Here is a 69,821-nt window from a genome sequence, read left to right as displayed (position 1 = left end):
ACTAGATCCTAGCAAAGGACCTGCTGCCTTCTGAATGCTCTTTGTGGTACCCAAATTGCCCCAGTTTTCTGAAGTGGTGTCCTTGCCCACTGAGCAATCCAGGGGGCTGTCTCTCAAGGTAATTTCTCATTGAAATGAGGTTGCCACCTCCTTTCCTCAAACAGAGTGGGGAGTGGATCACGTGCCAAAAGTAATAGGTCTGTGTACAGTGTGCTGAACAAAGACCTCACTCTGCAGTCACACCAAAGTGCCTTCAGATCCATTCTCTGCCTTTGTGGCTTGTTGATCTTAAGCAAGTCCTTTATCTTCCCTAAATGTCAGTCTTCTCACCTGTAAAGGAGGGCTACTGGCATCTAGATGGTCCAAGCCCCAATCTGGTGGTCTCTCCCCTGCCCTACTCTCTCATACCTGACACAACGGGACCTACACCACTTGGCTCTGGGTTTTAAGGATGCAGAGATAGGAAATGTCAGGGTGAACTTCTGGGAGGAAGGAGGGTGTAGCCTGAGTCTGTTTGTTACCTCACAGGAGTCCAAGCTACAAGGACCCCTGAACTGAACCAGATAGCTTCAGTTCATGAAACTGTTGTCAAGTAGTATGCTAGCTTAAAGTACTTCATATTTAATCCTCAGTGAGGTATTCTTACTTCCATTCTAAAGATGAGGATACAGAGGCTCAGAATGATTACATGTCTTCACGCAAGACAACATGGGCGAAGCGGGGGTATTCCTTAAGGCTAAGCTGCAAATAAATAAACTGCTATTGGGACTTTCCTGGCGGTGCAGTGGTTAAGAATCTGCCTGCCAATGCAGGGGACACAGGTTTGATCCCTGGTCCGGGAAGATACCACATGCCGTGGAGCAACTAAGCCCATGCGCCTCAACTACTGAGCCTGCCCTCTAGAGCCCACAAGCCACAACTACTGAGCCTGCATGCCACAACTACTGAAGTCTGTGCACCTAGAGCCTGTGCTCTGCAACAAGAGAAGCCACTGCAATGAGAAGTCCGTGCACCGCAACAAAGAGCAGCCCCCGCTCACCACAACTAGAGAAAGCCCGCGCACAGCAACGAAGAAGCAAAGCAGCCAAAAATAAATAAATTTATTTTTTTAAAAAAGCATATGATAGTTTCAATAAATAAATAAATAAATAAACTGCTATTGCCAATTGGAAAGGGGTGTCATACAGTGCATTAAATCTTCCAAAATAACAAGGGACTGGGAGCTGGTTCTAGACTAGGCCTCCAGGAGTAATTCCAGAACAACTCTACAGAACTGACCAGGCTGGGGAGCTGCTCCCTTTGCTTCACTCAGAAAGGTGGAGAATCTGTAAGGGCTGGCTCCAGACCTATGCCAGATCCACAAGGAAAAAGAAAACAAAAGATGCTCCGAACTTTGACTCTGGTCCTGCTGCTGATACTCTTGTAAAAAAGGCTGACTTAGAGCCTTTGACCTCTTCACTTTCACCTTCCAAATCTCATCCAAATGTATCTGGATTAGCACAACCATATTCATAATCAGTGTCCTAGCTGCAAGGGAGTTTGGGAAATGTAGTTTTTTCACGTTCCTCCTGTGCAGTACAGGAAGGCATGCTAGGAGGGAGCAAGGGATGTTGAGCGCCAAGCCACCATTTCCATCACCATTTCTCCAAAGCAGAGCTTGTGCGTGGAAATACTCTGCTCTGGGCCTGCTCCTGCTCACATACCATTAAGTTGAAGGTGTGGGGAGCCTGACATACAGGTTTTGTTGGGGTTTTTTTTTGAATTTTTATTGAAGTATGGTTGCTTTACAACGTTGTGTTAGCCTCCACTGCACAACAAAATGAATCAGCCATACACATACAGATATCCCTTCCCTTTTGGACTTTCCTCCCATTTAGGTTACCGTAGTGCATTCGGTAGAGTTTCTTGTGCTATACAGTACGTTCCATCAGTTGTCTATTTTATATATAGTATCAAAAATATCAATCCCAATCTCCCAATTCCTCCCACCCCACCCCTTTCCCCCTTGGTGTCCATATATTTGTCCTCTACGCCTGTGTCTCTATTTCTGCTTTGCATATAATATCAGCTATACTATTTTTCTAGATTCCTCATATATGTTATTTTTAAAATATATTTATTTATTTATTTTTATTTATTTTTGGCTGTGTTGGGTCTTCGTTGCTGTGCATGGGCTTTCTCTAGTTGCGGCGAGCGGGGGCTACTCTTCATTGCGATGAGCGGGCTTCTCACTTGAGGTGGCTTCTCTTGTGGAGTACGGGCTCTAGGTGTGCGGGCTTCAGTAGTTGTGGCTCGCGGGCTCTAGAGCACAAGCTCACTAGTTGTGGCACACGGGCTTATTTCCTCTGTGGCATGTGGGATATTCCCGGACCAGGGATCGAACCCATGTCCCCTGCATTGGCAGGCGGATTCTTAGCCACTGCACCACCAGGCAAGTCCCTAGACTCCATATATATACGTTATTATACGATATTTGCTTCTCTTTTTCTGACTTACTTCACTCTGTATGACACTCTCTAGGTCCATCCAGGTCTCTACAAATGACCCAATTTCATTCCTTTTTATGGCTGAGTAATATTCCATTGTATATATGTACCACATCTTCTTTATCCATTCATCTGTTGACGGACATTGCTTCCATGGTTGCTTCCATGTCCTGGCTATTGTAACTAGTGCTGCTATGACATTGGGGTGCATGTGTATTTTTGAATTATGGTTTTCTCTGGGTATATGCCCAGTAGTGTGATTGTTGGGTCATATGGTGGTTCTATTTTTAGTTTTTTAAGGAACCTCCATACTATTCTCCATAGTGGCTGTATCAATTTACATTCTCACCAACAGTGTAGGAGGATTCCCTTTTCTCCACACCCTCTCCAGCATTTACTGTTTGTAGATTTTTTGATGATGACCATTCTGACCAGTGTGAGGTGATGCCTCATTGTAGTTTTGATTTGCATTTCTCTAATAATTAATGATGTTGAGCATCTTTTCATGTGTTTGTTGGCCATCTGTATGTCTTCTTTGGAGAAATGACATGTAGGTTTTGATGGATACTTCACTAGAGCCCTCATTTCATGGAGCTCCCATTCTAGCAGGAGGCATTTATGGAAACTCCAGGAAGGCATTCTAGTGTTAAGAAGGCAAGAATAGGGGCTTTCCTGGTGGCATGGTGGTTGAGAGTCCGCCTGCCGATGCAAGGGACACGGGTTCGTGCCCCGGTCCGGGAAGATCCCACATGCCGCGGAGCGGCTAGGCCCGTGAGCCATGGCTGCTGAGCCTGCGCGTCCAGAGCCTGTGCTCCGCAACAGGACAGGCCATAACACTGAGAGGCCTGCGTACTGCAAAAAAAAAAAAGAAGGCAAGAATATACTTATCTCTCTCTTTTTAAGAGCTTTAATATATAATACAGTGTATACTGTACTATTCATCCATTTAAAGTGGGCAATTCAGTGGTTTTTAGTATATCCAGAGTTGTGCAACCACCACGATCATATATTTTTTTAACCATGACCTATTTTATTTTTTAATTTTTCTGAATTTATTTATTTAATTTATTTATTTTTGGCTGTGTTGGATCTTCATTGCTGCGCGCGGGCCTTCTCCAGTTGCGGCAAGCGGGGATACTCTTCGTTGTGGTGCACAGGCCCCTCATTGTGGTGGCTCCTCTTATTGCAGAGCACCGGCTCTAGGCAGGTGGGCTTCAGTAGTTGCAGCATGCAGGCTCAGTAGTTGTGGCTCACGGGCTCTAGAGCGCAGGCTCAATAGTCGTGGTGCATGGGCTTAGTTGCTCCACGGCATGTGGGATCTTCCAGGACCAGGGATCGAACCCATGTCCCCTGCATTGGCAGGTGGATTCTTAACCACTGTGCCACCAGGGAAGCCCAGCCATGGCCTATTTTAGAACATCTTCATCACACTAAAAGCAGACACTCCCAATTTCCCCCTCCCAACCCCCAGCTCTAGGCAACCACTAATCAAATTTCTTTCTCCATATATTTGCCTATTCTGGACATTTCATATAAATGGAATCATACAATATGTCATCTTTGTGACTGGCTTCTTTCATTTAACATAATGTTTTTAATGTTTACTTTGTAGCGTGTATTAGTACTTTATTTTTATAGATGAAGAATATCCCATTGTATGAATATACCACAGTTTGTTTATCCATTCATCAACTGATGGACATTTGGGTTGTTTCTTTTTTTTTTTAATTGAAATATATTAGATTTATGTGTTGTTTCCACTTTTTAGCTATCACAACTAAAGCTGTTATGAACATTCATATAAAAGTTTTTATATGAACATATGTTTTCAATTCTCTGGAGTATATATTATCTAAGAATAGAATTGCTGAGTCATATGGTAACTGTTTAAATTTTTGAAGAACCACCAAATTATTTTCCACAGTGGCTGCAGCATTTTGCTTTCCTGCCCGCAATGTATAAGGGTTCCAATTTCTCCATATTGTTACCAACACTTGTCTTTTATCATATTTTTTAAAAAATTATAACCATCCTAGTGGGTGTGAAATAGTAATTCATTGTGGTTTTGATTTGCATGTCTCTAATGACTTTTAATGTTGAGCTTTTTTTGCTGTTGTTGAGTTTTTTTTTTTTTGTGGTATGTGGGCCTCTCACTGTTGTGGACTCTCCCGTTACGGAGCACAGGCTCCGGATGAGCAGGCTCAATGGCCATGGCTCACGGGCCCAGCTGCTCCACAGCATGTGGGATCTTCCCGGACCAGGGCACAAACCCATGTCCCCTGCATCGGCAGGTGGACTCTCAACCACTGCGCCACAAGGGAAGCCCTGTTGAGAATTTTTATATGTTTATTGTCCATTTATATGTCTTCTTTGGAGAAATGTCTGTTCATATCCTTTGCCAATTTTTTGATTTGGTTATTTGTTCTTTATTATTGAGTTGTAAGAGTTGTTTATGTATTCTGGATACAAGTTCCTTATCACATAAATGCTTTGAAAATATTTTCTCCCATTCTGTGAGTTGCTTTTTCACTTTCTTCTTTAAAAAATAATTTATTAAGGTAAATTCACATAACATAAAATTAACCATTTTAAAGTGAACAATTCACTGTCATCAGACCGCTGTACAACCACCACCTGTATCTAGTTCCCAAAGACTTCCATAACTCCCAAGTAAAATCCCTTACCCTTTAAGCAATTTCTCTTCATTCCCTCTTCCCCTCAGCCCCTGGCAATGACCAATCTGCTATCTCTATGAATTTATCTATTCTAGACATTCATATAAATGGAATCATATAATATGTGACCTTTTGTGTCTGATTTCTTTCACTTAGCATAGTGGTTTGGAGGTTCATCCACATTGTATAATATTCCATTGCATATATATACTATAATTTATTTATTCATCTGTTGATGGACATTTGGACTATTTCTACCTTTTGGCTATCGTGAACAGTGCTACTATGAACTTGCGTGTACATGTACTTGCTTGAATACCTGTTTTCAGTTCTTTTGGTATATGTCTAGGAGTGGGATTCCCGGGTCATATGGTAATTCTTTAACTTTTTGAGGAATCACCAAACTGTTTTCCACAGCAGCTGAACCATTTTGTATCCCTATCAGCAATGGATGAGTGTTCCAATTTCTCTACATCTTTGCCAACACTTTCTTTTCTTTTCTTTTCTTTTTTTTTTGTGGTATGTGGGCCTCTCACTGTTGCGGCCCCTCCCGTTGCAGAGCACAGGTTCCGGACGTGCAGGCTCAGCGGCCATGGCTCACGGGCCTAGCTGCTCCGCGGCATGTGGGATCTTCCCGGAGTGGGGCACGAACCCGTGTCCCCTGCATCGGCCGGCGGACTCCCAACCACTGCGCCACCAGGGAAGCCCCAACACTTTTTTTTTTTTTAATTACAGCCATCCTAGCCTTTTCATTTCTTGATGGAATCATTTGAAGCACACAAGTTTTAAAGTCTAATTTACCTTTCTTTCCCCTTTTGTTCCCTGCGTTTTTGATGTTGCATCTAAGAAGGCTTTGACTAACCAAGGTCACGAAGATTTGTTCCTATATTTTCTTCTAAGAATTTTATGGTTTAGCTCTTATCTCTAGGTCTATGACTCATTCTGAGTCAGTTTTGTACATGGTGTGAGAATTTTGTGTGTACACAGATACCCAATTTTCTCAGCACCATTGGTTGATCTTGTATCCTGCAACCTTGATGAACTCGTTTACTAATTCCAATATGTTTTTGTGGATTCCTTAGGATTTTCTATATATAAGATCATGTCATGTGTGTACAGAAATAGTTTTACTTTTTCTTTCTAATCTGGATAACTTTTACTTCTTTTTCTTGCCTAAAATTGCCCTGGCTATGGCCTCCAAGACAATGTTGGATAGAAGTTGTGAGAGTAGTCATCCTTGTCTTGTTCCTGATCTGAGAGGGAAAGCAACAAGGCTTTCACCATTAAGTGTAATGTCGGCCACTTGCTTTTTGTAGACGTTCTTTGTTGGGATGGGGAAGTTCCCTATTCCTAGTTGAGTGAGTGTTTTTATCATGAAAGCGTGTTGGATTTTGTCAAGTGCTTTCTTTGCGTCTACTGAGATGATTGTGTGGTTTTTTTCCTTTATTCTGTCGATATAGTGTGTTACATTAGTCAATTTTTGGATGTCAAACCACTTCTGGTATAAATCTTACTTGATCATGGTGTATAATCATTCTCTTGTGGTGCTGGATTCTGTTTGCTCATATTTTGTTGTGGATTTTTGCATATACATACATAAGAGATATTTCTCTGTAGTTGTGATGTCTTTGGTTTTGGTATCAGGGTAATATTAACCTCATACAATGAGTTGGGAAGTGTTCCCTCCTTTTCTATTTTTTAGGAGATTTTGTCAAGAATTGATATTCTTTGAATGTTTGATGAATGTGGGTCATATCCTTTGGAGACAGGAAAGAGCTAGGGCTCTGGGACCTTGGACAGAGGCAGCTGAATCTGACACACAGATCTGTTCTGATTGGTGGGCACATTATTTTAAAACACTTGAACCAACTTAAAAAAAAAATCTAGAGATTTCACATAAGAATCCTGATTTTCAGATTCTCTAGAAAAGTCAGAGCCTTTGGCAGCACTGGCCTCTAATATGCTGAGTCATTATGAATGGCCTAAGCTCTCTGGTTTACCTCAGTTCCCACCTTTCCTTGTTAATCCTGACACCAAGGCTGAGTGTCAGGTACCATTTGGATCATACTTATTCCTGGACCACTCTTTGTTAACTGCATGGCCACTGTAGGTATTTGAGTGGATGCTACCTGGTTTACCCTTGTTGAATCTTTGTTTGCTTATCTATAAAATGGAGACATTAATAGTTCTTACCTTGAGCGATTTCAAGGAAGATTAAATGAGACGACTATAAAGAGGTTTAGGGCTTCCCTGGTGGTGCAGTGGTTGAGAGTCTGCCTGCCAATGCAGGGGACACAGGTTCGTGCCCCAGTCTGGGAAGATCCCACATGCCGCAGAGTGGCTGGGCCCGTGAGCCATGGCCGCTGAGCCTGCGCGTCTGGAGCCTGTGCTCCGCAACGGGAGAGACCACAACGGTGAGAGGCCCGCGTACCGCAAAATAAATAAATAAATAAATAAATAAAGAGGTTTAGCACACAGGAGGCACTCAGTAGATTTACCCTTTGCTTTTTGCTGGCTGTATAGTATTCCATTGCATGTATGTACATAATAGGTACAATTCTTCTAATGGTGGGCATATAGGTAGACTTCAATTTTTCTCTGTTTCACACAAGGCTGGATAGGACATCCGTGTATATGGTAGGCAGTGCTATATGGTGGTTAAGAGTACATTAGCGCTACTGGATTTGAATCCCAGCTGTGTGACCTCTTTTTGTCTCCTATCTTCTTGAAATGGTTGAGATAAGGGGATGGGTGGGATGATCTCAGATGTCATTTGAAGATATATCTACAGTTTTGTCCACAGAAGGACTGGAAGTTTACGGGTGGGTGCAGGGGAAGATGCAAGAATCTCAAGGCCCTTTCTGCAAATGTGAGAGCTGGCGAGCCCTATCTCAGGATCTCCCTGCCCTGGGGTGTGAAGCCAAAGGCCAGCTCCTTGCATCTGACTGACAGCTGGGCTGTCCGGGGAGATGAGATAAGTGGGTGTCAGGCAGAGGGAGGGAGGTGTCAACAACAGAGCGGGGGCAGGTGAGCACACTGTGGACTGGGCTGAGCTCTCCACCCTCAACCCTGTCAGAGTCACAGAGCTGCTTAACCCTCTGAAGCAATGATGGTCCCAGACCCCGCTCCTGACCTGGCTGATCTGGTGCCCCCTCAAAATTATGCATGCAACAGAGTTCCAGGACCCCAGCACTGAGCCAGCCAGGAGCTCAGCTGACTGTCCTCAAGGTTGGAGGTGGCAGTGGTTATGGATTGGAGAAGTTTTTGAGGTTTTTGAAGAGGAAGTGGGGCTTTTGCTTGTGGTTCCACTTTGTTTCTCTTTGTACTGCACAAGCTAGCCCAACACTCCTGGCTCTACTTTGCTTCCCAAACTGTTTGATGATAATAAGCTTTGATAGTTGCACACAACTTTTTATTTCAGCAACATCCTGCAAGCCTTCTGATAAGTGGGCTGTAAATTGCCAGGTTTGTGTCATGTTCCTATGGGCTTTATTCCCAGCAACTAGTCCAATGCCTGATACATGCCTGATACATAGTTGGCAATCAATAAATATGTGAATGAATATGTGAGTGAATGAATGAATGACAGGTTCTTGGGGAGCTTGCACGGTGCCAGATGCTAATTCTGCAGCACGTTTCCCCAGTCCTTTACTTGGGTCTCTATCCATCTTTACTTTTCCGAGGGTCCTTTGGCCTCTGAAGGGAATCCAGACTCTACTGTACCACATTTGTGGCCCTTTTTGTCTGTTCATAGGTGCCCCTGAATTGCCCCAGGAATTCTTCCTTGAGGTCTCCTTCTCTTCTGGGACATCGCCGACCCAACTTGGGTCATGTGATCTTGGGCCACTCACTTTCCTTCTCTGAGTTTCAGTTTTCTTGTCTGTAAAACAGAAATAATAATAAAAAATTTAAAAAATTAAAAAAACCCAGAAAGAATAGCATCCATCTTGCCATTGTGTTGATGGAGTTAGACAAAGCTGGTCAAAGTGCTTTGCAGGGTTCCTGGCACATGCGGAGGGCTCGAATGCCAGGAGCTACTATTGCTGTGGTATGTGGACTGGTGTGAGGGCAAGACTGCATTGGAGGAGAGCAATGGTGTCCAACCAGGGCTTAATGAATAAAGCAATAAAACTGAATGTAGTTCATGTCTCCAAGTGTGCTGCCCAAACTCTGGTCTTCCAAAGTGAGCCAGGAACATTCATCATCAGCTTTTAGGAAGCTGACTTGCAGATACTTGCCTAACTAGGCAAAGATTGATATACAATATTAACAGTAACCCACATTTGTCAAGTGCTTGCATTGGGCCTGGCACAGTCCTCAGGGCTTTATATAAATTATCTTGAGGAATCATTGAAAGAACGCTGTGAGGCAAGTGCTATTATTATCCCCATTTGACAGATGAGGAAAGAGGGACAGAGGTTAAGTGACTTGCCCTAATGTCACAGAACTGGGATTAAATCCAGCAGAGTTAACATTCTTTAAAAAATATATATATATGTATATGTATATATATATTTATTTATTTATTCCAATTCTTTTCCATTATAGGTTATTACAAGATATTGAATACAGTTCCCTGTGCTATATGGTAAATCCTTGTTTATCTATTTGATATATAGTGGTGTGTATCTTTTAATCCTATACTTCTGATTTATCCCTCCCCCTCCTCTTTCACGTTTCCTAACCATAAGTTTGTTTTCTATGTCTGTGAGTCTGTTTCTGTTTTGTAAATAAGTTCATTTGTATTATTTTTAGATTCCACATGTAAGTGGTATCATATAATATTTGTCTTTCTGTGTCTGAGACCTAATATTCTTAAACACTCTGCATATTACCTCTACATGGAGATCCTTTCCAGCCTTGTGTGGAACAGGGAAAAATTGGAGTCCACCAACAGAGAAATGCTACATATTATGTCCATCAGAGGACATATAGGTGGTCCTCTGCAATGGAACACTATACAGTCAGGAAAAAAGCATGAGGCAGAGGATGTGTACATTCTGGCATGAAATGATGGCCACAGTAGGTTGTTGATAGAAAGAGCTGCACAACAGTGCTATCATATAATTCATTTGTGTATAAAAACAAAAATTTTAAGTCCATTTACTTGTTTGTAGGTTCATGAATAAATGTCTGGAAGGATAAACACCAAACAATTCACACTCACCACTGGGAAACTGTGAAGGAGGGGAGCTTCCATTTTTTGTCTTTATATTCTATGTTGCTTGAATCGTTGACCACTCATCTGTATTATTTTTTAATTAACAGAAAGATGAAGAAAGCAAGCGCACAGTGAGCCAGGAGCCTGAAGACCCCTGTCCACCCCTCCAGCTCTTCTGCTCTGGACACTGATTCTTTTCTGAGGCCTCCCTGGTGTTTTCTGCTCAGCACTGAAGGCTCCTCAACCCTGCTTCCCCTCCAGGATCATTTCTCAAGCCCCCTCTGGTCTCCAAGGACTTGCCTTGGCCTGGGTCTCTCATCTGGGTCCAGGCATTGGTCCAGGTTTCCCAGGAGGCCATGGTCTTACCCCTTGTGCTACCCCTCAGGGGGATGTGGGACATGGTGACATGGTGACATCTGAGTGGACCTGGAGGCTGACAAGACAGAGGACCTGGCAAGGCCCAAGAGATGGGAGCAAGGAAGGGATTGGCAGGTAGAGGCTGTTTCCAGTGGGAACTTGAGGGAATGTGTCCCCAGCCCTCCTCCTGGGACACTCCTAACCAGGCCTTTCAGGGATTGGAGATCTGGAAATCTCCAAGGCCATTTTCTTTTTTGTTCCTAACCAAGAGGTTGTACAATTTTCTGTGAGCTGGGAGCAGAGTGTGATGCCAGGAGGGGGCAGAGTTGGCAGATGGAAGCCAGAGGTGTGTGTGAACCCTCCTTCAAGATGTGGGTGGGGCCTTCTGCGGGTACCCAGTGAGACTCTTGCACCCCTAGATTCCAGGCAAGGCTGGAGGGGAGGCAGGTTGTGTCCTGGGAGGCTGGGAGGGCTCCAGCTTTGGGAAGTGGAGTTCTGGTTGACCAAGATGGCAAGGAGTGCCATGGGAAGGGGTCCTCACTAACCTGAAGGATGCTGAGAGGGCAACTGGTATGTGCAGGGTTGGTGGGGGGAGAGGATGGGGAGGGTGGTCTGGGCCTTGGGAATGGCACTTCGGAAGAGAGCATGGGGGGCAGAAGTGAAGCAGTGGGGGTGGCATTGGGGGTGGGCTGACATTGCCAAGAGACAGTGGAACCTGAGGGTTGGCACTAGAGAGCCCTTGGCTATTTGCTGTGTGACTCTGAGTGAGTTGCTGGGGGGTGATGCACCTTCTCCTGCTCACAGGAACGATGAAATTGCTTAGCCTAAAGCTGTTTCTGGCCTAAAGTGTCTCCCTTTTGATATCTAGTCATGCCTTACTAGCATTTTGCTGTGTCTTTGAATTATCTCTTGCCCAGAGTGGGGCGCCTCAGCATTCTATCTAAGTTAGAGAAAGGATTCCCCAGAACTGAGAAATCAGAGATGGGATGAAGAGGAGGAAGATATATTCGCTTCCTCCTGGGCCCCTGCTGTGTGAGATCGGATTCCTGCTTTCTCCCCTGCCTCACCCTATGTTGCCTGCTCTTGTCTCTGCCTGTTTCTGTCCCTGTCACCACTGTCACTGACTTCCCTGTCAACATCATTGCCCGTCTCTGTCCCCGTTGGGCCCGCACCCCTGGAAGGACCCCAGCTCCAGCCTCTGAGCCCTACTCTGTCCCCCTCCTGCTCAGCCATCTGAGTTCTCTGAGAACCAGAGTTAACCACACCCCACTCCATCCCAGCCTGCACACTGAAATCCCAGTAGCTCCAGTTTACTGTGGCCCCAAGCTCTGGCAGTGTTGTCTCAGGTAGGTAAAGGCAGGTGGGCGGCTCGCCCTTGTCAGGTCCCAGAGGGCCCCCGCCTGCCTCCCTGCCCCCCCTTCCTATTTGTGGCAACTTCAAATGTAGCGCCTTCCTGTCACCTCTCACACCCACGGGGGCCTCAAACACAGACAGAGGCTGGCTGCCCACCTGCCCACCTGCTTCCTTCCCCAGCCAGAGGGGACTTCTGCCGAGCCAGGTGAAGAGCCTCACCCAGGCCGCCTCTCCTTCTGGGGTGTTCTGAGACCTGGGGCAGGTCAGGAGGAGTCAGGGAAGAGGAAGAGGAGACCGGGTTTTGGAGGAATGAGACACCCGCATGAGGGTGCCAGGCTCCGAGGGGCACCGGGGGTTAAGGAGGGTTACGGGGGGGAAGGGGAAGGGCCTCGGGACACTTGCCAAGCTGCGTGGTCCCTGGGCTGTGCGGCCCTCAGTGAAAGCAGCAGAGAAGTGAGGTGCTAGCCGAGCAGACAGCTGGCACAGGGCAGCCTCCTGTCAGGCCAGTCAGGACCGGGGGACTCTGGGTGCGCTCGCTCAGACCGCCCCTGCTGAGGAAGCTGAGCCGGGGAAGTCTGGGTGGCAGGACACTGGGGCTTCCTCAGTGGCCCAGAAAAGCTGTGTGGATGAGCTGGGGGGCAGGGGCGCCCCTCAGTGAGGAGCCTGTGGTTGGTAGAGTCTTGGAATAGCTTCTCAATTCCCTGTGGCCCTGAGGAGGTCTGGAATGTTTCCTCAGATCTCTGAGCTCACCTGGAAGTACCTCCATGAGGACCTTCCTCTCTCCTCCCTTCCCCAGGGATGGGGATCAGGCCAGCTCTGCTCTTTGCCTCTGATTGGCCAGTCTCCATTCAATCCTCTTCTTGCCCCTACCAGGAAAGCATCATTGGCTTTGATGTCATCGCTGAGAGAGTCCTTTCACATCAGCCAGTCCAACCCTCCCAGTTTGCAGATAGGGAAACTGAGGCCAGGAGGGGCAGTGACTGACTCAAGGTCGCACAGTGGTGTCCTGGGAGAGCCAGCCCTCGAAGACAGGCTCTTATTTGGAGGACCTTCACTGCTCACCAGTGACTGACCTGTCTTCCCAGCAGGTAGTGGGGGCATGAAGGAGGAACCCACTCCAGAGTTGGGTTGTTGCCACAAGACTAAGCCCCTGGGGAGCACAGGAGGCTCCCTGTCCCCCTACTCGGACTTCCAGCTCTGCCAAGGCGATCAGGTAAGATGCGGTCCCATCCCCAATTTTGAGGCCAGGTTGCTTCTGGAAGGAGGGGATGTTAGGAAGAAGTAGGGGGAAAATCTGAAGGGACCTAGATTCCCCTGGTCCTGAGCACCCCTACCCCGGCACATCATGGGAATGGGCCCTTGGAAGTGCCAGAGACCCTCTCCCATGCCCCAGGGGCCCGACTCTCCTGTGAGGCATGAGAAGGGACAGGGCCATGCAGGAAGCTTGGCTGTGTGACCGTGACCTGGGCCTTAGAGGGAGGAGGCTCAGGGCCCTCCTGTGGGGTACACAGTCTTTGATGAGGATTTTCTCTAAGTTCACCTTGGCTCCATTCAAGTAGATAGTCTGAGGGTGGTCAGGAAGGAAGGGTAGGAGGAAGAACAGGGCTGAGTGAGGGGTTCTGGGGCAGGGGGAGGGTAATCCTGGGGATGGATGTGTAAGTCCCTTGGGAACGCGGATGAGGGCAGGAGAAGCCATTTGAGTGACAGACATGGTGGAGGCGGGTGTATGTTGGGGGGTGGTCTTAGCTTCTCCTCCCCCTTTGGAAATTAAACTAGGGGTGGAACCATCTCAAGGGACTATCCCAGGGGACTCCCAGTCCCTAGCCCCCAAGTCCCTTCCCCCTGCCCTCCAGGTCTTCCCAGCCTTCAGGCCACTTCCAGACACAGTGGATGCCCGTGGCCCGTCCTGTGCCAGCTGGCTGTGCCCCTTGCCACTGGCACTGGCCAGGTCTTCCCTGTCAGCCTGCCCTCAGGGCCTGGACGTATACCTGTGCACCCTGCTGTCGGCACCCCCGGGCACAACCCCGCAGCGTCTCAGAGAGGATGCCTTGAGCACAAGTAAGCCCAGGGCACGGGGCTGCACCTTGGTGGAGGCTGGAGGTGGGAAGCACTGTTAGGTCTGGGGATGAGAGACATTGCGGACCCAGTGTCACTCGTGAGGACAGAGCCTCAAGCACGCGTTACTGCCACATTTTGAGCTGGAGCTCTGCCTGGGGGTGCGAGGGGCTCTCAGGTGGTGACACGTGAGCAGAGGTGAGCAGAGGAGGTGGGCAGTGGTTTTCTCAGGCATGGGTATGGGGTCTGGTGTAGGCGTAGCTATTCCCGGCGGGTTGAGGGTGGCGCTTTGTCTGCCTAGAACGTTTGAGCTAGAGGGGCCTATTTTATAAGACAGGAGCCCTGACTGGGAGTCAGGGAGTCGGGGGTGGAGTCCTGGTTCTGCCCTTTCTGGCTCTATGACATCATGGAGGCCAGTTTCTTCTTCCACAAAAGTACAATCTCACTAACCTATGTTCTACGTTTATTGCTTACGATACCCCCATTTCCTTATGCAACTCGATCTGGGGGGCAGGGACCATGCTGCTGTGTCCTTTATTTCCCCAGCACAGAGTAAAGCAGCTCAGTAAAGCTGGTTGAGTGAATAAATGAGGATCCAAGCAGACAATCTACTTTTTAATCTTTATACTTATTTAGTATTTTACTTTATATCACTCCCAGTTTAACTCCTGCCTCACCGGCTGTTGCACCTCCGTCTCCCTTGCTTGCTCTCCATTACTTAACTCCTAAGTCTTCCCCTGCTCAGGAACTCAGTCCAGAGCTGCCGCCTCATCCCTGCCCTCCCCTCTCCTCCCCTGTTCCCATCTCCTCTCTTCTCCTCTCCTCTCTCTTCTTTCCCCCCTCCTCTCCTGTTCTCTTTACCTAGAGTAGCAGTTTGATAGAACTTCCTGCAATAATGGAAATGCTCTGTACTTGTGCTGTCTGATACCATACCTACTGAGCCTTTTAAGTGTGGCTAGTGCAAGTGAGGAACTGAAGTTTTTACTGTACTTATTTTAATCAATTTAAATGTGTCTGGTGGCTACCGTTTTGGACACAGCAGATCTAGGACCACCTTTTATGGGATCTCATTTGGGCCCATGGCACCCAGATTTATGTCTCCAGCTCAGGCTGCTCTGTTAATCTCCAAACCAATTCACCCAACTGCCCACTTGACTTCTCCACCTGTACATCTAATAGGTTTCTTGAATCGATCGCTTTCACTCTCTGAAATTATTATGCGCTGCACAAATTCTAGCCTCTTTTATTGGCAAGGGCAATTGCAGACCAGGAAAGCCCAGAGAGGGGAGATGCCGTGCAGGCTAGAGCCCTCTTTCAGCTCTGAGCCAGGCAGGTTGATGCAGAGCAGAACTTTACCTGAGTCTGTGTGGCCCTGACCGTCTTCCCTTTCCTGCTCAGGGCACCAGCCACCAAGGCGGCCTGCCGGCTCCTCCAATGGCGAGAAACTCACAGCCAAGTACCCTCTGAGCAGGGACAAGATGGGAAGCCAGCTGGAAATAGCTGGCGAGGGGTCCCCCGGCCCACCCTTCTCTCCTCACAACAGCTCTTTCCCAAACCCTTGGCAAGAAAAAAAGAGCCCCAGCCCCTTGACTTTCTGGTCCTGGCCCCCACCCACCCCCATTTCCAAAGAGCTCCCATCCCACCTCCACCCGTTCTATCCTGCATACCCACTTCTCCTGCCCTCACCTTACCTGGTCACTTGTGGGGGCCTACCTTCTGTGCAGTGTCCCCCCCTCTTCATGCTGCCCCAGAACACCTCCTACACCACCATGGCTGTGCCCAGCTTGCTGATGAATGTCTATGAGGCTGGGCACTCCAGCACCCAGTGGGAGACCCTGTACCCCTACCCAGGGGCCTCTCAAGCCTCTGGCCAAATCCAACCCTCCCAGGCCTGGAATCCAGGCTCTGCAGCTGCCAGGACCGACTCCACAGGGCTGGAGCATGCTGGCTGGGTGGTTGCAGCAAAGTCGGCCCTGCCGGGTTCCCAGGTGGGCTCTTCGGCGTTGCCTTATCCGCTGAAGAAAGAGAATGGCAAGATCCTGTACGAGTGCAACGTGTGCAGCAAGAGCTTTGGGCAGCTCTCCAACCTCAAGGTATCTGCCTCTGGGCTCCATGGCTCCCCTCGGCATCCTTCGATGACCCCCCTGCTCCCATCCTGCTTCTGGAATCAAGGACCTTACAGCCAGAAGGAACGCCTGGGCAACCTCTAGGGCCTATGACCTTGGCTGGTTCATTTGGCCCCTCAGTTTCACATCCGTAGAGACGAGTCCTCTCCACACTAAAAGACTGTCTATGAGATCCTCTCATTTAAGTTAAAAATAGGGAAACTGAGAAAAGATTTGCCCAAAGTTACCTTGATTTAATGGTGCAGTCAGGTCTTGATCTCAGTCTCTCAACATCTAGGGCAAAGTCCTTTCTTGAACAACCATCCTCTCTGATTCCCAGTTAAGCCTCCTCTTGTCTACTTATTTGAAGTTCAGGTGGGGGAACAGGTAGATTTTAGTGAGTCTAGACCACAGACCTGACAACCAGCCTTTTTCATGTGGGATCCTGCACATCAGCACTGTGCTGTTAAGCATCATTATAGGCATCGTCCAGCAGGGGGCAACCATGGGCACATCTCTGTGTATCAGCAAAGGCTGGAAGCTGGGGGGAGCTGGTACCTGCTGAAGTTGAGGAAAAGTTACGGTTATTGGAGAACAGCCCTTCTGCATCCTCTAGGGCATGAATTCTTAAACTTTAACGAGCCTCAAACCACCTGGAGAGCTAGTAAACATGCATATTCCTAGGCTCAGCCCCAGAAATTTTAATTCAGCTGGTCTGGGGTGGGGCCTGAGAATCTGCATTTCTAACACCCTCCCAGGTGATGCTGATGCTGTGGGTCTGTGGACCATACTTCGAGAAGCACTGCACAAGATACACACACACACACACACACACACACACACACACGGGGTACCCCTCACCTGGCCTGCTGACCACAGCCATCTCCCCTCTTGCAGGGCAGCAGAGAGAGAGAGGGGATCCTGGGGAATGGTAGATTGGCCTTCAGGGAGGTGATACAGATGCAGGGGGATTGAGAGGCCTTGATGCCAAAAGGGGGCCCTATGGGGATGTGGGTAGAGATTTGAAGAGGATCCCCGGCCCTGCTGGAGGGCTCTGGGCAGTTGGCAGCATTTCTCCCACACCTGGCTCAGGTCCATCTGCGTGTGCACAGCGGGGAGCGCCCGTTCCAGTGTGCCCTGTGCCAGAAGAGCTTCACCCAGCTGGCCCACCTGCAGAAGCACCACCTGGTGCATACTGGGGAGCGGCCCCACAAGTGCCCGGTGAGACCATCCTCCCCCTCCCCTGTACTCCTGCAGGCTGTGGAAGAATTCTAGGCCCCTGGGGGGTGGCACCCATGGCCTCCATTCCCCAACCATCCTGAGCAAGTGGAGACAGGACAGGAGGCAATGGTTGGGGGGAAGAGGGAGGTGGAAGGGAAGGGCCAGGACGTGATATTGGAGGTCACCCCCTGGGCCTGGAGAGGAGAAAAGAGATGTATGTCTGTGGGGGGAGAAGAATGAAGTTAGGGGTCCTGGGGATACCCATTGCCTACTTCCCAGCATAGTTGGAGGAGTTAATGCTATAGTGTGTGCAAAGTATATAAACACTACTTATAACATCAGCTCAATGTTAGTTCCCTCCCTCTTTGAGCCTCACCATGTCCCTTGGGAGGTCAGAAGGGCCCGGACTCTTTCCCTGTTTTAAAGAGGCAGAAATGAAAGCAGCATAGTGGTTATAGTCCGGGCTACCTGGGTTCAAATCCTAGCTCTGCCTCCAACTTGCTGTGTGAGCTTTGGCTAGTGGCTTCACTTCTGTGAGCCTCTGCGTTTTCATTGTAATATAGGAGTAGTGCTTAGTCCTGCTTCTCCAGAGTCCTGGAGAAGACTAGTACACGAGACCAGTTCCTGGCATGTAGCAGCTCCCAGAAAATGTTAATTACGTCCACTGAAGCTGCAGCCCCACGCATAAGGGTTCTATGTGATTATCTCATTCAGTCCACCATACCTATGAGGTTAGGTATTAATACTCTCATGTTACCAATAAGGAGAGCAAAGATCAGAGAGGGGAAGTCACCTATACAGGGTCATGCAGGGAGTAAAAGAACCCAGATACTAACCCAGTCTGACTGGCTACAATCTGCCAGACACTGTGGGTCCCAGGGAGGAATCATGGGGGGAAAGCTTCCAGGCCTGCATTACAGGGAGGTGGTAGGGGGGTATTTTCAAGATGGGGAGGGGGAGCAGAGATCCTGGGTCAACCAGGTGGGTAGAGCTGACGCCAGTGCCCATTCCCATCAGATGTGCCACAAACGCTTCAGCAGCTCCAGCAACCTCAAGACTCACCTGCGCCTGCACTCAGAGGCCCGGCCCTTCCAGTGCAGTGTCTGCCCAAGTCGCTTCACCCAGCACGTTCACCTGAAGCTGCACCATCGGTTGCATGCACCACGGCCCTGCAGCCTTGCTCACACCCACCTGCCCCTGGCGTCTCTTGCCTGCCTTGCCCGATGGCACCAGGGGGCACTAGATCTTGTGGTGGCCCCATCAGAGAGGCAGATAGACTGGGACGTGGACAAGGTCAAGGTGTCCTCAGCATCCTGGGGAAAGCAAGGGCAGCCAGCCTGAGCAGTGGTGCCAGGACTGCCCTGGGGAGGGGGCCGGGGCAGAGGCAGACAAATTAAAGGATTTTCTCTATGATGAGTTGAGGCCTCCTGAGCTTCAGTAGCGGAGGGGGAGGTCACCATGTATTTGCCAGACTTCACACCCTACTCCACCTGGCAGTTCAGGGAACACAGCCAGGAAGAGACTATGCTACCCACCGCGTGGGGTGGGTGCCTGCAGCCATCTACTCTGGCTGGGTTTGAGTTCCACTCTGTTTGGGACCTTTCTGGGACCAGCCCCACCATCTCAGCTCACCGATGGACAGTCCAGCCTTCCAGGTCGCTGCAAGGTGCAGACCGTGCTGCCAAGCACAGAACACACTGCCTTCTTTTCTGAACAGATGTTCCAGCACCTGCCCAGATGCCTGTCTGCTGCTTCCCGCAACGTTCTTGTCTCACAGTTCCTACGTGCCCCCTCAGCTGGTACTCCCTGCCGTGGTCAGGTGCGGCATACTCCTCCCTCTGTACATGCCAGGATCTGAGCTCCCTGTGGGAGAGGCAGGAACACAAGGATATCAGTGTCCACTCATGACCCACAAGCAAGATGTCCCCCCGTGTGTCAGGACCAGTCATCACAGAGGCCAAACGGCTAAGGAGGCACCAAGCTCGGGGAAAGGGGTAGAGGTCCTGCAAGGACTGCCGGCAGGGAAGAACTGGCAGAGAGCCTGGGGAACTGGGACCCTCCTGATGGTCTTTCTTCCTGCAGTCCCAGAGGATCCCCCAATGTGCAAGGTACCCCCCCCCCGAGAGTTAAGAGAGGTAGCATCAGGTGGGAAAGGGTACTGCCCTTTGGGGGTACAGGAGGCCCAGGTTATAATCACAACAGTCTAATCACAACAGTCATAATAGCTGGCCAACTTCCAGCAGGGGTCGCCGTTCCCATCCCTGTGGGTTTCGGATAGGCTTCCCCACCAGGGGAAGATTCCCCCACAGGCGAGCTTCCCGCTGTGTCATAGGGTCTCCAGGATCGAGAGAGAGAACTCTCATAAGGGCCCACCATGGCAGGGTAAGGGCAGGGTCGGCGTCGGTCCCCACCAGTATCGAGGTCTAAGTTCCAAGCCCACCCTGTCACCCTTTTGGCTCCGCCCAACATGCCAACCAATCAGGTTAGCCCCCCCAATCACGCCCATTCCCGCCCTTGGCTCCGCCCCTGCGTCCCAGCCCCTCCTTCTCCGGGAGGGCGGGAAAGAGCCTTGGCTCAGTCCAGCCTCCTGGCCCCTTCTAGGCCCAGGACCCTCCTTTCCGTCCTACTTTGTGCAGGCCCAGCTTGAAGGCTTCCAGCACTGGGACCCGGTGGGCCCCTGGCGCTTCCGGGGGCCTAAAGAAGTAGCGCAGACAGGGCCGAGAGCTGGAGCGGGGCGGGGGTGGGGTGGGGGAAGCAGGGGGGGTGGCCCGGGTGGGGACGACCCCTGCAGAGCGCACCCCCTGCCCTGGGGCTTGGGCAGCATCTGGATCGGTCCTCACCCCGCGCCCGCACTGCGGGCCGGGCGCTGTTTGCTCAGGGAGGCGGGCCGGAGGAGGCGTTTCTCTGCAAATGAGCGGGATCCGGGAGGCCCCCGCGGCCCGGCACCGGTCAGGTGTCCTGACGCCCCGAGCCTGGGACCTTGCCCTTGCCATGGCCGAGCGGCGCGGGGGCCTGGGGGCCTGCCTGGCTCGCCGCCTGGCCGGACTAGGGGTCCGGAGGGAGTGCAAGGGGAAGCCGATCCCGGAGGAGGCCAGATCCCGGGATAGGTGAGGGGTTTGGAGGAGGGCCGCTTGGGGCGCCCCTGGGCCCAAGGGTGTGGGTGTGCATCTTGGAGTGTACCTGATGTTCAAATAAGCCTGTATGAGTGTCTGGGAGCATAAAAATATACCTGTCGGTGTACCACGATTTTGGTTATGTGGACTTTATATTATAAAGTTCCTGTGCTTTTATGAAACTTTACAACAAATTTGCAATTTCCTAAATCTGGCAGGTGGCATGCCAGGGAACTCCTGATTTTCTCTCCAGAGATAGTTGAAAGGCAAATATGGTGGCTCCTCCTGCCCCTGTGGACTTTGATTCTCTCATCACAGGCCAGTTTAGCTCTGGTCTTCACGTCCCTTTGTCATGAGTATGACAGGTTCCTGAGTTGGCTTAGACTGCACCGCATTCACCCTTAAATGCCATGGAGAGGTCATCTCAGATTGTAATAACATTAAACTTCTATTTGTCACTTGCTTGGTGCTGTACCTGGATTATCTCATTTAATCCTCACAGCAGCCAGACAAGGCGGGTATTTTGTGTGAGTCAGATAGGGAAATGGAGGTCCAGAGAGGTGAAGTCAACGCCCCAGTCACACAGCTGGGAAGTGGTGGGGCTGGGACACAGGCTTAAGCAGTCTGACTCCAGGGCCCACATCCTGAAGCACTGGGCTGCTCTGTTGCTTGGAGAGATTTCGGAACTGCAAGCCAGGGGGCCGGAGCTCCGTCCTAACCCTAGATGCCACTGGCCACGTGACCCTGAACAAATTACGACATCTCTCCTAGCTGGTTCACTGTTACCTGATGTCTGAGAGAAAGGGAAAAGGCTCTGTGGGTGGCCAGGCTGGGAGGGGCATAGCAAAGAGGACCCCAGTAGCTCACAGGCCCTGTATCTGCAAAGAACATGGCGTGTGCTCTCAGGCACGGGGTGTTTGTGTCTCTGTGCAGTGACTGGGCAATTTGTTCTGATCTTATCATGACAGGGCTGTCTCCAGCCTACCCTGGGAGGAGTGGAGGCGGGTCGTGGTGGGGCCAGAGTGAGGGGAGGAGTTTGTGCTGCTCTCTCACACCAAAGAGAGAAGGGAGGGGAGGGCCTAGCCACCCTATACCTGGAAGCCTGGGTGGCCGCAGGGGGTGCCCACACCCTGCCAGTGCCCTCCCTGGAAGTCACACCCCCTCCCTTTACCCTGTCTGGCAGGAAACTGCCCTATAGGCCCAGATGGCACTGCTCCTCCCTTTCTTTCCCCACTTGAGTGGAGGCAGGGCTGCGGGTGAGTCAGGGACAGGGAGGGCAGGGTAGGGACTTCACATGCTCCTGGCCCAGGGTGATGATACTTCCTATGTATGCACTTGGACTTGGTTCTCACTGGCTGTGGGAATGGGACTCTGGCCCTGAGGCACAGGCCTCGGCTCCCTGCTGATTGTCTGGAGTGGGGGGCAGAGTGTACGGAGGGGCATCCAAGGCACTTCCTCATCTTGCCCCCATTAGCGTGGTGATGCCTAACCAACCTTTGGAGTGATACCACTCTAGTGTCTTAACTCCAGGGCTCACTAGCTGTGTGACTCCCGGCAAGTCACTTTACCACTCTGGACCTCAGTTCCTTACCTGAAAAATGAGGACAATAATATCTACCTTTTAGGATTATTTGTGAGGCTTAAAGGAGATTATGTAGGCCTGACACCTAGTGCTAAACCTGGCATAGGGTGGGCCTCAGCAAATGGCAAACTTTTGAATTATTAGGGTACTGTCCTTTTTCTGTATTCTGGCCCTGATACAGGCCTAGTCCCCATTTTGGTCCCAGGCCCATCCCATCCCTGTCTCTCTGTCTCTGGAGGTGGAGTGGACAGCTGGGGGAGGGAGCAGAGAGGAGGCTGCTGCATAGACCTCCCCTGCCCCGCACCCCCACCCCCCAAGATTTCAGGTGCTCATCCTGCCTGTGTGGGCCCTGAGAGAAGAGCGGGGAGAGCCACCAGGTCCAGTCTGGGGGTGGGAGAGGACGAGGCTCCTTCATTCCTTTCCCTGTGCTTCCTTCCCAGGCCCTGGGGTGGCCAGAGCTGCCCTGACCTGGCCCAGGGCCAGGGCAGCACCAGCAGAGTCAGCCTCAAGGTAGGAGAGAATACAAGGGTGGGGGAGTATGGGGGAGCAGAGGCGCTGGGAGGGGCTGGGCCGGCCCTGAGAACCCTGACTTACAAGTTAGGCAGCTGGAGTTCTCTCATCCCTCCTCTGCCACGGATTCACTGTGTGACCCTGAGCAGATCATTTCCCACTTCTGAACCTCAGCTTCCCCATCTGCAAAATGGGAACAGTAATGCCTCTTAGGGCTGTTGTGAGAAATAACGTAGAACCTCCAGTGTGGGGCCTAGATGCTCAGAAAACAGCTTCCTAATGTCGGGGCCCCTGGGGGAGGCATGTAGGGGCAGTACCTGTTCTCAGGACCCCCTTTCCACACTCCCTCCTTTAGCTTGACCTTCCCCATCTTTGACCTCTTTTCCCCACTTCCTGGCATAGCCCCCAGGGGTGACGCTGGGCCAGTGGCTTAACCTTCTGCCCGCAGTTTCCCCATCATCACTGGGGACCTGAGCCATGGATTGGACAGAGACAAGATCCCCCACTCTCCACCCCCTGGAGGAGCAGACGGCCTCCTCTGGAGGTGGCTCAAGCAGCCATGTATCTCTCTGTGATCCTGAATGCTATCAATGATTACTAGCATTTAATTGAGCACTGCTGGCACTCTGCATGGATTATCTCATACAATCTTCACAGCACTCCCAGGAAGCAATATTTTTATTATCACGCCCATTTTACACATGGGGAAACTAAGATGCAAGAGGTATTGCAGCTAGAAAGTAACAGAGCTGAGAATCAAGCCTAGCTTGCCTTGCTCCGGGCCCCCAGATGAATCATCCAACCCTCCTGTTTCTTGAGATGTTCAGCCTCTGGGGAGCGAGAGGCTGCGTCTATTTCATAGATGAGTAAATTAAGGCATTTGGGATCAAGGGTCCCCCCAGGAGGAATTTCACCCCAGACTTGGCTCCTCTGTTGCCAGGGACACAAACCCATCCCTGAAAACTGGTGTTTTGGGTGGCAGTGTCCATTTGGGTCTGTGGTCCTGAACCCTCTCCCCTCACACCCACAACTAGGCTGGGCCCCAGGGGAAGACAGTGGACAGAAGTCAGTGTTGTCCCACTTAGGCGAAACCTCTTTCCAGGCTCCATCTTGTCCCAAGAACATCTCTGTGCCCAAGTACCTCCTCCCAGGTGTGTTTGGGAATCTCGGGCTGGGAGGGTACTGGGGAGTTGGCTGCAGGCTCTCTGGAAGCCAGGAGCGGGCAGAGGCCACAGGCATTTGTGGCAGACATGCCCACAAAGCCCCTAATGCCCAGGGCAGCTGGTGCCAAAGGGCTGGAGGCCAGAGGATTCCTGGGAAATCAGCAGTTGGCCTGAGAATCAGGAGCCCTCACTGTGTGACTTAAGTCATGTCAGTGTCCACTCTGGGCCTCACTTTTCCTCATGTGTAGAATGGGAAGGGGTGAGTTAAATGCTGAAGGGCCTTTCCAGAGCTCTGCCTCTTTGTCCAGATCTTGTGGCCTAAGAGGCAGTCTCTCCTTAAGGCAGCTCTGCTTGGTGTCAGAGCTCTGCTCAGCTTCTTCTGTGACAAGGAGGGCAGCCGGGGTGTCAGGGGTACCCAGAAGGCAGGGGAGCGATGCTATCACCCGGTCTCTGCCTCTGCTTTCCCTCAGGCCCAAGCCCAGAGCCTCTCAGAGTTGGACCTTTGGGCAGGGAGCCGTGGCTCCTGGTTTTGGAAGCGACGACACAGCTCAGGGAGGTCTGCTGAGCCACTGGGGTGCCTACAGAGACCAGCAGTGGGCAGCGCCTCTGACCTGGCCAACTCTGCCTCTGTGGGACCAGAGAGCCTGGCACTGGCGGTGACCTCAGCAGAGCCTGCTGGGACCAGGTGTCCCTCATGCCCACCACCAGCTCCTGGATATTTGGACCAAGGATCTCCAGGCTGCACCTGCCTGCAACCCCCGTACACAGCCCCGGAGATTCCTCTGAGGCCTGAGCCACCCAGCAACCCGGAAGACGGGCGGCCCCGCCCAGCATCCTCCCCCAGGGCAGAGGGGGCAAAGGGTGAGCCTACCAGCGCAGGGCCAGCCCTACCCGAGCCAGCCCAGACTCTACGTGAGTGTCCCTCTGCCAGGAGAACCCGCTACCACATCACCGGCACCCTGCAGGGGCGTGGGCAAGCACCTGGGGAGGAGACTCAGGAGCCTAAACTGGCCCAACTAGCTCCCCACGACTGCGGCCCTGAGGAATCCAGGGGCTGGCAGGAGCCTCCCCAGGGCCCCCGCCCCATCACAGGGTGCCTGGTGGACCTGCCTCAGGAGCCCCGGCTGAGAGCCCCACCACCTCAGGGGAGCACGGCCCAGCAGCAGGAGCTCCAGGCTGGCCAGATGCCTGGGTCCCCGCATAGATGGTGAGTCGACTTCGCCCCATGTGGGACAACGTGGGGGAGGGGAAACCGGCCTGGGTGCCCCCTCTTGGGTCTCTATCTTGTCTCTGGGCTTCTCCAACTCAAGGCCCATTCATTCAGTTCCCCGGCGGTGAGCTGACTCTGCCATCCCCTCCCCTTCCCAACTCTGCCCTCCTTTCCCTCCCCTCATCCAAAGGCTACCTCCTGGGGCCCAGTGCTTCCCTATTCCTCTGTCCACCTGAGGAGGGGGATATCCTGTCAGGGAGAGGATGGGGGAGGGATCACCTTATCCTCAGCAACATCCCCTCATTCCCTCGTTCTGTTCCGGAGACCACATTCCCAGCCTGAGAAGAGGCTCTCAGCCAAAATGCTGTATGTCCTGGGGCAAGTTGCTTAACTTCTCTGGGCCTTGAGTTGTCAGGTAGATTTGGTAGCTGGAGATGAGGAAGGAGGAGGTGGTTACAGGAAAATACTTTGAACTCTAGAGAGTTGGGCTGCTGAAATAGCACAGATGATTTTTTTAATAAATTTATTTATTTTTGGTTGCTTTGGGTCCTTGTTGCTGCACGCGGACTTTCTCTAGTTGCGGCAAGTGGGGGCTACTCTTCGTTGCGGTGCGCGGGCTTCTCATTGTCGTGGCTTCTCTTGTTGTGGAGCATGGGCTCTAGGAGCGCAGGCTTCAGTAATTGTGGCATGTGGGCTCAGTAGTTGTGGCTTGCAGGCTCTAGAGCTCAGGCTCAGTAGTTGTGGCACACGGGCTTAGTTGCTCCGCGACATGTGGGATCTTCCCGGGCCAGGGCTCGAACCCGTGTCCCTTGCATTGTCAGGCAGATTCTTAACCACTGCGCCACCAGGTAAGCCCAGGGATGCTTATTAATAAAGCTTCAATCGCAGCAATAATTACCCCACAGGGTTCTGTGTTGGCGGCCACGGAAACAGGCACTGAGGTTCCCGAGCCTCCGTTTTTCATTTGTGTGGAAATTACTCTCCTGAATCTGCCTGGTGGGCTCAGAAGTGGAAGGATGTGTCCCCTAAAACTCACTGAAGAGGGGATGAACATGGGATCTCTCTAGAACCACCGGGAAGGGCACTGGGCCTCAAACAGGGCTCTGAACATTTCCTAATGATGATGGTGGTGGCTGTCACTTATGGTTTGTTTTCTAAGCGTAATTCTATTTAATCCTCACAACAGCCCCATGAAGTTGACTAATCCTGCTCTCCACCTTTCCACCCCAATTACAATAGGGAAACTAAGGCTCAGAGAGGTTTCATCACCTGCTCAAAGTCAAGCAGAAAGTAAAGGGGCCAGAATTTGAACCCGGGTACCTGTGTTCTAACTACTTCTCTCTCCTGCCTCTAACGGAGGCCTCGTTGGCCCTGTGCAAGCAGTGGAGTGTTGAGTGTGGTTGCTGTGTGGACTGCAGAGCTTTCTGTAACCTCGTGGAGGCAGATTTGGCAGTACTGTGTCAGCAGAGGCAGCATCAGGGATGACCAGGCCTCTGGGCAGGAGTCAGGGTAATGATTCTGTGACAAGGAAGAGGGACGTGTGCGACCCAGGCTGGCTCAGAGACCTGCTGCGGGGAGAGGTTGTGCCCCAGCTGGGGGAGAAGGGCTGCAGAGAGAGGGAGGGTGAGTGGGAGGGGCAGTCCTTGGAGAGGGGAAAGGAAGGAGCAGGCGGTTCACCTGGGGGACTTGGGCTCCATCTTCCACTCCCTGACTATTTTGGGCACAGGTGGATAATGACAGACTCGCAGGAGGCAAGCGCTCACTTAGAAAGGAAGGAAGCGGACCTCCAGGGGTGTCATCCTTCTCCGTTCCCTTTCTGGGGGAGGGTTCTCTGGGCCAAGATTGGCAAATATGGGGGGTGGGGAGGCGCAACGCAATTGGGTCTGGAAATGTAAGATGTGTATGCATCCAAGTGTGTGCATCTGTTCAAATAAGGGTGAATTTCAAGGGGAGGAGGGCTGGGGGCTGTGAATTGACTCTGTGTGTGTGTGTGTACTGTGAATGTGTGTGCATGTGTCACTGTGTTTGTGTGCTTCTGTGTGTGTGTGTGACTTGTGTGTCTGCTGTGTCCCTGTGTGTATATCCCCGAGTGTCTGTGACTGCCTCTGTGTTTGTGTGTCTGACTGCGTACATTGGGGTAAGCATCTATGTGTGTTTTAGTGCCCGTGTGACTCTGTGCGTCTGTGCCGTGTGTGTCTGTGTGTGACGCAGCATGAGCTGTACGCCTGTGGGCTGGTTTGACCTAGTTTGTGGGTGACTCACAGGTAAGTGGGGAGAATCCAGGACGTGTCGGTTTAGAAGAGGCTCTTTCCCACACTCCCCCCGCCCCCTCCTCAGCCTCTCCCTTTCCCAACCCCACACACCTGATTTGGAAGCCACAGGTTAACCTGTGACAAATCCACCTATGGTCCGGGGCCCTGAAGAAGAGAGGGCTCTGGAAATGGGCATTTCTGCTGGCCTGGGAGAGGCATCCTGGGTCATTGGGGTGTGTCTTCAGAGGAAGGACAATATGGGGGAGGGCTATAGGCAGGCAGATTCCTGCATAGTTTGAAGAACATTCTAGCTATCACAACTATTCAGGGATGGGACAGGTCAGCTGCCAAATTGCGACCTCCCTGTCGCTAGAGGTATGCAAGCAGAAACAAATGATCACATGCTTGTGGAATGAATGACTATCAGGGGTGTTGTCCAGGGGTTAGGTTGAGAGAAGCATAGAATCACAGGTCACTGATACATCTGATCTGATTACCAATGGCTTCCTCTGAAGCTGCTCTCCTGTTGCTTTGCCAAAGCCTATGGAGGCTTTCCAAATGTGGTTCCTGTTTTTATGTCTAATTCTTTGACTTCTGGACTCCTAGGATACCACCTCCAAGAGAAAATTGGCTTTGGATGAGCCTAACCAGGGCCTAGCGCGTCACATGACACGATTAGCGCTGAATGAATGAATGAATGAATGAATAAATGCCTTAGAACCCAGGCTTTGACCCTTACTATCTGCCATCACGGACAGGGAATCTCAGTGAATGGTAGTTGTTATTGTTATTCAGAAATGGAGATGAGACTTGGGACAGGGGCTCATCAAGGGGTGAAGCTCCATGTGCAGGGGAGTCTCAGCAAGGAGGACAGGGGAGAGGGTCAGGCCTCAGGGAAGGGCTGCAATCCAGGGCCTCAGGTGTCTGAGTGTGTCGCTCTCAGGAATTCTGGCCTGGGGAAAGGACTGGGCATCCATCTCAGCCCCTCACCTCCCCCATACACAAGGCTTTTCTGGGGCCACTCAGACCCCGTCCTGGGCCAGGCCACATGCTGTCACAGCCACCAGTGGTCCCCGAGTCAGGTCAGGCTTCCCTGGGTCTCACCCCCATTCATCTCTGCCCCTCATAAAACCTGAGTCACTGCTGGGGCCACAGGACAGGGCCAAAGTTCTGGGTTCTACCAGCCTCTCAGGAGGGAGGAAAATAGAGAGGGAGGAGGGAAGTTGGGGGCATGGGTCCATTTCCAGCCTTAACTGCCTTTATAATGGTCTGGGGGCTGCCTCACAGAGAGGAGGAGCTGAAGACAGGCTGCTACTGAGGCTGATGCAGAACAAGCTGACCTTTTGGGTCCTTGAGGCCTGAGAATAGGATTGCCCTGCTCAGTGCAGCCTGGAAGTCGGAGTAGCTGACTGGCCCCTCCAGGACTGTGTGGCCTCCTTTAAAAGTAAACCCCCAAACCACAGAGTCTTAGTTTACCAGATACATCAGGGAATTTGATTTAGTGGTTAAGCACTTAGGGTTGGGTTCAACTCTTGCCTCTGCTACTGTGTGACTCTGGGCAAGTTTCCTAACCTCTCTGAGCCTTTCCCCCCCTCATGTGCAAAGTGGGAATGTTTGTTTATAATTTTAAAAATTATTTATTTATTTGACTGTGCTGGGTCTTAGTTGTGGCACGTGGGGTCTTTTGGTTGCAGCATGCGGACTCTTAGTTGCGGCATGCACGTGGGATCTTATTCCCTGACCAGGGATCGAGTCCAGGCCCCTGGAATTGGGAGCACAGAGTCTTAACCACCAGACCACCAGGGAAGTCCCTTGTTTATAATTTATAAATAATTTATTCTGGGGCTTCCCTGGTGGCGCAGTGGTTGAGAGTCCACCTGCCGATGCAGGGGACACAGGTTCGTGCCCCGGTCTGGGAGGATCCCACATGCCGCGGAGCGGCTGGGCCCGTGAGCCATGGCTGCTGAGCCTGTGCGTCCAGAGCCTGTGCTCCGCAACGGGAGAGGCCACAACAGTGAGAGGCCCGCGTACCACACAGACAAAAAAATAAATAAATAAATAATTTATTCTGTTTTTTAAAATTGAAGTGTAGTTAATAACAATTTATAATTGTTAGTTTCAGGTGTACAGCAAAGTGATTCAGTTATATGTATCTTCAGATTATTTTCCACTATAGGTTATTACAAGATATTGAATATAGTTCCCTTTGCTATACAGTAAATCTTTGTTGCTTATCTATTTTTTTTTGCTTATCTATTTTATATATAGTAGTTTGTATCTGTTAATCCCATACTCCTAATTTATCCCCTCCCGTTCCCCTTTGTTTTCGATGTATGTGAGTCTGTTTCTGTTTTGCATATAGATTCATTTGTATTATTATTGTTTATTTATTTGTTTGTTTATTTATTTATTTATGGCTGCATTGGGCCTTCGTTGCTGTGTGCGGGCTTTCTCTAGTTGTGACGAGTGGGGGCTACTCTCCATTGCGGTGCGCGGGCTTCTCATTGCGGTGGCTTTTCTTGTCGCGGAGCACAGGCTCTAGGCGGGTGGGCTTCAGTAGTTGTGGCACGTGGGCTCAGTAGTTGTGGCACACGGGCTTAGTTGCTCAGCGGCATGTGGGATCTTCCCGGGCCAGGGCTTGAACCCGTGTCCCCTGCATTGGCAGGCGGATTCTTAACCCCTGTGCCACCAGGGAAGCCCCTGTATTATTTTTTAGATTCCATATTCAAGTGATATCATATAAAGTTTGTCTTTCTCTGTCTGATTTAATTCACTAAGTATAATACTCCATGTTGCTGCAAATGGCAATATTTCATTCTTTTTAACGGTTGAGTAATATTCCATTGTATTTACATACCACATCTTCTTAAGCCAGTCGTCTGTTGATGGGCAATTGGGTTGCTTCCATGTCTTGGCTATTGTTAAGAGCGCTGCTATGAACATTGGGGTGCATGTATCTTTTTGAATTAGAGTTTTCGTCTTTTCTGAAAATATACCCGGGAGTGGGATTGCTGGATCATATGGTAGCTCTATTTTTAGTTTTTTAAGAAACCTCCATACTGTTTTCCATAGTGAATAATTTGTTCTTTATGAGGAAGCTTATGAGCCAGTGTTTTAGTTTATAAAGTGAGTTTTTTTCTTTTAACATCTATTTCTTTTTTTTAAATTTTAATTGGGGTATAGTTGCTTTACAATGTTGTGATAGTTTCTGCTGTACAACAAAGTGAATCAGCTATATGTATACATATATCCCCTCCTTCTTAGACCTCCCTCCCCACCATCCCACCCATCTAGGTCACCACAGAGCACTGAGCTGAGCTCCCTGTGCTATACAGCAGGTTCCCACTAGCTATCTATTTTACACTCAGCAGTGTATATATGTCAATCCCAATCTCCCAATCCATCCCACTTCCCCTTCCCCTCCACCGTGTCCACACGTCCGTTCTCTACGTCTGTGTCTCTATTCTTGCCCTGCAAATATGTTCATCTGTACCATTTTTCTAGATTCCACATATATGCGTTAATATACGATATTTGTTTTTCTCATAAAGTGAGTTTTTATTCTTTCTCTCTTACTGGATGCTGACAATAACCCTGTGAAGCACATACTCTTGTTATTCCAGTTTTGTGGCTGGGGGCCCTGAAGCTTGCCGGGGAGAAGTGGCTGCCCAAGGTCATCCTGCTAGTGAGTGGCAAGGCCAGGGGGAACCCAGCTTTGCTGGAGGCCAAAGCTGTCTTTCCTTACCTCCCTTTATAGTGATCAGAAACACGGTCAGAACATCACTTGCCTAATTCTCAGGTTTTCGGTTTTCTAGTTTTCAGCTCCTGGAGGACTAGCCCCAGGGCTCCTTGGGCAGAGTCCCAGCCCCATCCACAGACCAGTGGGTCAGACCCATATGCCTTTCTGCTCTCTCTCTTCTCTCTCCTTCTAGGCTTAGGCCTTAGCTTCACCCCTTGAAGGACCCTGGCATAGGAGAACACCTGAAAGTAGGGAGAGGGGTGGGAGATCTGAGAGTATTGTGCCGGTTTACAGATAAAGAAACAAAGGCCCCAAAGCTCACATGATTCGCCTGAGGTTACTCAGCCTGACCTTGGCAGGGGGAGTGATTCTGCACTGCAGACAGCCACCCTGACCACGCCTGACCCTGTCTCTCCTCTTCCCGGCACCCTCTGCAGTGAGCTGGACCACAGTGAGCCAAGGGCACCTCAGGATCCGTCGCTGGGGCCCAACAAGGAGGAGGCCAGTGGGCCCCCAGCTCGGGCCAAGGCCCGAGTGATGAGCACCACACTGACATGGCGGCAGCGGCCCCCTACCCAGGAAGAGAGCAAACTCCGTTTTCACAAGGTGTCCCTGGTATCAGGGGCCTGGCTGCAAGTCCCCCAGGAGGAGATGTCTGAGTATGGCCACCGTCGGGAGGAAGTCAATGGCTTTGCTGCACGGGAAGAAGAGACTATGAATCACCAGGGTCCCATGGACGGGGCTGGCTCCAAAAGTGTCCAGAGCCATGGGCCCATCTTTTCCAAAAAGTACACACTGCCCCCCAAGGAGAAAAGGCCAGTGGGAAGGCCAAAGGAGGCTGTGGACCAGGGTGATGGCAGTCCCCAGGACCCCAGGACTGAGCCACCGAGCCCAGGAGCCACGGCCAAGACTGAGTTTTTGGCACCAGTGCATGGGCCCCATGAGCCCAGGCCCAACCCAGGTGTGAGTCTCACCGGCTGGAGCTCCCGGAGCCTCGAGGAACGGCGGGTGACACGCACTGTGCGGACTACCGTGGTGGTGGGAGGGCACGTGCACCGACAGGTGAACAGCTCTGTGACGAACTCTGTGGGGCTAACGCTTCCGAGCAAGGCCCTGCCCAGGGGCCGCAATGCTGCCCGCGTGGTGCGGGCAGTGGTGGTGAGCCCCCGAGCCGAGGACTCACCCAGCCGCAGCCAGGCCCTGGAGCTGCTAAGTAGCCTTGTGCCTGCTGGGCGGAGCCCACCCGCCAGCCGGCTTCCCAGGCCCCTGGCTGCTGTGACAAGGAGTCCAGGTCTGGGCAGCACAGAGGGTGCAGCCCCGGGGCAGCTGCCTGAGATGGGGACAGCAGAGCCAGAGGACAGATCTGTCCTGGCTCCCGCAGGCTTCCCGGACTATGCCCACCCTCCTCAGAACCAGGATGTCCCTGCAACCCACCCGGACCGAGACCAGGACAAAGTCCCAGATGCCAGGGTCCATGAGGTCCCAAGAGTGCAGAGAGCATCCAGCCCCACCCAGCTCCCTCTCCAGACCTCTCAGGGCCACACACCAGTACCCTCCTCTCCCAGACTCCAGACCCAAACCCCCTCCCTGGGCCTAGGTCACCCCTCAGAGCAGCCTGAAGTACCTACTCATGCTAGGGCCCAGCTGACTCTCGAGCCCAGGGGACCCCAGGCCTGGTCCTCCGTCAAAAGGGAAGGGCATCCAGATCCCCCTGCTGCCACCAGCCTGGCCACGGTGAAGACTGAGGTTGTTATAGTCCCTGGACAATCTCTTGATCCATCCTCTACAAGAAGGAAGGCTGTCACCAGCCCAGGAGGTCTTTCTGCTCCATCCTCCCCAAGGAATAAGGTTGTTCAGGACTCTGAAAATGTCCCTATCTTCTCCCTTACCCAGAATGAGGAAGTGCAGAGCCCTGGGGTTCCTGCTGACTCATCCCCTGAAGCAACCAAGGTTGCCCAGGCCCCAGAAGGCAGCCCTAGCACCCAAAAAGCGGTTGTCCAGAGTACTGAAGGCAGCCTTGCCCCTCCTCTCACCAAGGAGGAGGCTGGTCAAGGCCTGACAGCTCCTGCTGTCCCTCCCCCCAAACAGGAAGGGGAGGTTCCAGAATCTGAGGAGAGCCCCATCTCATCTCCTACCCAGAAAGTAGCTGTCCAGGGCCCTACTGCTCTCATTGCCCCCTCCTCCTCAGGGGGCAAGGTATCCCTCAGCCCAGGAGGCCCCCCTGCCCCAAGGCTGATGGGAGCAGAGGTCAACCTGGAGTCCCAGCTTGTCCCTGACTCCACCGAGGGCAAGACGTTCCCGGAGCCGTCAAGGGAGGAGGAGGAGGTGGCCCTGACCGCTGACCTGGAGATTTTCTTGGACACCCTGCGGAGTATGGAGCCCCCCGAGATCCTCCGCACTCACCGGCTGCCACGAGCCCCCCGCTCCTCCTCCCTGGCCATATACGCCACGCTGCCTGCCATCGAGGAGGACCAGCCTGGGCCATGGGAGCTGGGACCCAGCCCCCAGTGGGTGCCCACACTGGAAGAAAATGAAGAGGAAAAGGGAGAGGAGGAGGAGGAAGAACCACAGAACCCCTACCTGAGCGACAGTGAAAACCTCCAGCGCAGGCAGGAGAAAGCCAGGCCCAGCCCCTCCTGGGACTCCCAACCTGCCCGACCCCCCCAGGTCTCTTGCTCTCTTCTGGAGATGATGAAGAAGCACACAACAGGTGCCAAGGGCGCCCACCCAGAAGTCGGGCCAGAGTGGCAGGCAGGCAGCCGGCCCACTTCCCGTCTTGGAGGCAGCCTTCTCTTTGGGGATCTGGTGCCTGCCCTCAAGGAGGCCCCCACTTTGGAACCACTGGGCACAAAACCATCCGCTCTACCACCCAATGGGGCACCAGGGCTCAAGAAGATGCCAGGACAGCTGCCCCTGCTCTCCAGGGAAAGACCACCTCCAGAGAAGCCCACATGTGCCCAGTCCCTGGAGGGGTGGGTAAGTGAGGCCTTGGGTGGGCAACGGGGGTGGGTGGGGCCTGGCCTCATCTGGGCCAGGGTTTGGATGGTGTGAGGACCATGATACTGGGGGGCAGAGTGTCCAGGGGCCAGGAGTGTGGGTCTGAGGTCTAGTTCAGTGTGACCACATTTCTCTGGGCCTCTGTCTCCCTATCCAAACAGCAGATTTGCACTGTGGATTACAAAGGGCTTGATATCTTGGAAGCTGGGGAAGGGGACAGCTTCCAGGGACAGAGTGATGAAGGCACCTGGGGGTTGGGAGCAAGTGTAGCATCCTTTGTGGGCCAGCTCTTTGGGGGTGGAGGGCCATAGGGAGGATGTGGGGTTCCTGGCATGGCAGGTTGGGGGAGACAGTAAGGAGGCAACCCCATAAGATCTATCACCGCTCTCCATTCCAGAGCTCAGCATTGAAGACGCAGGGCAAACTGAACACCAGGCCTGGAAAGGTAGGGTGTGTGGGGCGCAAATGGGTGGGGCAGCAGGAGGTGGGGGGCCTGCGGACACGGCCTGAGGACCCCCTCTGTGCCTTCTCCAGATGATCCTCTTCTCGGAGCCTGGCTGCCAAGGCAGCAGAAGGGAGGTTTGGGAAGACACTGCTGATGCTTCCGGCTGGGCCCGCGTGGCTTCCATACGGGTGGTACGAGGCTGGTGAGTGCGGAGTTCCTGGCGGGGTCCTGCGTGTGAACCTGGGGGATGTGAGGGCAGTGGGAAGTGCCCAGTGAGAAGTGCCTGGCACAAACCCCCTCAGCTACCCAGAGACCCTGTCTTGTGGGTACATCGTTTCCCCACTCAGTGACCCTAGGTCTCTGTGCCCGCAGCTGGGTGCTGTACGAAGAGCCGGCGTTCCGGGGCCAGAAGCTGGTCCTGCCTGAAGGAGATGTGGAACGTGGAGCTCTGGGGCCAGCATGGAGTACCCAAGGCATTGGCTCCCTGAGGAGGGTTGTCCGGGTGAGTGGCTGGGTGTGGGGGACCAGATTTTGCCCATCTACCCTAAGACCCAAGCCCTGAGGAGGGAGACAGCCTCAGGTACCTAGAGTTGGAATTTCTGGGAGAGATCATATGGGATCCGAGCCTGGAGAGGGTTTATCATGTTCTCACCTGTAAAGTCCCGACCTCGGAGCCAGTGGGGAAGAAAAGGATTCTGTGTGTGCTCAGCCTGGCTTGGGGAGGCAGGGGCCAGGCAGAGGCCAAGCTCCAGTAGCTCCAGTTAGTGCTGGAGAAGGATTCAGTTAGAGCAACAGAAATGGGTAGGGGTGGCTGTGAGCACTCACCTCCCCACCCCGGGCCCAAGCTTTCAGGCCCACGGCCAGAGCCAAGTTACCATGGATGTGTGTTGATTCACGTGCTCACAGATGCTCTTTCATGTCAGCTGTGTGCCCAGCACCACGCCAGGCAATGAGTAGGTTGGGAGATTTGCTCTCTGCCCTGTAGGACTCATGGTCAAGCTAGGGTATGAGGGCTGGGTTTGAAGCAGAAAAGCCGTATAAACAGATTAGAGGTTTAGAAACATTCCTCTGGTTGCCAGGAGGAGAAAAGATGGGGATTCTGGAGACATGAAGACCAGGAAGGGCTGTGATTTCCAGCCGAGGGGAAGCCCTGAATTTTGAGGGAGGGGTATGTGGTTTGAAAAGGCATAGTCTTATTATAGTTTCACATCTGTAGAGTGGGGAAAAATAATATTGTTCTCATAACACAAATTTACAAACTGCTAAAATTAAGCTTGACAAAGCCGTCTTGGCCACTAGGGAGACTCAGATGAGAAAGCAAAGATCTAAAAGCAGGGCCTAGCCGATGTTTTGGGTTTTTTTTTTTAATTTTTTGTTGTTGTTCTTGTTGTTGTTTTGCGGTACATGGGCCTCTCACTGTTGTGGCCTCTCCCATTGTGGAGCACAGGCTCTGGACGCACAGGCTCAGCGGCCGTGGCTCACGGGCCCAGCCGCTCCGCGGCATGTGGGATCTTCCCGGACCAGGGCACGAACCCGTGTCCCCTGCATTAGCAGGCGGACTCTCAACCACTGCGCCACCAGGGAAGCCCTGTTGTTGTTGTTTTTAATGGAAGGACAAATAACCCTGAGTCCAGAGCTGTTGAAATCCTCCCGGTAAGAGAGGATGAGAATCTTAACTAGGGCAGTGGCCCAGCCACGCAAAGGAGGGGACAAGAATTTTCAAAGCCTCTCCAGAAACACACAAATATTTGTGGACAATTTACTGTGAGCTTCTCACAATAAATTCATCTTCACGTGGGAGGTAATGAGGTACAAGAGAAAAACAAGGGCTTTGAAGTCCAGTGGACCTGGGTTCCTTTGATTCATTCAGCACTGATTGGGTGTCTAGTGTGTATCAGGCACCTGGGACGTGCCGGGTTGCAACGGTGAACAAAAACCGCAGTGCTCTGTTCTTGGTCTTGCTACTTACAGGCTGTGTGCCCTGGGGCGGCCCACTTAACTTCACCGAGCCTCACTTTCCTAGTCTGCGAAATGCGTAATAACTCTCGTTGGGAAGACCAAATGAGAAGGGGTAGGACAGGCCCTTATATATATGCCTTGCACCCAGTAGGTGCTTCATAAACATCTGATGAAGGAGTGAGTGATTGAAAATGGCCCTAGTGAGGAAGAGACACCCAGAATGCAGAGAGGACCTGCAGCTTCCTGGGATGAGGTGCAGCTTCCTGGGATAAGGAGGCCAGTCTGGACAGGCATAGAGATTTGTATACAGTCTGGAATTGTATACAAAAGAAGAGTCAAAGTGAGACCTCAGGAAGTGGCTGTCTATCCCGCCCATCCCTCCACCAGGCTGGAAATGAGGCTCCCAGAGGCAAGGCAAAAGGCATGGCACTTGGCAGGCTCCTACTGGGAATTTTGGCCTCAGGTCCCAAAGGGCCAGTGCGGGACCAGTGAGGGCTTTGGTCTCAGGCTTGTCTGGCTGACCTTGCAAGAGAACACCCTAGTCATTTCTGGCTTCTGGGGAGAAGTCCCCGGGAGTCCCAGCTGGACAGACTTGGGGAAGAAGGTGTGGGTGGGGGTAGTCTCTGAGGGCTGTTGTTTTATACTTCATTTTTCCACCCCTTTCCTTCTGTAGGACTACATTACCCCAGAGATCAGCCTGTACTCTGAGGAAGGCCTCAAGGGGGAGCCAGTGAAGCTAACCAAGGCCTTGGAGGACTCCCAGGGCCTGGAGAGGCCTCTGCAGGTGGCATCTGCCACTGTCTCTGCAGGACTGTGAGTCTGGGCTGTTCTGGAAACCCTACATTTAACATTCACTGTGCTGGGTGCTGGGGACACAGAGGTGACAGGACATGGTTCCTGCCCTCAAGAAGTGCTCAGTCTAGTGGTGGGGCCAGGCAAGCAAGCAGACAGTGGCAATCCAGAGTTCCAGGGTGGAGAGACACGGGGCTGTGGGAGTACAGAACAGCACCAAACCAGCCTGAGGTCAGAGAAGCCTTCCTGGAGGAGGAGACTCCTCAGCTGGGATGAGTCAGCCCCAGAAGAATCTAAGCTCCATGAGGGCAGGGACTTTGTATGTTTTGTTCACTACTGTATCTCTGATGTCTGAAGCAGGGCCTGGCATGGGGTAGATGCCCCTAAATATTTGTTAATTGAATGAATGGGGAAAAGAGTATACTAGCACCTTCAAAGGCCCAGAAGTAAGAGACTGACTTTGAAAGTTCACTCTGGCCAAAGAAAGCAGCAAGTGGGGAGATGTGAGGTCCAGGAGGAAGGCAGGAGGACAGGACAAAAGGCCTCTTTGTGCAGCTGGGCTGTATTGTGAGGCTAATGGGGAATTACCAGGGGTTTTTAAGCGGTCCGGCTGCTGGAAAGAACTCTCAGCCGCTGTGTGCAATTAGAGAGGGCCAGGTCAGAGGAGGGGAGATCAATGGAGTGGCTGCTGCAGGAAATTATGGGGGCCTGAAATGTCCTCCAGAGTCCCCTTGATGGGGGCCTCTCCCCCAAAACTTCTTTCCCACCTCTACCCCTTCCACCCCATCCACTAATCTGTGTTCCCGGGAGTCTGGGGTGCAGCTGCCGCTCTGCCTCCCCTCAGGTGGCTTCTATACCCCAAGCCCTTCTTTGAAGACACTCCCTGCATCCTGGAGCCTGGAGAGTACCCCACCCCAGAGGCCTGGGGTGCATCAGACCCCAGTGTGGGCTCCCTGAAGCCCATGAGATGGGTAAGGAGCAGGTGGTCCCAAGCAGCCTTGTCCTGTAGTCTGGGTGAAGAGGCAGGGCCTGGGAGCTCCTACTGGGAATGGGATTGGAGGAGAGGGAGGATTAGTCCAAGGGTTGGGGGAGAGGGAGGACATGGGGTTGGCCATTTTTAGGGGCCCCAGGAACAAGTAAACCCTAGGTCACCAGCCCCATGTGTCTTCCCACACCTCTGGGCTGGTGTCTCAGCTCTGTCTCCTCTGCAGGGCTGCCCAAGTGTGGAGAAGCCAGGGGAGCCCAAGGTAAGCATCTGGGCCTCAGGGTCAAAGAGGACCTTTGGGTGGGGTGTTTGTATGTGTGTGGCTATCAAGGCCTGGACTAGAAGGTGGGAGAGGTGGGAGCTGGGGGCTAGAGGCTGGGCTGGGGAGGGGCGGGGTGGAAACCCGATGGGCTAACTGGGAACTGGCTTTTGATGTGTAAAGACCAGGTCAGAGAAGAGACAAGAGTTAGGTAAGGGCTTGGGGCTCAGTGAGGGAGTGGGAGGGCTTAGCTCTGGGTTGATGCTGGGTAGAGTCATCCTGGGGTGGCTGGGTGGGTCTGGGTCCAGATCACTCCCCACCAACCTCACACAGCCCCTCTCCCCCGCAGGCTGTAGTGTATGAGGCCCCAGGCTTTCAGGGCCAGAGCTGGGAAGTGAGCCGAGACATCTACAACCTGCAGCAGCCAGAGGACGGCCAGAGCCCCAGCTTGGCCTCTGTGGGGTCCCTGCAAATTCTTGGGGGCTGGTGAGGACTCAGGACCCTTCCTTCTACCTCATCCTCCCCACTAGCCTCTACCCTCCAGGATGGGAAGTGACCTGGTCTGCCTAGGGGTGGGGGCAGCTCTGTTACACATCCATGGGCTTCCTGTGACTGAGTCTGTTTGTCTGCCTCCCCCTTCCCCCAGCTGGGTGGGCTACGAGAAGGAGGGTTTCCGGGGTCACCAGTATCTGCTGGAGGAGGGAGAATACGCTGATTGGTCACATTGGGGAGGCTATAACAAGGCGCTGACCTCCCTGCGAGTCATCCGGACGGTAAGCAAGAGCAACTGGGACATCCCTCTGCCTGTGGCCACAGCCATACTTACCCCAACACAACTTGTTGAGGGAAGAATTTGCGCCTCCTCTCCCTGTTCTCTAGAGCACCTGGAAGTGTTCCCTGCGGTCTAGCCTCTCTCCCTCCTGCTGGCTTTCCCCAGCCCACACTGACCACCTCACCGCAAAGTCCCTTGGTGGACTGCGTCCTTGGGGTCTGGGCACTCCCAGGGGTTTCCGTCGGTGGGCGGGAGAAACCTGACTGTCCCTGGGGCCCAGGACTTCGGAGACCCGGCGGTGGTGCTGTTTGAGGCCATGGACTTTGAGGGGCATGGCGTGGAGGTGAGCGAGGCATTGCCGGATGTGGCGCTGGCGGGACACGGCCCCCGAACGCAGGCCATCCACGTGCTCAGCGGCGTGTGAGTGACCGAAGCTCCGGGAGCTGGGCCGGCCGGGGGCGGTTCCAGCAGAGGCAGTGGCTCCTCCATGCTGACCCGCGCCCCGCCCTTCCTGCAGGTGGGTGGCCTATGAGGAGGTGGGCTTCTCCGGGGAGCAGTACGTGCTGGAGAAGGGCGTGTACCGCAACTGCGACGACTGGGGCGCGAGCAACAGCGCCCTCGCCTCTCTGCAGCCGGTCCTGCAGGTGTGTGCCCGCCGCAGGAGCGGGGCCTCTTAGAGGGGAGGGGCTTGGCGTCCCCCCGCAGGGTGGGGCGGGACTGGAACAACCGGGCTTGGAGCTCCTGGGGGCGGGGCCTCCTGGAAGGGGCGGGGCTAATACGGACCTGGAGGTGAGGGACCTGCGAAAAGGGTCGGGAATACCGAAACCAGAGGAATTGAGGCTGGGGGCCAGCACACTCCTTAAATGTCGAAACTTCGGTCCCTTCCTTCAGGTCGGGGAGCACAATCTGCACTTTGTCTCAAAGGTAAGGAGCTGGTGGGGGCCTATGTCTCCTCTTCCCTCATTTCAAATCTCTCCCCCACTTCCCCATTCTCTCTGTCCCACTCCATCACCCTCCTTCACTCTCATCTCTTCCCGTGTCTGCCGCCAGATTCAGCTTTTCTCCGGTCCAGACTTCCTGGGCGACCACATCTCCTTTGAGGATGACCAGACCTCTCTTCCCCGCTCCTTCCAGCCCCAGTCTTGCCGGGTCCACGGCGGCACGTGAGGAAATGGGGAAGGGGAGACGGGAGTGGGAGCGGGGCGGGGGGCTCCTGACCAGAAGCACTTAGCTCAGCTTGGAAATCGAGGCTGTAATTAGAGGTCTTTGTTGCAAATGATTTCCTTCCTTTGGCTTCCTTGAGATTAGCTATTCTATCCCGAATCATTCAATCTTAAAGCAAAAAAAGCAAAATAAAGTTTTAGTAGAAAATGTACAAACTGTAGACAGTATAGTGTAAATTAACAATAATTTATTATTACCTAATACCCAGTCCATGTTCGAATTCCTCCCGTTATCTCAAAAATTGCCTTTGTGAAATTGGTTTGTTTTTCTCAGGATCCAGACAAGGTCCACACATTGCATGTGGTCCATTTGGTCTATAATGTATAACAGTACCTTTCCCTTCTTTTTATTTTATACCATTTATTCGTTTAAAGAACCCAATAATTTGCCCTGTGAGTTTCCCATCTTCTGTATTTAGCTGATTGCTTCCTGGTGGTGTTTTAATTTTGTTCCTCTGTGCCCCATACTTCCTGTAAACTGGTAGTTAGATCTAGAGGCTTGCTGAGATCCAGGGTGTTTTGTTTTGTTTTGCTGGCAAGAAGACTCTTAGAGGTGGTATGTATACTTCCCACTGCATCACATCAGGAGGCACATGTCTAGCTGTCCCATTTTTAATGATATTAAGATACCTACATTATAAGATTCCTCTCTGACCTTTCACCTAAAGATTTTTATCATCCATTGATGATAATTGCCTAGACCCATTATTTCTTTAGAGGTTACAAAATGATTTTCTAAGTTTTGTTATTCCCTATACATATATTGGCTGGAATACTTCTATAAAGAAGAACTTTCCCTTTTCAACTATTTGTTTACCTGAAATAGTTTATACAAAAAAGGCAGTTTGATCTTTTCCGAAGAGTCAGTGTTTGCCCCTTTCTATCAATTTTCAGAATAATTTCTGAATTGGTGCCCTAGCAACCTCCAGAGCTGACCAATGAAGATCTTTTAAAGTATTGTTATGAACTCACGGGTTTTTTATGTATATGAAATGCTCCAGGCCCTTGGAGTCACTTGTTCTTTTGTGTACTCAAATTGTTTCATCTTTGGCAAATGGGAGCACCTCCAAATTGCTTCCTGGGTATTTTTTATATGACCCCAATAGTTTTTTTTTATAACTTCCTTGTTTTTCTGGTACAGTAAGATGTTCCAGGATCATTTTGTACATTTTTTGCCTCAAACCAGGAATCATTTCCCAAAGAATCCTGGTTGCTTTTAATGCATAATGCTCTTTGGAGACCAAAATCTGCATGCTAGTGTTTCAAAATTATAATACTGATATTACTACTAACAGTAAAAACCAGTGAATGCTGTTTGAGGTCTCTCTGTTGTTCTTTTTGTCCTCAGAACATTCACCTACATCCCATTAGGTATGTACAGTTCAAACTATTGTGTTTTTAAGACATTTGAAATAATACTTTTTTCTGTGCAGTTATGCCACCAACCTGATATACAGTTAGGTTCATTTATTTTGTTTATTTTAATTTTTATGAATACTTCTCATTTTTACTTAATTCTGTTTTCTAATTACATAAAATATGTGTAGTGTTCCTGTCTTAGTCAGCTTGAGCTACTATAACAAAATACCATACATTGGGTGGTTTAAACAACAGGAATTTATTTTCTCACAGATCTGGAGGCTGGAAGTCCAAGATCAAGGTGTTGGTTGATTTGGTTCCCTGGTGAGGGCTCTCTTCCTGGCTGGCAGATGGCTGCCTTCTTGCTGTGTCCTCACATGGCTGAGAAAGAGAGCTCCTATCTCTTCCTCTTCCTATAAGGACACTAATCCCATCATGGGGGCTCTAACCTTTTGACCTCATGTAAATCTAATTACCTCCCAAAGACCATCACATTGGAGGTTAGGACTTCAACACTGGAATTCTGGGGAGATACAAACATTCAGTCCATAATATTTCCAAAGTCAAGACTTAAAAAAACAATAGCTTTCATCTCTGTCCCTCCTACCTTTTCTACTCCCTCCCCCTATAGGTAATCTTTTGTGCGTGTGTGTGTGTGTGTGTGTGTGTCTGTGTGTATGTGTGTGTTTAGTTTATTCATCCATTGTTTCTATTTGAAGATATAAGCAAATATGCACTCATATAAATTTACATATAATTATAGAAACCAAATATGTTTGGTTTTCCTCCTCCTCCATTTTCTTACACAAAAAAGAATACTACAACCTGGTAAATATACTAAAGACCACTGAATTGTACACTTTAAAAGAGTGAATTTTATGGTTTGTGAATTATATCTCAATTTTTTTTAAAGGAAGCATACTGTAAACACTGTTATGCACCTTGATTTTTTTACTTAACAGTTTGGATATCACTTTATATCCCTTTAAGAGCTCTTCCTCATTCTTTTTGACTGCTATGTTACACTCCAGATTCTTAGTTTATTCAACCAATCCCCAATTGATGGACATTCGGCTGCTCCCACTCTGCCACTGCAAACTGTGTAATCAATAGCCTTATGTATGTGTCATTTCATGTTTTTGAAGGGTGTCCTTGGGATAGATTCTGAGAAATGGGGTTGCTGAGTAACTGTGCATGGAGTTTTGCTTGATGTTGCCAAATTTCCCCCGAAGGGCGGTATGATTTCATTCAGTCCTTTCTTAAGTCTGACCTTAGTCCCTGCTGCTGCATTGCCTGTTTATCCTTGTCCTCCCCTGGACCGAGGGATCCCCATCAAGTCTGCATCCACTCTGCTGTATCTCAGGGGGGCCTGGACAGGCCAAGGAGAGGGTGGGCTCAAATATCTACTCACATCCCCCCACCCTTCCCCTTCCTTCCCCAGCTGGATCCTCTTTGATGAGAAGAACTTTGAGGGTGAGCAGCACATTCTCTCTGAGGGCGAGTTCCCTACTCTCACAGCCATGGGCTGCCGGGCCACCACGGTCCTGGGCTCTCTCCAGAAGGTGCCCCTGGTAAGTGCCCCGCTCCAGTTCCAGGCACCCCTGAGGCAGGGGTTGCTGCTGGGGAAGCCCCCACACAGAGCCTCTTCTCACTGTTGAGTGGGCTTTGGGGCTTAAACCCAGTGTTCAGAACCACCCCGGGACCCCTCGACCCCAGGGCTTCAAAGCCAGGTCAGCTTCCTAGGGATTTATTGAGCCCCTGCTGAGATAGGTCCTGGAACCCTGCAATATATCAGACATAGCCCTGCCTTCAAGGAACCCAGAAAGATTACAGCTCAGAGTGCTGTGTCCTGAAACTGAGGCGGGACAGGGCCAGGAGGGGCTAGCGCTCACGGGTGGGCTGGGGGCAGGGCCGACCGATGAGGTGGTGATTCTGGGCAGGGAGGAGTGGAACGGCAAGATGGCTTTGCTGCGTGGGGGGAACAGTGGGCGGGAGGAAGGCAGTGGGGCTGCTGCTACAGTGATCCAGGACAAATGATGACGTCCTGGACTAGGAAGATGTGGAGAGAAGTGACATGGGCTGATGAAGGACCTGGAGTCTGTAGGACTTGGTTATGGACTGGGTGGCCAGTGGGAGTAGCACGAGCAGAACAGCTGGTGTTTACTGTACCATGCTCTGGGCAGTGTTTAAAAGGCTTCCCATGCACTAAGGCATTTAATCCTCACCACAGCCCTATGAGCCATATAACTATTATCTTCTCCCGTTTTCTGACGTGAAAACTGAGGCACAGAGAGGTCACGTGACTTGCTTCAGGTCACGCAGCTGGTAATAGACAGAGCCAGGTTCTGTACAACTACATGCTGGGCTCTGAAGACAAACAGACCTGGTTCTGAAGCCTGGCCTTAGGGCCTTGAGCAAGTGATTTACCTCCTCTAGCCTCAGTTTCCCTCTAAGTGGGGATAGTAATAGCACCTGCTTATAGGGCTGTTGAGAAGTTATAATGAGATCAGGTAAAGCACTTGGCACAGAACCTGGCATGTAGTAAGCCCTGAATACATGAGAACTGCTTTAATGACCAGTATTATTCTTGTCACTCATCTTAGAAGTGCCATTTACTGGGGAGGAGGTTTGAGAGGCAATGGGGGTTCCATCTGGCACATGCTACATCTGAGAATCTGGGGGACACCCAGCTGGCGGTGTCCAGGAGTCAGGGGCCCTGTGGGGTGGAGCTCGGGAGGGAAGAGAGCCTGAAAGACCATTCTGGGAATCGGGGTGTCTGGAACTAGAGGGGCTGAGTCGGGGTGTCTCATGGTCTCACCCCTTCTCCGTGCCCCCGGCCACAGCACTTTTCAGAGCCATCCATTTTCCTGTATGGCCTGGAGTGCTTCGAGGGGAAGGAGATCGAGCTCGGTGGGGAGCTGCGGAGCCTGCAAGCCGAGGGCTTCAACAACCACGTGCTGTCTGTGCGGATCAAGGGGGGCTTGTGAGTGTGCCACGGGGATGCGGGGGCTGCGAGGGAGGGAGGGAGGGAGGTGGGGGGCCTCCAGGTCTTCCCCCCACTTCTACTGCACTCCCCTCCACGCCAGGAGGGAGGGGGGGAAGTGCAGGCTGAGAAGGGTCACTGGCCCTCAGGGCTTGGACCCCAGCCCGAGGTGCTCTCCAGGACCCTCCTCTGCCCTGCAAACCCCAGAGCTCCCTCCCAGCCTCCCTCTCTACCCGCTCCCGGGACCTGAACCCCAGGCAGAGGAGTCCGGGCGTGAGAGAGGAGGAGGTGGAGAATGTTCTGACGGCTGCTCCTCCTCTTCTACCTGCCTGTCTGTCTGTCTGTCTATCTTCCTCGCTGTGTCTGTGGCACTTGCTGGGCCCAGCTGGGTGCTGTGCCAGCACAGCGACTTCCGGGGCCGCCAGTGGCTGGTGGGCAGCTGCGAGATCACCAACTGGCTGACGTACAGCGGGACCCAGAGGGTGGGCTCCCTCTACCCCATCAAGCAGGTAGGTAGCATGTCGGCTTGAGCACGTCTGGGCCAGTCTGTCTGGCTGTTTGTCTGTGCGTTTCCCATGTTTCCCAAACGCAGCCTTTGTGTACTTTTGTCACAATTTTTGTCACACCATCATTCGTTTTGAACTATTGTCTCCCTTAATATTTTCCTCTAAACCAACTAACTTTTTTTTTTTTTTTTTTTTACTTTATCCTATCCTAAGGAGTAATGTCCATAAGATCATGGGTTTGATGTGTATGGATGATTTTTCCTTAATAGACACTGTGATAAATTCATTACCATTAAATTCTTAACAGTAAGGCTTATCCACATAAGCCTGAAAATTATCTCCTGTACCACCCACCAGTGGTAAGCACACCTCACTTTGAAACACTGTGTCTGTACTTGTGTTTCCGTATACCTGTGAGTGCATGTCTGGACATGTGTCTCCTTTATGTGCATGTGCATTTATGTGGAGGCGTGGCCACAGAGGGGGTGTGTGTGTGTGTGCACGCACGCGCATGCCCATCTGAGGGTGTTTCTGTGTCTGTGATGTCACTTGTATCCGTGTGTCCTCTGGAGGTGATCTGTGGGGGGATGCTTGTCATCCCCTCACCCTGTACATCTATGAGAGTATATTTATGACTGCACGTGCCTGTACTTGTGACGCCTTTGAAAGTGTGTGTCTTTGTGTGAGGAAACTTGTGTGGTCCCTATTTCAGACTCTTATAACATTTCTAGAAGGAATCTTGGAGATTATCTCCAACCTTCACATTTTACAGATGGGGAAATAAAGGCCCAGAGAAGTGGACAGGAATTTGCTCTGCAATCTTCACAAGTATTTTACCTCCATGGGCCTCAGTTTCCTCATCTTTAAAATGGGGGTGCTATGTATGATAGAGTTGTTTAGAGGATTGAAGATAATAATGATGTAAAGCCCTTAGAACAGTGCTTGAATGGTTAGGCACTCAACAAACGTTAGCCGTGATTATTATTATTACTATTATTACTGTCACCACCATCCGAGACCCCCAGGTGATTTGTGGCCGAGCCAGGTCTGATGTCTGACAGCCCAGTGTCCGCCCTGCTGTGGTACCTCTTCAGCATGGGTAGTGCATGCATTTCTCTCTGTATTCCCATACACATCCAAACTTTTGGCAAATATAAGTACCTGGCGTGGAGTTGGCTGGGGGAGCAAATAGTGTGAGTGTACATGTCGACATGTATCCATGTGTTTGTGTCTGCGGCACTCCTGTACAACCATGTGGATCTTGGGTGTATCTGCCAGTGTTTCTGTGTGTATCTCTACAGACGTGGAACTGTGTGCGTGTGCACTATGTATGTGCCCCCAGCACATGCGTGAGAAAGAAGGAGTGACTTAGAAGCAGGGTCGAGGATGGTTTGGGGCAGGAGGGAGAGCTTGGGAGCTTGGGATACTGGAGGGTCCAGAGTTGAGGGCATTGGGGGCCCAAGTGGGAGCATCCCTGCCCAGAGACCCCTAACTCTCAGCTCCCCCCACTCACCAGCGCCGGGCTTATTTCCACCTCTGGAATGCGGCACTGGGGGGATTCCTGGCAGCGCCGGACCACATGGAGGACATGAAGGCGGGCCGCGTGCTGGTCTCTGAGCCCCAGGCTGGAGGCAGCTGTATCTGGTACTACGAGGATGGGCTGCTGAAGAACCAGGTACCAGTTTAGGGACTGGGACAGGGTCACCAGGGCCCCAGACCCTCACAAGCCTACCTTTGGGAGTCCCAGCCTGTTCCCAGTCAGGAACAGGACCCAGCCTTGGGCCAGAGAGACAGAGAGATACACAAACATGCAGGCTGTGTACCCCTGGGCACTTCGGGCTCTTCTCTGGGCCTGTCTCCCGTCTGCAGAACAAGAACGTTGAACCAGATGCTTCTAAGGGACCACTCAGCTCTGATATCCTGTGACAGATTTGGATCCTATTAATAATGATAGATCCACTCCACAAACATTTCCTGAACACCTGCTATGTGCCAGGCCCTGTTCTAGGTGCTGGGAATATAACAGTGAGAAGACAGAAACAACTCCTGCCCTCCTGAAGCTTGCATCCTAGTGGGGAGAGAAAGAAACAAATGAGTAAAATATCTTAGTACCTTAGGTGTTAAAAAGTGCAATAGAGGGAAAATACAATAAGAAAGGAAAATAGGAACTATCAGTAGCTCTGACAAGGGGAGCCCTTCCCGAGAAGGTGGCATTGGAGGGAGGCACCTTGCAGGTTTCTTCATGTGAATGCCTCATGTAATCCCTAGAGGGCACTAGGGGGCAAGTTCTATTCTACTTCCCATTTTATAGGTGAGGAAACGAGAGCACAGAGAAGTTAAGTAACTGGCTGAAAGTCACATAGCCAGTAAGTATGTGGAAGCTTGTCTGCTGCTAAAGCCTGTGCTTCAGGAGTCAGTCATGGAAGGCTTCCTGGAGGAGCTCATATTTTTCCAGCCCTTTTATGGTTTCTCACATTGAACCCTCACGACAGCCGTCCCCAAGGAAACCAGAGCTCAGAAGGATTAGGAGATTTGCCCAGGGTCACAGTCCATACAAGCGAGGGTTCAAAGCTGGGTGTGTCAATGGTGTCTTGGGTTTGGTGGAGTCTCTGTGGGGAGGGCCAGTGCGTGACGACCTCCTGGGGCCTCAGGTGGCCCCCACCATGAGCCTGCAGGTGATTGGCAGCCCCAGCACAGGCTCCAAGGTAGTGCTGTGGGCTGAGAGCCGCCTGCCCCGCCAGACGTGGAGCATCAGCGAATCAGGCCATATCTGCAGCCAGATGTTTGAAGGCCGGATCCTAGATGTGAAGGGTAAGTTGGGCATGTGTGTGGGAGAAGGCCCCTGCAGGCAGCAGAGTCCCCAGCTCTCTCTGACCATCTCCCTATCTCTTACCCCCTCCCCCAGGTGGCCAGGGCTACGACCGGGACCACGCAGTGCTGTGGGAGCTGGCCAAGGACAGGGCGTCCCAGATCTGGACTGTCCGTGTGCTTTGAACCTCCCCCCCACCCCCCAGCCCTGGAGGCTCTCCCTGGGATGAAATGTTTTTATAGGGTTTTTAGTTGTAACATAAACTGTTTTATAATATGCTCCCAGGTATCCTCATCTCTGTGCACCTTGATATTTGGGGGTGGGAGTGAGGATTTGTTCACCTGCTTTTTTACTTGCCTGCACTCAGGTGGGCTTCTTCCCTCCCAGCTCCAGTTCTGGGGCCCAGGTAAGGCCTCCGTCTGCCACCAGAGGGAACAGTGGGAGGCAGGCTAGCCGCTGAGTGTGGTCTTGTACGCAGTCACCCCAAATGATGTGTTCTCAGGTCCTGCTCTGAGCCAGATTCGGCACTGGGCTGTGGGGACACAAATATGAACCAAGCCCCTGGGTCCCCACCCTCAAGCCACTCACAGTCCAGTGGAGGATGCCGATGGGAACGGTGATACACTCAGTGACTGGGTAGGGATGGAAGTGAAGGGATGCACAGGGGAGGAACCTAAACCTTTTAGGGGCACAGGGCAGGGAACCCTGCTCGGAGGAGGGAACCCTCAGCTAAGATGTGGAGGATGAGGAGGAGTCAGCCAGGCCAGAGGGTGGCAGAGGGATGCAGACAAGTCCAGGGGCGGAAACTTGGAAGTGCAGTGCCGGGGGGACTCAGTGGGCGGGGTGGGAAAGGCAAGTGGGAGCTACACCTCAAAGGGCCTTGCCCACCCGGGCTCCTCTCAATTTCCCCCAACTCTGGTCTTAAGTCCTAAAGGTTTGGCCCCCAAGAAGCCAGAACAGGGGGTCTTGGTCCCTAACCCAGCTCAGAGAGGGCAGGACATAGTCTTTCAATCTGGTAGACACTTGTCCCCTTGGCCAGCATCCTCCAGGAAGAGGCAGAGATGGCCGAGGCCCTTGGGGGCTTCTCCAGAGTTCCCTTCCTACTCTTCAGCTCCCAATTCCACCAGCCCAAACCCAGAAGGGGTCAGAGCGGTTGGAACAGCTGTTTGTCCTTCCTGCCTTCCCAGCCCATGGGTAGGCAGGGAAGAAATGGACAGTGGCCTCTTCATCTTTTTCAGCCCCCAGTGGTTGGAGACGTGAAGACAGGAGGATGGCTGTGAGGCTGGGAACCCCTATAGGCTGGGTGGGGGGCGCTTCTCTCTGAATCTGTCACTCTGAGGACACCGAGGCAGTGGAGTGGGGGGCTCTCTGAGCCTCCGCAACTGGGAATGTCCAGGGTCTGGGAGGGGGTGGGGGTGGGGTCCTCTGGGACCATCATTCCCAAGCTCCCAGGGACAGGTAAGCAAATGCACCTAAAGGGAGGGTGAAGATGGCAGTTTCTGGGTCGTGTCCCTGCAAGGGGATTCGAAGGGGAAGGGCCTCTGCATTTGGACTTTGGCGCAGGGCAGGTGAGGTGCGAGCTCGCTGGTGCCACCTCGCCTGCTGATGGGGCTATAGGTGGCCCCTTGGTGCTGCTGCAGACCCGGCTCTTTGGGCCTGGTGACGTCCAGTGACCACACACAGGACCCCACTCCAAGTACATGACAACTTTATTGAGCCCCGGCTGGGTGGTGCTTGCCCCTCCATGTCAGTATCTCGCTGTGTCGGCCATGGCCCCCCAGGCTCTGCCTGTCAATTCCCACAAGCTGCTCATCTCTAGCATCAGCCCCTCCCAAGGATGGGGCGGGGAGGGGCTTCTCTTGCTAGTGATGGTGGCAGCTGTCCTGGGGGCACGGGGCTAGGGCTGGGCTGGGGCATGTCACCTCATCTGAGGTGGAAGAGCTGGATGAGGATGTTAGTCAAGAAGAGAAGGATGCTGCCGCCGCCCAGGCTGCCGAGGGCTGGGGCCCCATTCCTGGGTTTCTGGGTGGTGGTCTGGTTTCCCAAGACTCCAGTTTGTATCTGCAAGAGAAGTGCGGCAAGCTCACGGGGGGTTGAATCTCATGTTTGATGTTTAGAGACAGCTCCCCCACCCCGAGACTGTAGTTCTCAGTTCCCTGCCCCAGTGACTACAACTTCTGCCACAAGGTCCTGTGGGGATGGTTGGCTGCTTCCTGCCTCAACACAGGCAGGGTCAGAGGCGGTTACTGGTCCTCGTCCCACAGAACCTGCCTTTCACGTCCACCAGACCACCAGCTCCTCCAGCATGTAGGAGCTAGGGGAGCCTGTGGCCCCAGCCCTTGACCATCCAGGGCCTGAGCCTCCCTGAACCTCAGTTTCTTCATCTTGTGAATGGGGAGAAGAGCCCGTCACAGTTATGGGGGTCACATGAGACAGGGCTGGTGAGAAGGCACCTGGCAAAGTGTAGGTGGGTGGGGAGGGTGTGACTTCTCCCCTGAGGAGGTGGCCAGATGGTGATCAAACTGTTCTCAATGCTTGATCAGGCTGCAACTAAAACTGCCCCTCATGGAGATTAAGCTGTTTTTGATGGTGATCGAGCTGTTCTAGATGCTTGATCAAGCTGTTCTGATCGAAAACTTGATGGTTCCCATCTCCTATGCTGACTAACATGTGAGATGCTGCCAAAGCTGCCTCTTGGAATAGCAGTTGATCTCGCGAGACTCTGTTTCTGGAGTGGGAGATTTCTATCTTAGCATTGCCGAACACACAGGCTCCTCTCCCGGGGAGTTTCCTGCCACCTCCAGAACCGGATCAGGCTCCATTTGGACATTTTCCGGCCCCCTCCCATAGGACCATTTCCCCAGGTTCCCTGTGGGTTGATGCCATCCTCACTCAGGGCTGTCTTCCCAAGCCTCTCAGTCCCCTGTTATTCTGCAGCACCCCTTGGGTGCCTCAGTGTGCCTGGCACCCTGTAAGTGCTCCCTAGCCTCGGGTACAGGAGACAGTCCTGCTCAGGGGCAGCCCTCAAACAGTCTGATCCCAACCAGAAGGACTGGAAGGCTGGGAGCCAGGCCCCCTGAGCCCTTGGTTCCCGTGCTGGAGCCCCTGCTCCCGTGGAAGAAGGCTGGGTGCCCAGGAGCCTGCATGCCCTCTCCCCCATGCCGGGCAGATCTGGGGAGTCCTGGGTGATGGTTCCAGGGGCTCTGGGGTGCTGCTCTTACCTGAATCATAATCAGGAGGCTGATGGTGAATAGGAGGAAGAGGAAGCCTTTCATCTTGGCAGTCTCTCAATGGCCCTCTTTGTAGCAGCTTTTGGAGATGAACGCAGGGCTGTCTGCAGGCCTCTTTTGGCTTGGCTGCTTTTGAACGAGAAGGAGGCAGGGAGGCGGGGTGGAGGGAAAGGAAGGAGGGCCTACAGGGTGGGGTGGGGTGCTACTGCTTTTCTAAAGACCTTGGGGTGGAGTGTGCTAGGCCCTAGGTTCTACAGCCCTGGCAGATGATGGGCTCTGGAGAGGGACTGAGGCACATCCCAGGGGATGGGAGGTAGGCATCCACGAGGCACCTGTGGGGCAGTACATAGAACCCTGGGCTTGGAGTCATGCATAGCGGGGATTGAATCTTGGTTTAATCACCTATCAACTCCAAGACCCTGGGCCAGAAACTGTACCTCTCTGAGCCTTTAACAAAAGAGCTGCCAGAGAATTAAATACAGTATAATTAAAAGGAGATTGGGGCAGGGGATAGGCGCTGAAGGAGGAAAGGCTGGGATAAATTTAGGTTTCAGGATAAGGTTGTGGACTGTTCCACAGGTTCAGAATGAAGGCTTGGGGAGCATGAAAATTTGGGGTGGTGGGGGAGGAGATTTCTGTGAAAACGAAGGAGCACTGTGTTAGGAATCCAGAAACCTAGCTTCTAGGTGAGCCCATTCCCCCTGGGTCTCAGGTTTCTCATTTCAAGTGAGAAGACTGAAGTGGATTATTTCTGAAGTTTATTAAGACCTAGTATCTTGTGATTTGGATGAAGAAAATAACAGATTGTGTATATCAATCTCAGATGGATAGGAGGAGGGCTAGTGGAGGGACCAGAAGTTAATAAACTGCTGGGGAAGGGGTTTGGGGTGGGGTGGCTGTGAAGTTCTAGCCAGGGGTGGGGGATGAGGTGAATCACAAAGGTGCCTGGACAGTGCTCCATTCTTTATACATCCTCTCATTTTATTTTCTCAGTGGGGTTCTGCAGTAGGTTTTGTAATTATCCCCATTTTCCTGATGAAGAAACTGAGGCTTGGATATTAAGTGACTTGTCCAAGGTAATAAAAGGTGGAGCCAGCTTCATGTGAAATTGAATCCAGGTATGTCTGAAGCTGCAGCCATGTATGTAACCTCTGGGGCTTTCCTAGAAGTCACCAATTAAATCTTGGTTCCCTGACCCACTCCCTCCTGGAGGACCCAGGGATTGGCTCTACAGCCCAGCTCCAGCCTCACTTACTCTCCCTTCCTTAGTCTATTCTGTGTCTCATTTGCATGCCAGATAGTGAAAAAAATAAACCCTCTCACTCCCCTTCTATGCTTTTGTGTCTCATGTATGAAGCCTCAGAAAAACCTGAGTGGGCCTTTAGGGCCTCCAGCCCTGGCTAAGAAGAAACAGAAAAGAACTGAAAGTCAGGGGTGGAGAGAGAAAGCCAAGAAGTGGCGAGAGAGGGGTAGGAATCTCGCCCCGCCCCGGGGAGGTGGGTAAGGAAGGAGGTGGGTGGAGCCCTCAACTACCCGTCACTGCCCACCCCCATCAGCTCCTTCACCAGAGGCTTTTCCGGACCCTCTGTTCAAGTCTCAGCTGCCTTTGGTGCACCTGTTGGGGTGGGTGATTCTGGGGGTTCATGAGAGCCTGTGAGGCAGAGATACTAGAAGGGCACTAGCCCAGGAGACAAGAGGTCCATGTTGAAGTCCAAGATTGCTCTGCTGAAAATTGGCGCCATCATACTGGGCAGTCTTCTCCCTTCTTACAAAGAGGCAGCTAAGATGGGCTAAACCCTGGGGCCAGCCAGGATGCCTTTTCTTCATGCTGTGGATTCTTGTGAGGATACTTAAATGCCAAGCTCATATTTGCAAAAATATTCTTAGAAACCTGAGAAATTTCTTTTCCACATCCTGGGTCTCTGCTGTCATTTGAGCTTGAGCTGCTAGTGGTGGGGGGATCTGGGTGCTGGAAGGGTTTTTAGGGTCATCAGGACTTGGGGCATGAAGGGATATCTGGAGTCTGTCAGTACCTGAGAGAAGTGGGGCTTCAAACCTTTTCCTCTCTTGCCCTCTGAGCAGTTTCATTCTGTCTTGACACCATCTGGATAGACAGAACCCTGGTCGCAAAGCTTAAAGAGCTTAGAGAGACCCCCATTTTACAGATGGGAAAGTTGAGGGCCCAAGAAGGGCAGGTTAATGGCAGAGCTGGAGATAGAACCTAGTCTATTTCTTGACTTCCCTGTCCTACTGTACACCTTCTCCCAACCTGACTTCATGGGAAATCTCAATTCACACCCACTACAACTCCTTCAAAGAGAGGGAGTTCCTCAGTGTTCCAAGAGCTCCTTCTGTTGGTCACTGCACTAAAGGTTGTGTCTGCTAAGAATATGGTCTAGTAGCTTGACCCAACACCAGGTCCCTCTAGGTCTCATCACCTCTTTAACTCAGCAGAAAACAGAATATGGGACTTCCCTGGTGGCGCGGTGGTTAAGGATCCGCCTGCCAATGCAGGGAACACGGGTTCGAGCCCTGGTCTGGGAAGATCCCACATGCCGCCGAGCAACTAAGCCCGTGTGCCACAACTACTGAGCCTGCACTCTAGAGCCCACGAGCCACAACTACTGAACCCGCATGGCACAGCTACTGAAGCCCGTGCGCCTAGAGCCCATGCTCAGCAAGAAAGAGAAGCCACCACAATGAGAAGCCCGCATGCCTCAACGAAGAGTAGCCCCCACTCACTGCAACTAAAGGAAGTCCAACGCAGCCAAAAATAGATAAACAAATGAATAAAACAAAACAAAACAAAAAAAACAGAATATGGCAGTTAGGCTAGCTGAATGAATGGGTGAATATAAGGTGATCACTCCCACCTCCAAGCCTTGCATACCTGTATTCATGCAGTCAATAAATGCTTATTATGGGGCAATAGCAGACTAAGTACTGGGGAGTTATCAATGAAGAAAAGAATTAAGGGGAACAAAGAGGTGAGCCCTTTGTTTGGGGCTGCTTTTCCCCTAAAAGTATTTGCCACTTCCAGAAGAGATAGCTGAGAAACTGAGCAGAGCTTTCTACAGATGTATGGGGCTGGGGGAGAAAAACTGTAGTTCAAGACCTACTAGGAAATGGGGGTGCTGGTAAACTCCCTCAACCTCCACTAGGCTTTGGGTTGGGACCATGAAAGGTTACACCTGAGGAGTAAGAGTAAACAGGAAATAACAGCCCAGCCCATCATAGAAACTGAAGACAACGTGATTAAAAAACAAAAAACAGGGCTTCCCTGGTGGCGCAGTGGTTGAGAGTCCGCCTGCCAATGCAGGGGACACGGGTTTGAGCCCTGGTCCGGGAAGATCCCACATGCCGCAGAGCAACTGGGCCCGTGAGCCACACCTACTGAGCCTGCGCGTCTGGAGCCTGTGCTCCGCAACAAGACAGGCCGCGACAGTGAGAGGCCCGGGCACCGCGATGAAGAGTGGCCCCCGCTTGCCACAACTAGAGAAAGCCCTCGCACAGAAACGAAGACCCAACACAGCCATAAATAAATAAATAAATAAAGCAAAACTGTCAAAAAAAAAAAAAAAAAAAAAAACAACAAAAAAAACCCTGAAAAAAACAAAGAGGAACAACATATAATAGAAACAATTACAGAGAAGATCCAGATAATGGAATTATCAACCAAACGTTTAAATAACAATGCTTAGTGTATTCAAAGACATATAAGACAAGACCACAAATTAGAAATTATAGAAAAGAACCAAATGGAGGGGCTTCCCTCGTGGTGCAGTGGTTGAGAATCCGCCTGCCAATGCAGGGAACATGGGTTCAATCCCTGGTCTGGGAAGATCCCACATGCCACGGAGCAACTAAGCCCGTGTGCCACAACTATTGAGCCTGTGCTCTAGAGCCTGCGAGCCACAACTACTGAGCCCGTGTGCCACAGCTACTGAAGCCCACACACCTAGACCCCGTGCTCCACAATGAGAAGCCACCACAATGAGAAGCCTGTGCACTGCAATGAAGAGTAGCCCCCACTCGCTGCAACTAGAGAAAGCCCACACGCAGCAACGAAGACCCAACACAGCCAAAAATAAATAAAATAAATTTATTTTAAAAAAAAGAACCAAATGGAAATTCTAGGACTTAAAAATACAATAATAGAGGGCTTCCCTGGTGGCGCAGTGGTTGAGAATCTGCCTGCTAATGCAGGGGACACGGGTTTGAGCCCTGGTTTGGGAGGATCCCACACGCCGCGGAGCGGCTGGGCCTGTGAGCCACAACTACCGAGCTTGCGCATCTGGAGCCTGTGCTCCACAACAAGAGAGGCCACGATAGTGAGAGGCCCACACACTGCGATGAAGAGTGGCCCTCGCTTGCCACAACTAGAGAAAGCCCTTGCACAGAAACGAAGACCCAACACAGCCAAAAGTAAATAAATAAATAAATAAATTTAAAAATATATACAATAATAGAAATTAAGAACTCAGTGGATAGTTTTAACATCAGATTAGACACAAATGAAGAGAGAATTAGTGAAGTAGAAAACGATACTAAAATCTTACAGCATAGTATAGTTGTTAAGTATCTGCTGTGTGCCAGGTACTGCACACACTGGGGCTACAGAAGTGAAAAAAAAGGACATAGTCCCTGTTATTATGGAACTGACATTTGAATGGGGGAAAACATTAAAAATTATGGTAATTTAAGATTTCAGTAAATGCTGTGAGGAAGTCAAAAGGGTGGTGTGAGAAAAGGGAAATGGGAGGAGGACATATTGTAGGTTAGTGTTCAGGGAAGACCACTCAAAGGGAATGTTTGTGCAGAACGAGAGGGACCTGGGTGAGCAAAACACCTCAGACCATTCCCCGTCCCAGTTTCACAGTGTTCTTTAATGACTGTTCCCAGGGCCTTGCACAGTCTCACACTGGGCAAGTGCTCAATATGTACTTGAGCTCAGTGACAGAATGGAACACAGCAAGGATGGAGAGAAAGGAAGGGGGTTGCAGCACATATTACAGTATGATCTGCCCTGCAGCTTTCATCCCCACTGAGAGAGGGCTGTGATCCAACAGCGCCACAGAACATTCCAAGGGAAATCTTCATCCATTTGTTCATCCATCCATCCGTCCATCCATTCATTTCAGACAATTTATTGACACCTACTGTGTATCAGGTAAGATGAATGAGTAAAGATCCCTTCCCTTGAGGAGTTCATAGTCCAAGAAGGAGACACATACAGAAAAAAATCACAAAAAGGAATAAGGAATGCTATAATGGCAGCAGGCCTACTAGAATGTAGAGTGTAATTCTACCTGGGGGGAGTGGGGGTATTCATGGAGGAGGGGACATTTGAACTAGTTCTTGAAGGATGGAGGGGGATTTTCCCAGGGGGAAAAGGCAAAGGAGGATGTTCCCATTGGAAGGAGAGGCCTCAACATAGGAGAGAGCATGATAGTTTCTGGAACACTGAGAAGGGTGAAGGGCAGGACACATAATATGAAGGTCCTAAATGTCAACAGGATATAGGGAGGGCTTGACCCAAGGCACCCGTGATGTGGGTGGAGAAGAGGGGGAAGGTGGGAGAGAGAGCCAGGTTTTTATTCTGAAGGAATGCTTGGACTGAGAGGACCACTTTCTCCACTATTATTTACCTCTCTCTCCTGAGCTGCTAGGAGTTGATAAACTCTTGTTTTGTTTTGTTTTGTTTTGTTTTGCATTACGTGGGCCTCTCACTGTTGTGGCCTCTCCCGTTGCAGAGCACAGGCTCTGGACGCACAGGCCCAGCGGCCATGGCTCACGGGCCCAGTCGCTCCACAGCAAGTGGGATCTTCCCGGACCGGGGCACGAACCCGTGTCCCCTGCATCGGCAGGCGAACTCTCAACCACTGTGCCACCAGGGAAGCCCGGAGTTGATAAACTCTTTAGCCCCAAAGGGGTCATAACTGATAAGGGTTTTTCAGGAAATGACCTAGAAGCAAAGTGGACTCTATTCTCAAGAACAAAGGCTCCAGAACCCTGTAACCCTCTAACCCTGTAACCCTGTAACCCTCTACTTCCTCATCCCACAGGTGGGAGCAGACCCAGAAAGAGCCTCCCTCCTCCCATTCCAGGGCCTTTGCACCATTGTCAGGCAATGAGCATCCACCCCAGGATGGAATCAAGAAGAGGCCAAGTGGCCCCACCCCAGAAGTCCAGAGGGAGTCCTGGGTGAGCTTGGAAGCTGGACAAATTTTCCTCCAATGTCCTTCTAACACTTAAATCTTTTTTTTTTTTTTTTTTTTTTTTTTGGCTGCACTGGGCAGCACACGGGATCTTAGTTCCCTGACCAGGGATCAAACCTGTGCCCCCTGTAGTAGAAGCGCGAAGTCTTAACCAGTGGATGGCCAGGGAAGTCCCTAACACTCAAATCTTATGTAAGCCTGGAGACCTTGGAAAGATTTCCAGAATCATCTAAGATGGGAGATGGAAAAATATAAGTCAGAAAAATAACTATTAGGTGAGCTTAGACTCTTGTTTCATTTTCATAACTTTGTTTTTGGAAAACATTTTTTTAAAATAATATGACAGGGCTTCCCTGCTGGCGCAGTGGTTGAGAGTCCGCCTGCCGATGCAGGGGACATGGGTTCGTGCCCCGGTCCGGGAAGATCCCACATGCCGCGGAGCGGCTGGGCCCGTGAGCCATGGCCTCTGAGCCTGCGCATCCGGAGCCTGTGCTCCACAAGGGGAGAGGCCACAACAGTGAGAGGCCCGCATACCGCAAAACAAACAAACAAACAAAAAACAATAAAATAATATGACAATGTTATGAGAAATTTAATTTGCATGATAACCCTACAAGGTGGGTTCTATTAGAACCTCTATTTTCCAGATATGGAAACTGAGGCTCAGTGGAGTAGCTGGAGCAGAAACAGCCAGCTAGTAAGTGACAGATCCCAGCACCGTAGACTTGTTAAGTATTGGTGGCCCATAATAGTTCCTCAGTAAATGATGGCCATCACTATTTTCCAAGTTTCTATGAAGAAAATGTATACTTTTATAATAAGGCCCTGACTTGCCCCAATAAATGTTTTTTAAAAAATAATAAACCGGGGACTTCCCTGGTAGTGCAGTGGTTAAGAATCTGCCTGCCAATGCAGGGGACACAGGTTTGATCCCTTGTCCGGGAAGATCCCACATGCCGTGGAGCAACTAAGCCTATGCGCCACAACTATTGAGCCCACGCGCCGCAACTAACGAAGCCCGCGTGCTCTGGGATCCATGTGCCGCAACTACTGAGCCTGCATGCTGCAACTGCCGAAGCCCGGGCGCCTAGATTCCGTGCTCCACAGCAAGAGAAGCCACTACAATGAGAAGCCCACGCACCGCAACGAAGAGGAGCCCCTGTTTGCCGCAACTAGAGAAAGCCCGTGCTCATCAATGAAGACCCAACGCAGCCAAATATATATATATATATATATATATATATATATATATATATATATATATATATATATATATATAATAATAATAAACTGCCCGCCAGGTTAGAGGGCTCCCACCTCCCTCACAGGAACGAGATATTTGCTGAACGTCTGCCTACAGCAGAATCTCAGGCCATGCTTCCAGCCCTGGGTAAGAGGGAGGTATGTTGTAAACTCTGATGCTTGGGTAAATGCCAGTTCACTCCCCAGTCTTGCTGAGCTGGGAGGCAGCGGGCACACCAGGACCCATGAGGCCAGAGCCCCCTGCCTCCCATTGCTGTTGGTCCTTGCTTACCTTTAAGAGCAGAAGGAACATGAGCAAGGTGACAGTAAAAGGTTGCTAGTCCCCTGACTATGGCTCCAACCCCCCAAAACACTTGGCACCAGCATGACCTCGAACTTTCTCATCTATCTCAAGCCTCTGAGAACTTTCTGGGAGCAGCTTAGTGGCAAGAGAGCTCTCCCACCTCCAACTTCCAGTCACACTTTCCACCTGAACCCTTCCCTTGGCCGTGGACCTGTACCACCTGCACCTTAGCTTACCTTTGCCTGCCTGTTTTACTAAAGTGGGAGCTTCTGGAAAGAGCACAGATTCTGGAGGCAGACAGTTCTGGGTCTGAATCCACTTTTCTGCCTTCTACCTGCATAGTCTTGAGTAAGTCACTTTACTTCTCTGAGCTTCAGTTTTCTCATCTGTAAAGCTCATAATTTTGGCATCTGGCACTTGCAAGACACTCATTAATTGGTAGCTTCCTTCAGTCTTCAATTGGTGTGTAAAGAATGCCTCAAGGAGCCTGCCCTCCCCTAAATGCAGTAGATGAGAAAGTCAAATGGAAAATATTAGTAAGTGCAGTTTGAGACACGCAGAGAAAGGGCTTTGGTGATTAAGCCAAGACATAAGGAAGTGGGTGCCAGAAATCATAGACACCCAGATCACAGCTGGAAGACTGAGATAATGATAATGCTAGTTAAAAGCAGGAAATGTTTTGAAAACTTATTCTGTATGGGTATTGTGACAGGTACTCTGTATGCATTATCTCATTTAATTCTCATGGCAACTCTGTGGGGGTGGGTATTATCCCCATTTTACAGAAGAAATTAAGGTGAGTAACTTGCCCAAGGACACACAAGTCAGAATCCACGACTCCAGAGGCCTAAGTCCATGCTCTTAACTAAACTATCTCTAGTTGCTTTAATCCAACACCTTATTTTTTCATGTGAGGCTCAGGAGGGGAAGTGTTTCACCCAAAATCACACAAAGTGTCTTATCCAAAGGCAGGGGGAGTCTCACCCAAATTTTTACACAAAGGAAATAGAATATGAGCGTCCCTTCAGGGCGCCGTTTGGTCAAGAAGTTAGCAGAGAAATTCAGATTTAAGAAACATTTATTAAGTACTTGCATCATTTCCATTCATGCTTAAAAGAACTGCCCCCTTAGTACTGTACTGATCAGATGAAAAAACAGAGGGATAAATGTAATTTCTCCCAAAATCAATCTAGCAAAACAGTGGCATTGTCGGGATTACACATTCAGGTCCAGAGGCTTCCAGCAGCTTCGTGAATCTAATCCCAGGTTCTTCGCCTTCTGTGCCTTGGGGTGACATGAACAGGCCCTCCATTTCTCCAGACCCCCGAGTCCGCTCAGAGCGGTGGATTCTGGGATTTGCAGTATCCAGCGATGAATTTAGACTCCGTGGGCCAATAGAATTCGAGCACAGACCGCTGTACCCGCCTCCGCTGCCTGCTGGTTGCTCAGGGACACCCCCCGAATTAGCCAATGAGAAGCGAACGGGTCGTGGTCGCCTGGGAAACCGTGTAACAACAAGATGGCGGCGCCGCGGACGGCTCTGCAGCCCTGCGTGGTGAGTCACGGCCCTAGACCTTTCTGCCCATGGAGCTCCCCACACAGGCTAGGGCCCTCACCCCGAGAGCCTCGAGGACACGCGAGACCCGCGGCCCGGCTCCCCCAGCAGATCCCCCCGCGCCCTGGGAGCAGATTCGGGCCCCCGCCTACCATGGCTACGTGTGGAGGCAGGGGGGCGGTGACGCAACTCCTAGGGCGGGACTGATGGTAGAAGTCACGTGGTGAGCGCTTCCAGCTGGGGATTTAGGGGTTGAAGGCGTACAGCCTGCTGGACCTTGTCGGCGCTGGAGAGCACTGGGACCTGTGGGGGGATAAATTTGACTCCCAAAGATGTAGAGGCATAACACAGAGCTTTCCTCTCAAAGCTTGAGTCTGAAGGGGCAGACAGCCTAACCTTTAGCCGCCTCTGGCTTGAGGGGGAAGACACAGTCCTCCCAGAAGACCCCAAAGTGAAGGGAGTAGACGTGGCTTTGTCTTCAGGGTCCCCGGTCTGAGGGAGGAGACACAGCCCTGCGCTCAGGAGTCCCCAGGCTGATAGGAAGATACAATCGTCGTCCTCACGGGTCTCCTATAATCCATGGGAAAATGGATCTGAAGACAGTGTGTTGGATTGGCCTGGAGTGAGACTGGAATGGGGAAGTCAGTTTGGGGCCATTGTGACAGCCCCAAAGAAGGGCAGTGAGAGTCCCACTAGGATGGCCAACAGTGGTCATGGAGAGGAGGAACTATGTGTGAGAGACTTGCAGAGTTTAACCTGCAGGATTTGGTAACTGATGGGATTAAGAGGGAAAGAAGGAGGGAAAATTTTTGTGCTTGGATGATGGGGTCCCATTAAGAAGGGGGAAGTGGGAGGAGCTTATTTTGAGGGAAGATGTTGGTTTTGGTTTGGAGACCAGGTCCTTTTCTTTCCTATGATAGCTTTATTGAGATATAATTCACATACTATATACTTCACCCCTTTAAAATGTAAATTTCAATTGTTTTTAGTATATTCATAGAGTTGTGCAGCCCTCACCACAATCAGTTTTAGAACATTTTCATCAGCCCAAAAGGAAACCCTGTACCCTTTAGCAGTCCACCCACACCCTTCCCATCTCACTTTAGCACCTCCTATCCTAGGCAACCACTAACCTACTTTGTCTCTATGGATTTGCCCATTCTGAACATTTCATATAAATGGAATCATAACAACTGGTGGTCTTTTGTGACTGACTTCTTTCCCTTGGCATAATGTTTTCAAGGTCCATTCACATTGTAGTATGTATTTCATTCCTTTTTTGTTGCCAAATAATATTCCATTGTAAGGGTATACCACATTTGTTTATCCATTCACTGGTTGATGAACACTTGGGTTGTTTCCATTTTTTTGGCTATTATGAGTAATGCTGCTTATGAACAAATATACAAATTTTTGTGTGGATGTAAGTTTTCATTCCTCTTGGGTATATAACTAGGCATGGAGGCCATAAGATGACTCTGTTTATCCTTTAGAGGAACTGCTAGACTGTTTTCTACAGCAGCTGCACCATTTTACATTCCAACAAAGGTTCCAATTTCCCCTCATCCTTGCCAATGCTTATTAATTTCTGTCTTTTTGACCAGTTTCTTTTGAGGGGTCATTATGGTGATGAGAATTTGGAGAAAGGAGGGATAATCAGGTCTGGTGGGAGTTCATGCAGGGTAGTTTTCGCTACTAAAGGCACAGTGCCTGGGGCTTTTTAGTGTGATGAAAATGTTCCAAAACTGATTGTGATGGTGGTTTCATAACTCTGAATTTATGAATATACTAAGAACCAGTGAATTGTATACTTCAAAAGAGTTAAGCGTGTGAATTATACTTCAATAAAGCTGTTTTTTTTTAAAAAAAAGGTCACATGCTATTTGATTCCATTTATATAACATTCTTGAAGTAAGAAAATTATAGAGGTGGGAAACAGAGTAGTGGTTGCCAGGGGTTAGGGATAGTGGTGAGGAGGAGGATGAGTGTGATGCTAAAGGAGTAGCACAAGGGAGATCTTTGTGGTGATGGAATAGTTCTGTACATATCGTTTTTTAATATAAATTTATTTATTTTTGGCTGCGTTGGGTCTTCGTTGCTGTGTGCAGGCTTTCTCTAGTTGCGGCGAGTGGGGGCTACTCTTCATTGCGGCGCGTGGTCTTCTCATTGCAGTGGCTCCTCTTGTTGTGGAGCATGGGCTCTAGGCACGCAGGCTTCAGTAGTTGTGGCACGTGGGCTCAGTAGTTGTGGCACATGGGCTTAAGTTGCTCCACAGCATGTGGGATCTTCCCAGACCAGGGCTTGAACCTGTGTCCCCTGCATTAGCAGGCAGATTCTTAACCACTGCACCACCAGGGAAGTCCTCTGTACATATATTAATTGCAGTGGTGGTTACACAGAATCTATACAGGGGATGAAATGGCATAGAATGATAACACAGATTATACAATGTCAATTTCCTGATTTTGATACTGTGTACAATAGTCATGTAAAATGTGACTATTGGGGAAAACTGTGAAGGATACACCAGACCACTCTACTATGGTCCTAATTTCCTGTGAATCTATAATAATTTTAAAGTAAAAAGTTAAAATATAACTAAAGAACAAATAAAAGCAAAAAAAAAAAGAAAAAAAAGAAAAGGAGTTAGCCAGCCAAGGGAAGGGTGTGGGTAGGAGTGGGGAGACCATTTCGGGAGATCGGGTTCCAGGCCTGAGGAGCCATGTGTGCAAAGAAAGCCCTGGTGCATTTCAGGGCCGACAGTTCAGAGTGGCTCAAGTGGAGGGTGGGATGCGGGGGTACCATGGGTGATGATGGGTGAGGTCCGGAGACACAGGCAGCAACCAGATCATCCATGTTAAGGAATTTAAAATTTTTTTTCTGTGGGTGAGAAGGAGCCACTGGGAGTATTGAGCAGGGAAGTGACATGTCAGCTTTGGGTTTAAGAAGATTCCTCTGGCAGTGTATGGAGACTGGTGAAGGGAGCCACAGGGGCTGTCACACTTGGCCACACATACCCTGAGGATGCCCGGACAAGACGGCAGGAACCAGGCAGGCTGGGGGCAGGTTTGGGAGGCTGGATGCTGGATGATGGGGATCAGGAAACTCTGGCCTTGTCCTTGGAGGGCACCTCTGAGAAAGGGGCGGGGCATGAGTCCCAAACTCCAGAATTAAGACCAAGGGAGCTGCCTCCTGGTGATGCAGGTCCCCTTGCTGAGCAGATTCAGGGGCTGGTGGAGGCCAGTGCCACACATTTCCAAAGTGGAACGAAAGAGTTGATTCAGGCCCTGATGGAGGTCATTTGATTCTTCGATTTCTAGATATTAGCCACATGATATTTAATTCACTGAATAGAGCAGTGACTGTTAATTGCATCCCTGATGTTCATTCATCCTTCCAGAAGGAAGAGGAAAGGAAGGGAAATCAACATTTATGAGGGCCTTCTATGTGCCAATAACAGCAGCAGCCACAATTCACATTTTTAAGTAATTCCTTTGAGCGTTTCACTGGGCTAGGTGCTTTATGTGTGTTACCCCTACCTGGCTGGTACTATTACCATCCCCACTTTACGCTAAAGGAAACTGAGGCACAGGCTATACTGGAATGGCAGAACCTATCCAGGGTCTGGGCTCTTGACCTCCCTGCCACGCAGGTGGTGTCTTGGTAGAATCCTGCCTTGGGGTTGCCCCTCTCTGGCTCTGAGAAGTTGGAGGTGGCACCTGGTTCTGGTAGGAGGGGAGGAGACACCTGGGTGTGATGACAAAAGCCCCAGGCCTGCTTGGTAGTCTTGTGCCAGGGCTTGAAGTCTGGGGAAGTCCCAGTCTTCCAGTCCACCTCTGCACCCCATCCTACCCGCATCACCCTTTCCCAAGCACTGCTAGGCCAGAGACCTCCAAGAGCAGAGAAGAGAGCTGGATATCCAGCGGAGCAGGTGGACATCCAGCATTGGGACCCTGAGGCCAGGCTGCCTCCAGAAGCTTATGCAGAGGCAGTGGGAAGAAGTGAGGGGTGCCGCTCCCTGGACAGTGCTCCCTTCTGGGAAAAGTAGCCAGGGCAGAGGAAGTTTCAGGCCGCTCCCTGGTCCTGAGTGACTGTCCCCAAGGGCTGACTTCTTTCTTCTCAGGGAGTTCCTGACAGCTAGAGACTAGAAGTAGAATTATGAGCTCACCTTTGGCCTCCCTTGGCAAGACCCGGCGAGTGCCTCTGCATTCGGAGCCTGTGAATCCGGGGTAAGGAGCCGGCCTCATGGGATCTTTGTGTCCATGCCCCTGCCTCCTCCCAGCCCCTCCCGTGGACTGAGGAAAACGATAAGAAGTTATGTATCTCTCTCTGATCACCTTATCTTTCTCGAACCTTCTTCTGGGAGGCTCTCCACGTGTCTAAGCACACACTGGGCTGTGCCATTTAGTGAGGTGGCTCGGCATCCCTCTGTTTATTCACTGGTCCTGAATTAGTTCTTCAAACACTGATGGCCCACCTGTTCCAGGCCCGGCCACATGCTGGGCTCTCAGTGAAGAGAATCCTGTTTGTCCATCTATCAGTTTCATCTTTTCAAAGCATTTTTTACCTCTCTCCTTGCTCTTCTGAAGCCCACTTTGAGTCATTTGCATCATGGCCAAGGAAGTCCAGAGAGGTTAAGTGACAGGCCTGGGGTCCTGCAGCCATTTCAGAGCAGAGCTGGGGCTGGGCTCCTGGGCTTGGGGACTCTTGTAATCTTCTCTCCAAGGCTCTGCCCTTCAGCTCTTCACCATCCTTCTTTGTTGGGAGGAGTCGGACACCCTAAAGCCTGCCCCTTGGCTCATCCCTGGGCCGGGATGGGATTTGGGGGTGGATGTCCTCAGGAGACACCTTCTTTAGGATTGATGGGGGACCTGGTGCCAGAGCCTCCCCCGAAGGCAATCCAGGGGGTCCTGACTTGTCTGTCTTCCTTCTCCTTCCTGCCCCATTCCCAGGAGGCGAGGGATAAAAATTTACGGAAATGGTGAGTGTGGGCTCTGCCCTCGTGTCCTCCTCATGTCCTTGCGGTGGGCAGATGGAGAGAAAGAGCATGATGAACTCCCGTCAGCCAGAGTGGCTGGCCAGCTGCAGTGCTGTCTGCAGCTCTCGGATTTGGACACCCCACACCCTTAGTGGAGATGTCCTCACTAACATTTGAACCCCTCCACTCACTGTGGGGTGGGCCACGAGGGGGCAGACCCCAGCCCTCCTTCTCCGACAGCCACCTGCAGCCCGTTACAGCCTTTTCTCCCTGAAGCCCAGTCCTCATGTTGCTGCCCTGCCTCCGGCAGGCTCAGACCTTTGCATCCCAGCCCTCCTTTAGCCCCCACCGTGGTGCTGGCATTGGCCACCCAGGTCCACCCAGGGAGCCAGGTTGGGAGAACTCCAAGAAGAGGCCTGTTCTGGCTGGATCCTTGCTCTCCAGCATCCCAAGTTTTCCATCCTCATATGCTGGGGGGACAGAGAACAGGCTGCTTCATCTTGACCAGGGCCCAGGGGGCCCGTTTCGCATGGGCTTCAGCCCCAGAGCAGTGACCTGGGCATCCCTGTCTGCAGAAGATGAGGTGGACGTGCTGAATGACGCGCACGGCTCAGAAGAAAGGATCTCTGTTCCTTCCTGCTATGGTGGCATAAGTGCCCCTGTGAGTAGGCAAGGTGAGTGCAGAGGCCCAAAGGGGTCTGTGTCCCTGGCAGCAGGAGAGGCCCTGGGGAAAGGGAGGCCCTGAGAGGCATGGCACCTTCTCCCACCTGCTGGGTCTGAGGCAGCAGCTTCTACTCCTGGCTGACTGTGGCCCTGGGCCTGCACCCCAGACCTGTTCAGAGCCTGGCTTGGCGTAAAGCCACACAAAGGTCTGGCCGTTAGCTCAGGAGGTCTGGCAAAGCCCCAGGGCGGGGCTTCCCTGGTGGCGCAGTGGTTGGGAGTCGGCCTGCCGATGCAGGGGACGCGGGTTCGTGCCCCGGTCCGGGAGGATCCCACATGCCGTGGAGTGGCTGGGCCCGCGAGCCATGGCCGCTGAGCCTGTGCGACCGGAGCCTGTGCTCCGCAACGGGAGAGGTCACAGCAGTGAGGGGCCCGCGTACCGCAAAAAAACCCCAAAAAACAAAAAAACAAAACAAAACAAAAAAGCCCCAGGGTGGGCTGTGGCTGGCACCTCTGGAGTACACCTGGCTGGAATCCCCATCAGGAGTGATGTCAGTGGCTCTAGGATTCAGGGTCCAAGAGGAATGAAGGGCCTGAGGGTGAAGCTCAGCCTCCGGGCATCTGCTTCGTGCTTCCACAGGGCTCTGGGCAAGGCCCAAGTCCCCTAGACGGTCCCCCTAGCCTGACCCACACCATCCGCAAAGGGCTGTGGCAACACTGCAATTGTGGAGGTGCCCAAAGTAAGATGGGGCTCACTGGGGCAGCTTCCCAGAGGAGGTAGGACTGAGCAGTCCTGGGCACAGGGGACGCATGGGCCGGCAGGGTGAGCTGTGTGGTGCACTGGGCAGGGGCGGGGTCTGAGCTGGGGGTCTGGGGGAGCTGGGGATGAGGTGAGAGTTTTCCACTAGCTGTGATATCTTGGGTAAGCAGCTTCCTGTCTCTCTGTCTCCGTTTCTGTCTCTCGGTCTCTGATCCTCCACCGAATGCCCCCTCCGCTCTACAGGTAGGGAGGGGTTGAGGTGGAAAAGGAGACCGGAAGAGCCCGGCCCCACAGCCATTCGGTCCCAAAGCCAGGATCTCCATCACCTCAGGGGGGACACTTTCAACAGCAACCACGGCAACTGGCTGTTCCCCAGGTCCCTCTGGTCTCCCCCGCCACCACCCCTCAGCCCACGCTCAGCCAGGGGCTGCCCCTGCCAAGCTCACAGTCAAGGACTTGCCTGTCCTGTCTCACTTCTCTGCAGGGAAACATTCCACACAGCTCCCCGCTCCCTCTTCTCAGAACACCCCGGGCTCTTGGCCTCCATAACACGGCCTCCCTGCCGTCCTCCTGCCTCCTAGGCTCTTCCCTCTCGGATCTCTGCCAGCTCCAGCTTTTCCGTGTGATGTTCCTCCTGCCTGGGATCGCCTCTCTCTCTCCACTCTGCCTCAAACACATGCTGTCATCCGTGTGCTGACAGTTTCCAAATGTCTATATATCAGTTAAGAAGCTTTTGACTAAAGTCAACGAAAACCCTGATTCAACCAAGGAACATCAGGGGACTTTATTATCCCAGGGACCAAGAAGTCCTAGGGAGACAGCTCAAAGACATTGTCAGAAGTTCAGGTTTCTCCACCTATCCACTGAACCATCTTTGGGCCTGTCAGCTCCACATGGTCACGTGGTTACAGCTGCATTTCCGGCTTCACACAGAGAGAGACAACATCCAGGGGAAGAAGGGGGCCTGTTTCTTCCCATGTGTCTCTCTTGTTTTCTTTCACAAATGTTTTAATTTGAAAATTTGTCAGCAAACAGAAAAGTTGAAATAATAGTACAGCAGACACCCATACGTCCTCAGCCTAGGTTCAACAGTTAGTGACATCTTGCCATACTTGCTTTCTATCCATATACACATATGTTATGAACACAAGTGTATTTTTTGGATGAGCCATTTAGAAATCAGTTGCAGATATCATGACATTTCAGCTCTAATTACTTCCCTTTGCATCTTCTAGGAGTAAAAGGAAGTACATAACCACGATGCTGTGATCACACCTAAGAATATGAACAATCCAGTAACTCTCTAACATCCCAGTGTTCCAAAATATCTCTCATAGCTCCCCCCACCCCGATTTAGGTTCTAATTGAGGGTCATGCACTGCATTTGATTGTTATACTTCTTTAGAGCAGAATCCCTGCCTCTTTTAAAAAACGACACTTTTTGAAGAGTCCAGGCTACTTGTCCCGCAGGATGTCCCCCGTAGTGATTTGTCCGGTGCTGTTTAACTTGCTCCTCTATCCACCGTATTTCCTGTGAATTAGGGGTGAGATTAGAGGTGTGATTCAACTGAGAGTGAGCTTTTTTTTTTTTTTTAATATTTATTGGAGTATAGTTGCTTTAAGGGTGAACTTTTTGACAGTGTTTCAAGGTGATGTAACCCGTATGTTGTACCACTCCCTCATATATACATCTTCGGTGCATTACAGAATCTCTGTGCCTCAGTTTCCCAAAACAGTTCATTTCCTCAGAAAAGCTGACATATGAAAAGTGTGTAGAACTGTCCCCATTATCTCGGTGGCAGCTGTTGTTACCACCCTTATTTCCGCTGCTGGGGAGCCCGCACCCTCTCCCCTCCCCTGGACCCCCATACCTCAGCCTCAGCTCAAGGCCCGGGCTCTAGGACTTTGTCTGGTTGGCAGTCCCTGTGTACCACGACTCGGAGTTGATGGCCACCATGGCGAGGAAAGTGCAGGATCTGGAGCGGCAGGTGAAGGCCCAGGAGGATGAGATGCTCTCCAAGGTGGGGCCCCAGTGGGGAGAGGGCCAGGGTCTGGTCTGAGGGGTGGAAGGGCCTGGTCTGGGGAGGCCAGTGAAGCTACTATTGCAATAGGCCATGGTGGATGGGTTCTAGAACAATCTCCCTGACCAAACCGCCCAACTGGAGGGCCAGGTCTGGCCTGGGACTGACCTGGGTCCCTGTGACCTGAGCAGAGAGGCTAGGGGTCTTCTCCACATCTGAGCAAGGCCCGTAGACCTCAGATTGGGTGGCAGCAGTGGCTGCTGAGTGCTGGGCACTTGGGGGTGCCCACCCCCTGCCCCCACCTCAGTGGGACCACAAGGGCCATCTGAGCACCGGAGCAGTGCCAAAGCGGGGCAGGGGCTTTAAGCCGGGTCTTCCCATCTGGAAGGGGCTCCCTTGGGCTCTGGGAACCACCAGGTCTGCTCCCCTCCTGTCTCGTTGCTGCAGGATCGGAAGATACGGGCCTTGGAGGAGCTGGTGGAGACCCTCCAGGAGCACCAGGGTAAGAGGCCGTCTCTGTGGGCTGGTCAGCCCCCCTTTGTACCCCCTGGGCTGGCGACCTCTGGGTATCAGGGCTCCAAGAGCATCAGGCTGAGTCCTGTGGTGGAGTCTGGGCAATGGAGCCCAGAGAGGAGCTATGACACTCAGGGCGGTGCCCTTCTGTGTGGGACTGAGTCCCCCGAGCGCAGCCCTAGCCCAGCCCTGGGCACAGGGCCTGCCAGCCAAAGCCTGGAGGAAAGGCAGCCCCGTCAGGAGCCTCGCTCGGTGGGCTGGCGGCCTCC

At 51.6% G+C, this 69,821-nt stretch overlaps 4 protein-coding genes across 4 annotated transcripts in view; 3 read left to right on the top strand and 1 right to left on the bottom strand.

Annotated features, from left to right (window-relative positions):
• Window positions 1-13,131: 13,131 nt before the first annotated feature.
• ZNF683 (zinc finger protein 683) lies at window positions 13,132-18,754 on the top strand (the record flags this gene model as incomplete). The annotated part of the gene is made up of 5 exons (XM_079720298.1): window positions 13,132-13,245; window positions 13,886-14,090; window positions 15,486-16,180; window positions 17,285-17,413; window positions 18,431-18,754. 5 exons carry the CDS (start codon window positions 13,132-13,134, stop codon window positions 18,752-18,754), a joined length of 1,467 nt encoding a protein of 488 aa, XP_079576424.1.
• Window positions 18,755-20,404: 1,650 nt separating this feature from the next.
• Window positions 20,405-48,350, top strand: CRYBG2 (crystallin beta-gamma domain containing 2; the record flags this gene model as incomplete). The annotated part of the gene is made up of 23 exons (XM_079720287.1): window positions 20,405-20,520; window positions 22,549-22,618; window positions 24,252-24,960; window positions 30,867-30,928; window positions 31,277-33,958; window positions 34,377-34,424; window positions 34,514-34,626; window positions 34,797-34,926; window positions 37,057-37,196; window positions 38,020-38,146; window positions 38,387-38,422; window positions 38,769-38,905; window positions 39,066-39,192; window positions 39,472-39,611; window positions 39,709-39,835; window positions 40,083-40,115; window positions 40,242-40,354; window positions 43,215-43,344; window positions 44,617-44,756; window positions 45,142-45,265; window positions 46,779-46,937; window positions 47,914-48,073; window positions 48,168-48,350. 23 exons carry the CDS (start codon window positions 20,405-20,407, stop codon window positions 48,254-48,256), a joined length of 5,712 nt encoding a protein of 1,903 aa, XP_079576413.1. The 3' UTR covers window positions 48,257-48,350.
• Window positions 48,351-49,994: 1,644 nt separating this feature from the next.
• CD52 (CD52 molecule) lies at window positions 49,995-51,346 on the bottom strand (the record flags this gene model as incomplete). The annotated part of the gene is made up of 2 exons (XM_079720274.1): window positions 49,995-50,132; window positions 51,293-51,346. 2 exons carry the CDS (start codon window positions 51,344-51,346, stop codon window positions 49,995-49,997), a joined length of 192 nt encoding a protein of 63 aa, XP_079576400.1.
• A 13,432-nt stretch (window positions 51,347-64,778) lies between these two features.
• The window catches only part of UBXN11 (UBX domain protein 11), a gene marked incomplete at both ends in the record, with an annotated part of 19,021 nt that continues 13,978 nt past the window's right edge, over window positions 64,779-69,821 (top strand). Inside the window, 5 exons of the mRNA XM_079720264.1 lie at window positions 64,779-64,849; window positions 65,573-65,601; window positions 66,174-66,272; window positions 68,939-69,039; window positions 69,487-69,541. Of these exons, the coding sequence (XP_079576390.1) occupies window positions 64,779-64,849; window positions 65,573-65,601; window positions 66,174-66,272; window positions 68,939-69,039; window positions 69,487-69,541 (355 nt within the window). The remainder of the gene's footprint in view (window positions 64,850-65,572; window positions 65,602-66,173; window positions 66,273-68,938; window positions 69,040-69,486; window positions 69,542-69,821) is intronic.

This window comes from Hyperoodon ampullatus, assembly GCF_949752795.1.
Source record: "Hyperoodon ampullatus genome assembly, chromosome: 2".
Classification (NCBI taxonomy): Eukaryota; Metazoa; Chordata; class Mammalia; order Artiodactyla; family Ziphiidae; genus Hyperoodon; species Hyperoodon ampullatus.
The sequence above is the reverse complement of the archived record's forward strand: the minus strand, read 5'-3'. Positions and strand labels throughout refer to the sequence as shown.